The following is a 72,089-nucleotide window of genomic DNA, read 5'->3' as shown; positions in this document are numbered from 1 at the left end:
AACTCTGTCTCAAAAAAAAAAAAAAAAAAAAAAAAAATGGAGAAGCTAGAGATTGATAGTGAGGCTATTCCAAGAATAAGAATAGCACGAGATTCAATTTTCATCCTATATTTTTTATATGTACTTGTAAACAGATCTATAAAACTACACTCTACTCCTAGTAAAACTAATGGCTACCCTTCTGAAGGATTATTGTCTTCAGAAAGGATTCAATAAATGTTAGGTATAATTTTGTTTTAGGCACGTTTTTGAAGGTGTTGCATGTATTATCTTATTTAATGGTCACAAAAACCCTCTGGGGAAAGTACCAACATCATCTCAAAATCAGATGAAGAAACTGAGGCTTAGAGATTTTAGTATGGTTCAACAATTTACAATGCAGATCAGAACTTAAGTTACTATATTACTGGTTAATTCTCTGCTGACTTCCTGATATATTCTTTGATGAGTTTACTGAGTTGCTGCTGCTGCTGCTGCTGCTGCTGCTTTTTCTTCTTCTTCTTCTTCTTCTTCTTCTTCTTCTTCTTCTTCTTCTTCTTCTTCTTCTTCTTCTTCTTCTTCTTCTCCCTCCTCCTCCTCCTCCTCTTCTTTAATTACATCCCAAAACTTTGGAATTAAAAAGCGTTACTTTCTCTCTACTCTAATCCTTGTTTTACAGATGAACAAACCATGGCCTACTAGAATCTCTTTAACTTACCCAAGGTCACCCACCTGAATGCAAAATACCAAGAATCATAGTTCTGTCACTCCTAATTTTCTTCTCTTTAATTACTATTTTAACTTGTCATAAATGGCTTCTGAAGTTTGAATTCTTACCTGGGGACTTAATGGTTTTAACAGAATGGGAGATTAGTTTATATGACTAATAACGTAACATATGTAGCTCATAATTTCCCCTAATATTTCATTTTGCAGTTTGCATTTACTCATCTTTCTGCTTACTGTCTGCATCTATTTTTCCAGTGTTTCTTGAGTTTGTGTATGTACATGTTTTACCTATATCAAAGTGGCATTGTGAGCCTTAGACTGTAAATTTTCAGAATACAGGGGTTATATACAGAGTAATGAAATTTTGTTTAGCTCTAAGTGCAGTCAATATTCAAGGTTAGTCCTTGAATGACCTTGTAGAATCTAGGTCAAAACAAATGACCTAGATACTACACTGGGTTCTGTTCCTGTTATTAACTGGACAACTTTAGGCAGTTCACTTAACCTTTCAATTGCCTTATCTCTAAAAGAAGAATGACTAAATAATATCAACAACAATTATATAATGAGACTAATATTTATCATATATACTTTTTATGGACTTTAAAATCAGAAAATAAGAAAATAAATACTAAAAATTTTTTGGAATGGAAAATGTATTTCAATTCAAATTGTGAAAATGGATGGATCAAAAGAGTGATGGGAGGAATAAGGTGGGATGCAATGGAAGGCATTTAAATGTAGAGTTTTCTTTTCAAAAGACACATGAGCTATGAGTTAATTTTGTATTCATCTCAAAGGCAAAGAAAATCATAGACTCTTAGCAATCAAAGGGCCTTGGAGATTATTATATCAGCCTCCTTCATTGATAATTCAAGGATCTAAGACTTTGACAAATACGATCACCAGTCAAAGTGTCACAAAATTAGAAGTAACACTGATATTCTGATTGCCAATAGTGTTTTTATAAAGTATCATATTGTCTCACAGTGACAAGCAAATAACACAATCACAGTGTGCATAAGAAAAACAGATAAGTGGTTGGTAGTTGCTTCCCATTCACTCATCAATTCAAATGACTGACATTCAAAATCTACTCCAGGCAATACACTAGCAATGTCAGATAAAAGACACACCATCCAGTATTTATTGAAAATTGCTGAAGATTGTAGAGTCCCTGAATAATACAGTGTGTACTAATGTAAAATGCTTGGTCAATCAAAGTTCCAATAACCCAAAACACTACATTCCACTCTGTGATTATTAGCTATCTACCTTCCTGGTGGCCCCTGCAACTTGAGAAATATGAAGATGCACTTTGCCAGAGTTGACAGCATCCTCTCATCTGACACCAAAACAAAGAAAAATGTGTTTCCCAGATGTATTAACAGCAACATCTGGTCCTATTAATGCAAGAAAAAAACAAAATCCTCTGAAAAGCAAATGCATAATATATACTCCAAGGCTGGTGCATACCATGCATTTCAATATGACACAAGTTTAAGCTTATGATTTGGCTTTAGTCTGTGATTTAAAGGTTGCCAGCTGCAACAAGATTATTTGGAGGTGCCAACCTGGGACCACAGATAAGTCATTCTAGTATGAATGTTTGCTCTTGCTGAACGTCAGGATTCTACAAGTCAATACGACATGAGGTAAAATGTCATTATGCTTAAAGCTGTTCAATTATAGATTCAAATGTATCTGCTATTCATCACGTTTAATCATCGTCATTGTCTGATAGGAGTGCCAAAAAAGGAAAGATCAGTTGGTGCTAACAAATCTGTCTCCAAAAACATTGCATTTCTCAACCATTTTCAGAGGGGAAAAAATAGATCAAGTGATATCTTGTGTACCTTTTAATAACATAAGCTTGCTGAGAAATAAATGTTGCATAATGCTACAAATAAAAAAATGCCTTTAAAATTTATTTTTGGTCAGGTGTAGTGGCTCGTACCTGTAATCCCAGCACTTTGGGAGGCCAAGGTTGGAGGATTGCTTGAGCCCAGGAGATTGAAAGCAGTCTGGGCAACATAGCAAGACCCTGTTTGTACAAAAAAACAAAAACAAAAACAAAAACAAAAACAAAAGCTATGCATGGTGGAACAAACCTGTAGTCCCAATTATTGAGGGAACTGAAGTGGCAGAAGCACTTGAGCCTGGGAGGTGAAGGTTGAAGTGAGCCATGATTGCACCACTGCACTCCAGCCTTGTTGAGAGAGTTGAGAAACTGTCTCAAAAAATATATATTTTTAAAGTTTTTATTTCTTTGCAAATGGGATCTTGCTAGGGTAGACTAAAACTCCTGGGCTCAAAGAATCCTCCTGCCTCAGCCTCTGAGACTTAGAGGCGCACCCCACTCACTGCACCTGGCTATTTTAAATTTATTTATTTATTATTATTTTTTGCTAAAGAAATTCACAAATCCTCAACCTGATCTTCCATGAGTTTTAGGGTAAAATACAACATAGGTATTGTAAATTTATTTTTATTTTTATATAAAATAAAAGTAGTGATTTGAGAAACCTTTTAGAATTGCAATGCCCTATTAGTTACCAGTTTTTATTTTGAGGAGCTGGTGAATGGACCAAGAATAATAAGGTAAATCAACTAATTCCCATAAAAAAATTTCTCCCAGATAATTTCTATTAGCTTTATTGTTTGATTTATTTCCCCTTTTAGAATGCATTCCCCTGGATTGGAGAAGATTTAATAACCCAGAAAAATTACTTTAATCATTTGTATAGGTTGCTGTCTTCTTTATAGCTACCTGTGATTATGTTATTATATTGTAGCAGAAATAAGGACTTTGGAGAAGAGAAGAAAGGAAAGTCACTATATGTCTGATATGGAATATCTGAAACTATAGCACATTATTCACCAACACTGTAGGAGCATATGATGAAACAAGCAAAGAGACCCACTGAAACAAACAGTGGTAAATGAAATGGTAAATGTTTCAGTTACCATTTAAACTAGGCTACATGCCATTGATTAAGACCATGTAGTTTGACTAAAACTTAATTGCCAAAACATGTTTAAATCAGCTTAATTACTTTTTGAGCTAAATCTCAAAAAATTGAAATAAAAAGTTCCTGAATTTTTGCCACCGTAGTGTTTAAAGCATCAGTTCATGCTTGCTTTCCTAATGAGAGTAAATGGAAGTCTAATTTAATCAGTTAAAGTCTATTTTTCTATCATATTTCTTTCTGCATAAATACTATTGTGAGCATAAAACTCTTACAAGAATGTATTGACAAAGTAGGCTATTTTATCACTTTTACCTCTGCTGACAGAGGATAAAGAATTATGTTCCCCTACCCCCAAGAAATTTGAAGAACTTCATCTATGACCAAATACTTAGGACTAAGGCCTGACTTGAAGGACAGTATCTCTGAATACTATGAAAACATATTTATGTTCCAACAATACATATGCTGGACCCTTCACACACAGAGGTACACATATACACATATCTACAACATACTAAAAGTTCACACAATAATAAGAGGATGATAATTATGAAAAATAGATTTCTTTTTTTTTTTTTAAATGGAGTCTCTCTCTATCACCCAGGCTGGAGTGCAGTGGTGTGATCTCTGCTCACTGCAACCTCCGCCTCCCGGGTTCGAGCAATTCTCTTCCTCAGCCTGCTGAGTAGCTGGGATTACAGGTGCCCACCACCAGGCCCAGCTAATTTTTGTATTTTTAGTAGAGACGGAGTTTCACTATCTTGGCCAGGCTGGTCTTGAACTCCTGATCTCATGATCTACCCACCTCGGCCTCCCAAATTGCTGGAATTACAGGCATGAGCCACCACTCTGGGATCTCGCTTTTTTAAATGACTAATTTTTCCAATAGCTGTTACAGATTCTGAAAAACCTAATCTATAAACATATCTGTAAAATAGAGTGCTGCATAAGTCTAACAAAACATTGAATTGCAATTAAGATCGTCACTTTGGCATACAAATGACGAGTAAGATAATATCACTAAATGGCGTTGCTTGAAGCAGTAATGACCAAGGGACAAAAGGCAAAAGAACTTAATACCACACAGCATAAGAAAGAATTGTGAGCAGTCTGAGTCTATTTCACTTATTAATATTAAATTTAAAGAAAGATCTAATAATATAGTTGTTCTGTAATACAAAAAATAGTTGCTGATTATCACACAAATATAATCTTTAGGCACTGTGCACATCTTTCCCATGTTATAGATGAGGAAAACAGAATAAAATACATACAATAATTTGGTCATGTTAAAGCCATTAAATACCATGAATGGGATTCAGATAACTGTGTAAAGTGTATATCTCTACCACAACTCACTTGCCTTCACTATGGATCCTGTTTGAGTATAATACATAAAATAACTTTTCTAGATATTTCACAGATCATTGTTTTTCACATTGAGGTAGTGTTTACACTGACAGTAATTTATTATTTTATTCCAAATGTTGTCCCTGTACTATTTAACACAAGGTGTAAAGCCAAAAATCATGGGACTTGTCCACGTAGAACATTTCTTGTTTGATTGGCTTTGTTTTTATCATGAAACAAATAGTTGTCAATCAAATAATTGAATAGATATACAAATGGTGTAAGTAATGTAAAGGAAAAGCATAGGTTAACTGGAGAGTGAATAACAGGAAAACTTTCATTCAGGTTGAGAACCCAAGGAAAGTCACATTTTAACAAAGTGGCATTTAATAAATTGTCCAGTGAAAAGCAGGGAACGAGCCGAGGGAACAGTGAATAAAAGGAGGCTAGAGAGAGGAAAAAGTGGGTATGAAATCTGAGTTTGAAAAATAATAAAACAAAATAAACACATTTAAAAGAAGAAGAAACAGAACCAGACATTAGATCGTTCTGATGGGAAGAGTTTATCAAGTAATGAAGTTGAATGTATTGGGGGAGAGAAATAGGAGTAATTATGACTGAAGGTGAGAAACTTAAATATAGCAACCATCCATAAGGAAGATGGTGGAAGAGAGGACAGGAAGTATGAAATAAGAGACACACAGGTTTTTTGATACTCGAACCACATTGATTGACAAGACAAGACCATCAGATTAATTTTAGTTAGCAGTCACACTTTTTCACAATGGGCGTTTAAAAATTCAAAGGCTATTGTCATACTAAGGACCCTTAAATCAAGCATGTGCTGTCAATAAGCACTTTCAGTAGAAATTGATTTTAAACAAGACAAAGTGCATTGGCTAGAATTATTTTAATGGAGAACATAATCAAAATGTTTAGTGTTTAGTGGCATATGTTGACTTACTCTTTTCTAATGCTCATGAATGTAGTTATATATAGATAGAATGAATCAAATAATATGATTAAATATATCACAAAATGCCAGGCAAGGTGTCTGACACCTGTAATCTCAACACTTTGGGAGGCTGAGATGGGAGGATCACTTGAGTCCAGGAGTTCAAGACCAGCCTGGGCAAAATAAGGAAACCCTGTCTCTAAAAAAAATACAAAAAATTAGCTGGGTGTTGTGGTGTGCTCCTATATTCCCAGATACTTGGATGGCTGAGGTGGAAGGATTGCTTGAGTCCAGGAGGTCAAGGATACAGTGAGCCATGATCACGCTACTGCACTCCAACCTGGGTGACTGAGTGAGACCCTGTTTCAAACATATATATATATATGAGACATATATATATGAGACAAAGTGTTGATTCAGGAACTAATATGATCCTAATACAACACGTGATAACAAGCGCATTTTAGGTAATAGTTATTATTTATATCATTTACATTCTAACTAAATGTAGATTCAGATATATAAAGGCAAATAGAGAAAATACAATATATCATATCTAAAACCTCTACAATATATTCAAAATGCATTGGCCTAAAGAAAAGATGCTACTATTTGGTGTACCTAAAAGTAAATACTGCACTCAGTAAAAAAGATATTGTGTTAACTAGAAATATCAGAAATAACTATGCAGATAACAATGCATGTTTTTGGTAGATAAAGTAAGTGTAAAAATTTAACAACATTAAACAATGAGCATCTTAATCTCTGGAAGATGATGTAATGACAGACACCTTTATTTTGTGTTTGTATGAATTTAGAAAGGTCTATTTTGAGGAAACTATCATCTAACTGAAAAATGCCTATTTTAGCATAGATTAATTACATAGGAATGTCAAGTAAAACTCATGCAAGTTTCATTGTAAAAACCAAATATATCTCAGCTATAAGTCATCAAAAACATTCTGATGTTTCACAACCAATCTCAGCAGAAGATTTTTGAAATAATGTTTTTCTTTAAAATGCTAAAAAATCTAATTAAATGGATATAAATTTTTATGTTTATTTATTATAATCTCTTACAACATGGCGCATACTTTTTTAGATTTGTATTTGTAATGGGAGTCCCAATTTGTCATAACATGGCTTCTTTAGTTTTACGGCCTTTAGCAATTTCACTTATAACACATTCATAGTCTGATTCCCCTGGAGCCCTCATGAATCTTGATTTTACAGCATAAGCACAAATGCAATAGAACATGGTTCTCATTTAAATTATGTGAAATTGATATTGTGCTGCATTCGGATGTCATAAGAAAGAATGTATCTGGTCATGGCAGGGCTGTCAGAGACAATGGAGACTGAAGCCCTTAAGAGAGAATGCTCTGTACTTTACCTTAGCATGAACTTCAGAATCCTTTCCAGAGAGAATTCTGATACTATCATGGTACTTCTAACACTGGATTTTATTACAAGCCATAATGCAACCTTCATAATGTAAATTCTCATACACTATTGAAAGTACAGTTGTTTTTAAATAATCTATTCTTGCTACAGATCAAGAGTTATTTTACGTGAGAGTGTCATTAAACTACTTTCTTCTGGGTCTTAGAAAACCATTTGCTTCCTACTTATTCCCTGATGACATTAATATATCTATCATTTCACAAGATAGAGAATCAAACTGTGTAAATGTGAACAGCTTTCCAGAGATGAACAATTTGTATAGTTAATTCAGGGGTGGGGGGAAAGCCTGTCAAAATCGTCTTTTGAAGTCATTCAAAATGCTGCAAAAGAGCTGGATTCTATATTGCTGTTTCTCTTCTGCTCTCAGAAAGTGACAATTAGTTAGAAATACTGTTCACTTAGAAGAACAGGATTTGACATTTCTAAGGCTAAGGCCAAAACTTTACTCTGAAGTGTCTCCTAGTAATTTCTTCTTTAAGTCCATCCTCAATCCTATTACGTCTAGTTGTTAATATGTTAACCACATTACTTTACTGATGGTTAACCCATCAATATGGTTAACATATTAAAAAACTGGGTTAGCCATCAGTAAAGCAATATGGTTAACATAGTAAAAAATTGGATGTATTTTCAGTTCTGCTTATAAGCAGAGTAACCAATCCAAAACTGCTCACAATGTGGTTAAAAAAAAAAGAAAGCAGGACTCATTAGAATCTAAATAAGCTTTATTATCAGGATTAAAATATAACTGAAATATCAACTATATTGTTATGCAATAACAATATAAGTGCAGATGTCTCCGCAATATATTTACAACTCAAGAGTACTTATTTGTCAAGTACAAAATAGTGCTCTGTGAAATACCAAAAAGTTGTTTTATGGACATTATTCCTAGTAAGCACAACTGAGCTATAAGGATTTAAATTTTAAGGAAGTGTCTGAATCCCAGTTATGGTACTTAATATGTAGGTAAGTAACAATGATCAAGTTATTTAATACACTTCATTCCAAATCTCTCATTTATAAAACAAGGAAAATAGATAATCAATAAAAAGGAACTAACACAGTGCCCAAAATAAAATATATATTTAATATTTGATAGCTACAAATACTGTATTACAACAAAATTATACCATTACAACTTTCTCTGTTCCGAGAAAAGTGAAATAGGCTTATGAGGTTTATCTAATACTGCTCAAGGCAGGTGGACCTGACTATCTTCCAGGTATGAGAATTACTGTGCTAGAAAGGCATATTCTCTAGCACCGTAGCGAAATTCTTCCAGCTAGATGGCATGGAAGAAATATCTCTCGAAACATGTAGTTCTCAAAATGCATGTCAGAATCACCTGAGGATCTTTTTGTTCAAGTTTCACATGCTTCTTAGTGTATATTATTTTTAAAAAGCTATATGTGTTTTATTACCCCTAAATTTCTATCAAGTGTTAGATTAGGGTGAGAATGAAGTACACATATTATCTCCCCAGGTGAATCTGAAGTTCGATCCATCCCCAAATCAATTCCATTTGCTACCCTCGGCTCACAGCATCTGTATCCCTTTACTCTAGTGCTGTATTTGGACAGATTCTGATTATGAATTCGTTTCTCTGTGATCTTGATAACATAAAGGGTTGTGGGAGATAGAAGAACATGAATATTCTGGGCAAATATATATCCCCCTCAATGAATTAATTAATTGAAATCTGCTTTATAAGTAGTTATCTTGTTCATTTATCACTGTGATTCAGTCACCTCAGACCAAATCCATTCTGGCTATCTGTGTAAATCCAGTTTCAACCTTGAAACATTGTGGACCAGATCTTGGCTAGTGACGATTGCATAGTGTTATCCCCTATTATTAGGCTTTGTTCAAGTTGAAATCTCACTTGTTTGTTTTCCCTGATTTTTCTGCTATTTCCACATGTAATAAAGTTAAGAATGGATGTGGTTATATGGAAGTTCCAAGTCATCTTCAAGATATTGTGATTTTCCAGTAAAGACAAAACAACTGAGTTTTAAAATTCATTTGACTTAAGTGTTTAGGGTGGATAATATATTTTTTGCAGGGTGTATATGCCTATTTTGGCCTTAAGATAGATTTTTAGATCTCAGACATAGTGAAGGTCATAAAAGGCTATTTATTCATGTATGCATTTACTTATTTAGTAGTTCATTGCAGTTTTACTATCAGTACCAAAATACAGTTTTAACCCAAATATGAGTATTCTAAATATTTTACTTTTAATCTAATTTTGGACAGTATTTTTTTTTTAATAAAGGCAGTTAACACCTACTAAAAGAGAAGACAGCCCGTTGTCAAATTTCGTCAAGATTCCATAAACCCATTTAACTAGCACACTAAAAGTGTTTTTCTACATTTCACATATAATTAGTGAACATTAAATTTATGTTCAATATTTATGCCAATTTGGTCATAGTAATATAGAAAATAGCTTTTAAATGCTATAATATTGCATAGTAGGTAGACTTCTCCAACACAGAATTTCTACAGATTGTATATTATGAATAAAGTTTTACAGAATCGGTTTGGTATTGAGTAGTAGTATACAAAAGCTGTCTTACCCTTGCTAACTTTGGAGAACAATGTATTTGAAATTGGTATCAAAGCAGAATTAATATCATTTTTATTTTTACTTCACTCTGTTAATCCCTTCATATATTTTATGAACATTTATAACATTGAGGATTGTAGTCATTTCCCTTATAGTTTTGAACATAGTGTCAGACACAGGGAAAATATCCAGCTCTCCCCTCATTCTGCAATTCTGAGCTGAGAGCCTATATTAGGTCTCTCATTTCTCTTTCATACCTCTTTGTCAGTAGACGGCACTCAACGTTAGAAGGGCAATGTTTAAAAGTGGTACTGAGCATGAAATACTGGCATTCAATGTCCAACTCTGCTTTTATTACTGAGTAAACTTGGATATGTGATTGTATCTCTCCATGCTTCCATTTCCTCATCTGAAAAGAAAGCAGATTGTAACACAGGACAACATTTAAAAATACTTACCATGTGCTAACATAGTGTTAAGCAATTCATGTATGAATTGGTTTCCATTTAATTCACCCCAATTAATGCAGGGGATGGGCAATATTGTTTTTCTTAAAGAAAAGGAAACTAGGGATCTGAGATACCCATCAGAAATAGTACCACTAGATAGTAGCAATATTGATTTCAGATAAGTCTTCTTAAATTCTAAATTCACACAGTTCTGCTACTAATAATATCTACCTCAGTGATATTATTAGTGATTATAAAAATTATTTTATAAAATATAAAGTAATATAAAAGTGGTAGAAATTATTGGCATTGATAGTACCCTTAACCTTTCAAGACTTATGTGTGTGAACCAGATATTTATCAGCACTCAAATTTAAAGTAAGATAAGATGAAAATTCTCTACCCTAGATATAGTGCCTTTAGAAGATTTGAATTATTTCTAGCAATAAGTAGAAAATTTGGACAACATTTAGGCTAGGTAGAAAGATGTTATAAATAGTTAAAATTATGTAGTTTAAATCATACAAAATTAAAGTATCTAGGATATATATTTTTATTGTTTCTTATCCAAACATTAACAGAACAGTTGTATGAACTGTGTATATCCACTATATATGTATGTGTTTCAAAAAACCAAGTTACAAATTACAGATACTCTGTATCTATAATGCAAATTGAAGTATTATATATAATATATATAATATATTATACTTAATACAAACTGGACTATTATAGATACAGAGTATCTATAACTATTTGTATTATAGATACAGAATATCTATAAATAAATATTACATTATTTATTTGTATACTCTGTATCCATAGTACAAATTATAGATACTTTGTATAGATACTCTGTATGATAGGTTTTGTGAGATATATGTTTGTGCCTATTTCTTATACATATGTATGTTGATAGGATTTAGTTCTGTCCCCATCCAAATCTCATCTTGAATCGTAGTTCCCTTAATCCCCACATGTTCTAGGAGGGACCCAGTGGGAAGTAATTGAATCATAGGGGCAGTTAGCCCCATGCTGCTGTTCTCATGATAGTGGATGAGTTTTGAGCAGATCTGATGATTTTATAAGGGCCTTTTACCCCTTTGATGGTTCCCATTCTTCTCTTTCCTGCCACCATGTGAAGAAGGATGTGTTTATTTCCCCTTCAACCATGATTGTAAGTTTCCTGAAGCTTCCCCAGCCATGTGGAACTGTGAGGCAATTGAACCTCTTTTCTTTATAATTTACCTTGTCTTCGGTATTTCTTCATAGCAGCATGGGAATGGACTAATATATATGTATGTTACATATTTTATTTAATTAATCTATCAGTCTATACATGTTATAGATATGGGCAAGAGACTAGAAGAATCCACTCTAAATAGATGATTCTTCTTGGATATTGATATGTTAGAACATTTTCATTTTCTCTTTATGAGTATTTCTCAGTCTCCTTTGCATTTCAAATCCAGCATAATTACTCATTAAATAGGAAAACACTCTAAATATTTTTAATAAAAATTATCTAAATAGCACAATTTTTTTTACCTTTATTGTAAGCAGGATAACAGTTGGCATTCACTTAATGAAAATGAGCCTTTTTAATTTAACATAATAATGTAATTTACAGTAGCTTAAATAACAAGAATATACATTTCCTATTTTTGTTCATTTACTGTTTAGCTTTTATATTGGTCTTATGTTAGAAATTTTGGCAAATATAGGATTTTGTTTTAGTTCTAAAGAAAGGTAAAGAGATTGCTTCATTGATTACGAATCACAGCATTAGCTTAATTGAACACAAAATGGTCTTTCAAAAACATTTTCTAAAATGATGGGTTTTGATAACACTTGATGTTATCAGAATATTCAGAAAAGAGAAATACTTGCATTGCCAACCTCCAATAAGAGTTTGTAAATATGGAATTATAAGTATATTAGATGGACAGATACAGCAAACACTTCAAAAATATTTTATATACTGTAGATTAAAATAGAAGTTTGAGCATTATAGGGAACTTTATAACTACTGACTGCAATAGAATTTGGGGAATCAATCCTTTTGGTGTCAAATTATTTTCATACCAAATTTAAAGAGTAGCATTCTGTGAATTATTTTAAATTTATTTTGCTTACTTTTTGTGCTTTAATTTTATTTCTACTTTTGTCTTTATTTACATATGGTGTGATAATTGCTCTCACACCAAACTGTTTAACTGAAATTAATATAAACACTGAGAGGTGGGACATGCCATTATATTTCCTCCATGAATGGAGAGGGCTGAGGAGGCTATTTACATTCTCTTGTCAACTAGTGCTCTCAAGTAAACATTTCAGATATACCATGTTTAGCCTGATTAAATCCTTTTAATTTTGACAGTTTGAAACAAATGCTTTTAATAACATGCATATCTTCCAGGGTATGTGTTGATGATTATGGTTAGCTAGTCAGACAAAGAGAAACAAGAAAGATAACTGAGATTAATTTACTAAGGAGGGATAAGAAAGTTTTTTTAGGAAATCCTAAATGTGAGCTCATAGTACTTCAAGGTGAAAATTTAGTTGAAAATTATTAAAAGCCTGTGCAACATAGAGAAGGCCTGTCTATACTAAAAAATATAAAAAATTAGCTGGGCATAGTGGCATGCACCTGTAGTCCCAGCTACTGAGGAGGCTGAGGTAGGAGGATCACTTGAACCTGGTAGGTGAAGGTTGCAGTGAGCTCAGATCACACCACTGCACTCCAGCCTGGTGACAGAGCAAGACTTTGTCTCAAATATAAATAAATAAATACACAAATAAGTGCATAAATAAATAAATAAAATGATTAAAAGATGGTAGTGCTCCCATATGCCTTTTAAAAATAAATACAAATCTCTTTTCTTCTTCTTTTGGAAGGCTCTTGTGTTTCACGAGCGCTCCAAAAATTTCCAGAGATAAAGCTCCAAGAATAATAAGATCTCAGTGACTAAAACAAAGAAAACGAAAACAGCAAGCAAACAAAATACAGGCTCCCATGAATGACAGAAGAAAAAACCAAAAAAGCAGGTACACAAAGGTTTCAGATGCTGAAATTTCAAACATAATGTTAAAAATGCTTAAAGTAATAAGGAACTGAAATTATTAATAAAGGGCAAGGGACTAAACATTGGCAGTTACTATAGACAGAACATAAATACATATAACATCTTAGAAATTAGCAATATAGTATTTAGATACAAATTTAACTGATGTGTTTAATAGTGGAATAGGCACAGCTGAAGAGAGTTAGTACCTGAAAACACGATGGAAGGGAGTTACCAAAAATACAACACACAAATGTCCAAAGAGGTTGAAAATATGAAAACACTGATTAGAGACCTAACTAGCAGAATTCTAATATCAAATATAGATCCAACTGGGAATTCAGAAGGGAAGAAAAAAGAAAGTAAAAGAGACACATATTCAACAATAAATGGATGAAAATTTTGTGTAAATGAATATGACATTCCACAGATTTAAGAAGGCTATTTGATCACCCCCTCAAAAAGTAAAGAGAAATACCTAGACACAACAAATTTAAATATTTAGAAAACTGAAGACAAAAATAAAATTCCAAAAGCAACTGGAAAGAAAAAAGATGGTTAATTTCAACAAAATTATAATTAAAGTAACTTCTGAATTTCTTAATATAAATTATAGAAGCCAGAATACAGTTGAATGACATCTTTGCTGCACTAAGAGAAAAAGAATGTCAACCTCAGATGTTGTATGAAGACAAAATACCTTTCAACTATTAAGACAATATAAAGTTTTAAACAAACAACATTTTAATTTTACAAAAATTAAGGGAATAAAATTCTAAAGGATAGATATGAAGGCATAAGGGAATTTACCTTAAATGAAAAGTCTGAACTACATCAAGGAATACAGTACTTTGCAATGAAAGTTTTAGATATGAGGATTAATCCAAGCTCCTATGTATCTTCCGTTTTTACAAATACTATTACCCTTTGGTAAGACTTAAAAACAAAGAAAGAGAAGAAGTGATGGCCTAGGAAAGATCATGGATTTGTTTTTAGACCTGTTGTGCATCGGGTATATTTGGAAGATTCATGTGTAAATGCCAGGTACACATTTGTATCCAGGGATCAAAACTTACGGGGGATGTCTGGGCTGAAAATGAAATACATAATCCATGTGCATGTAAGTGGTTACTGGAATCATGGGTATGGTTGAGATTACCCCAGGAGAGGATGTAAAATTAAAAGGAAGTAATCCAGGACTGAGCATGAAAAACTCCAACTCACAGGAATTTTTCCTGTGAGCTGAAAATTTGAATTCAGTTTTGTAAAGTGACTTTTACTTCTAACAGGATAAAATTGCTTTATAAATTCACAATAGTTTTTGGGTCCAATAAACTTTTAATTTTCAAAAAGAGAAGTAATATTTGCTAGCAGCATTTGATGGCATTTTTTAAAAGTTATCTGCAGGGGAAGTATAAAAGATAGTTTATACATTTTGAAGATTGCAGAGTTAAGTCATAAAAATTGAATCATAATAGCCATCATGTTATTTGTTGATTTTTAAAATTCATTCAACCTATATTTACTAAAACCTTTCTAGGTATTTGCTTTGGATCTTCATGAAACTTACACAGCAGTGGGGGAGCCAGAAAATAAACAAATATGACACAATGTTATAAAGAAAAATAAATAGCCGTAAGATGAAAGAATGGAACAGTGTGCCACCTTAGATTCAGGGATTCTAAATCTCCAAAACAGGTAACAGTAAGCGGCGACATGAATGAAAGTGAATAGGAGGTCTCACAGATATCTAAAAGAAAAGCATTTCATAAAATCTTAGCATGTTCAGGAACACGGAGTACAATGATCAAGGTAGAGGGTGTAATTCTACCTTGATAAAAGGAATTAAGCTAAACATGAAGAAATAAGGCAATAGCATTATCCATCTGGAGGGCATTGATAATCAGGTAGAAAAAAAGATGTCAGTTTTTTTTTTAAACCATAGATCAAGTTGACTTGTTGGCTATTAAATTGTCATAGGAGGTCTATTTATGTGGATGGGCAGGGATATGAAGACACAGAAACAAACAAAAAAACTCCTATTTGTAATAAAGAATAATGATTTCTGAAACCACTATAATATAGACGTTTAGATCACATTAATGTATTTCTTTATCAAAATGTTAATCTAAATTTCTTCCTCTCAATGTGATATTCAGCCAAACAATACTCTAGAGCCCATAAAACTCCTGGAATTAGACATAAATATAGAGTATTACATTATTGGAAATCATTAGACAAATCAATGAACCTTAATTGTATTAATAAATTACGCCAAAGAATTAATCCATGGTTCATTTATAATTTCTTCAAGGAAATTTGCCATATGTACATTTCATAATATTTTCCAAAGTTAAGCATTGGCACCCCTGAAATCCCCAAACTACCATATCAGGGAAAGAAGAGTAGTTCTTTGTCATTTAGAGGTCACTTTGCAGCCTTGATCACCCAAGTTTAGTAGGTGTTAACTACAGGATGGTCTACCTGAAAATTCTACAACAAGATATCAGGTTTGTAAATTAGGTGGACTTCAGATAATTTATTTTTTTCTTTATAAATAATTTATTTTTAAAATATTTTATATAATATAATATATATTATATACATAATATATATAATATAATATATAATAATTTATTTTTTTCTTTATAAAAAGTGCCATGTTCTTGCCATTATTTTTAAACTTGAGCTCTTTAGCATCTCTTTCAAGTTTATTCCATTTGTTACGTATCACCCTGCCTTATATACTCATACTTATCTTTCATTACTGTCTGTGCAGAAGTTCCATTACTGACCCACTGAAAGGTTGTTTTCCTATTAATTTGTTTTGAATATGTTTTCCTGACTTTTGTGTATGTCTTTGCTATAGATGAGAATCAGTCCTCCACCCCTACCCCATCATGCTGTCCTTCCAGCTTTAAAATATCTATTTAAAACCATCTGTCAGTGCACCGCTTTTTAACAATTACTGAATTTTATCTCTCTTAGCCCTTAAATACATAGTTTCTTTTACAGCATTTTGCAAATTTTATATCCCATATTTGAATATGTATTGCCCTGTATTTCTCACTGATGTGAAAATTTCAATTACTCTTAACATCCTTCATAAGACATAATACAATGCTGTTCACAAATCAGGAATTAGCAAAACATCAATCTTCTCTGGTTGATCACTGGATGGTAGCTTGTTTTTCTAACTAATCTATTCACATTTGGTAACCAGTAGATTTCTAAAATTTGATTGCATTTAGGTATATGTTTTTGTAGTTTTCAGATAAGGAAAAGATACATTTATACATTTTAATTCTTATCTGTGATACTGAAATATAGGCACACTAAAAATTTGCCATCATTGTCTTCAAATGTGAGGCTAATCTGATTGAAAAACACTGCAGGGTGATAGGCCTGACCATGTGCAAATTGTCTAAGAGGGTAAGTCCCTAGGTAGTTGGGATCTCAAAACATTCCTGGAAACAGGCATCGTAAATAACCACATGCCTTCTTGATCTGTCGATGAATACTTTCACTCTTTCCTTTGAATAGCAAATCATGTTGAAAACACATCTATGTTTAAACATGTTAAGGCATATTCTGAGATGACAATACATTGTCAGCACATTTACAGATGCCATTATTAGAGTAAGTGGATGATTGATGAAAAGGAGTACTGACCTAGAGTTAAAATTTTTTTCATTCAAGTTATGCCAAACCCCGGGCAACTACATTCAGTATTCATAGAGTGACTGTGCTTAGTTGCTTTATCTGTTTACACAAATATAATAGCATTTGATAGACGGTGTAGATTTTTTAGCACAGTAGCATAGCGAATAAGGGAAATCATAATTATCTTTTTAAATTATTATTGGCTGAATTTACACTGTCACTACTTCCAACTACCTAACGGTATTGAAGTGATGTACGATCACCTGAAAAGTACTTTGATATTCAAAAACAACATATTATATCTTCCTAAAAATCTCACATCAAAGACTTAATAAGTATGGTGTATCATAGAAAGGTAATAAGCTGTACCGAGTTCAAATAAAATAAAACTTGTAAAAGAAATGAATAAATTAACTGTGTCCACTTATGATAATAGGTTAGATTAGAAAGAATAACATGGAACTGAATGGGTATATAGTATAATTTACGTTCAAGACTGCATGTGCAGCAGCATAATATATAAATATTCTAAACACAAATATAATGAAATCTACAAATAGGAACTATTGATGTGGTGCAGAGAGACTCTGTGGTAGATTAATAATATTCCCTTGCAACTACTATAAGAGAGAAAACAAGGAACTGTAATTTTACTTGGGCTAGCAGATGCTGACATTGCCTATTTTAATATTTAATTGTCATTGCTCTTGAATGGTATTGAGCTTATGATATTCTACTAAAGATATATTTTTCCCTTGACAGAAAACTTCTTCCAAAATAAATACAGTAGTATCCAACTAAAAAAGAAAAAATATATATATTCTTAAATGTTGAATGGTGTTTCTGTGTTAATAGTCACCTGTCTTGTATTTTGTCTTCTCTTTTTTTATATTTTAATTCATTTGTTCTATGCATTAGAGTGTATACATGTGTGCATATGGATGTGCATTCATGAGCAAGAGGAGAGATGGACCTGAGTGGCAGAGAAGTACCTTTTATTTTCCATATCACTGTCTTATATCTTACTAGTGAAAAACTAGTTGCTTCCCACGTATCCCTTAATATTTGCCATAATATATTTGCAGAATCCTTTTTATCTGCCAAATGATTGAATGTATGGAAATTTAGTCATTGCCCAGTAGGATATTGCAATAACATTCTTAAGGCTGCTTTAAATAAGGCATGGTTTAAATAAGTTTGCATCACAGTCATCTTGATCTGTATTTTAATTTATTACCTGTTGCTTTGTAATTTGATTGCGCTTGTGAAATAACCTCTGGAGTGTTTACAGAGCGTTTGTAAATGATGTACTTCCTTCTCTTTTATCTCTAAATACCTATTGCATCTGGGAGATTACCTACTAGCATGAGTAACACAGTATTTAAGCTTCAGGATGAAATCATTAGGAAAAATAAATTATTGAACAGTATATTTTAAAATTCTATACTAAATAAGAAAGAAAAAATATCCTAAAAAAGGAATTTAAATGATTCTTACTCTCTTTTATCTTTGGAGTTTATATTTACAAACTTCAAATTACCATGTGAAAACTAAAAAAATAAAGGCACATCTAGAACAGTGTTATGTGTGCACACCACATATTTAACAAATGTTTATTAATGATAATAAATCCTAAATATATAAAATATGTCTTTTGTATTGAAAGAAAGGTATTTTCTGTACTATGTACAAAACCATTTTATTTTCTGTACACTATAGATTTTAAAAAATAATTCTTTAGAATCAGTACCCTGAAATTTATCTTCTGAAGGCCTTCCCATACAGAGGCAAATCTTTATCGATTCTGTGATTTAAGCATAGCCCAATGTACTCAATACTATTTCCCATTGGCTTTATTGAATTGTACAATGTATTATGTCTTTCACATTGTTACTACATATTGCTTTTCCTGGAGGTATACATCAGCTTGTAGACTTTCAATTACTCCCCATTATCTATGAAATATCTCCACACGATATTTTGTATTCCTTCAAGAAAGCTACCTAAAGTATAGCTCAATAATTACCCTCTAACTTTCTGAAATTTCCCTTTGCTACTGACTTCCTTTTCTCTGTAGGTTGCCTCCCAATGTTCCAGAATGCAGGAGGTCATAATTTTTTAATCCATTTACACACTTTTACTTTCAACCAAACAGCAAGTTGCATCTAAATCAACAAAATTTCTACTTGTAGAAACAAATGTTCTTGAAAGGAGAATAATATTCAATGTTTTTGAAAGCCCCATGTACTAATTTATCTCAATCCCCATTTTCCTATTTTAATCAATTTTAATAAAAATCAAGAAAGAAGGGTCAGGCATGGTGTCTCATACCTGTAATCCCATCACATTCGGAGGTTGAGGAGGAAATATCACTTGAGTTCAGGACTTCAAGACCAGGCTGGGCAACATAGGGAAACTTCGTCTCTACAAAAAATTAGCCTGGCGTTGTGTAGTGTGACTGTAGTTCCAGCCACTAGGTGACTGAGGTGGGAGGATGGCTTGAGTCCAGAAGGTCAAGGCTGCAGTAAGCCATGATCATGCTACTACACTCTAAACTGGGTGACAGAGCATGACTCTGTCTCAAAAAAAAAAAAAAAACAAAAAAAAAAACAGGAAAAAATAATATTTTATAATATTTCCTGAGTAAACTCAAGAACATTCAGGAAAAAAAACACAAGATATTGATGTTGATATCATTTTAATAGTAAATGAGTTTTAGAATTGGTAAAGAAAATTAATAGATGAAAATATTAATGAAACTTATAGAGGCTAAATTTTTTAAAAATCTTACTTGGGTGTTGTAATTAACTGTTCATGCTGGTAATAGACATCATCCAGAAAAAGATTACAAAAGCAACAAGGTGATATTTAGAATATTAATGTAATTATGTAAAAATATTTAAGAAAAATACCACACATCTTTGAAATACATTTAAATACACAAATAAGTAAATCAAATACATACTATTGTGCATTTTCATAAAATTACTATTGGATGATATTCCAGGGAATCCTAGAGACTACAATTAAAAATGATTGCTTGCTTCTTGTTTGTAGAAGTTTCTCAATTGCACAAATACCTATATCTTTGAATCAGTAAACATAGTAACAGTAATAATACTCCAGATTATTTTATTTTTACCCAATTATCACACCTACAAATATAGTCAAACGTGTTTCTTCAGTAAAAAGTAAAATAGATCTAAGGTCTTTTAGTATCAGTATTGATTCATTTTCGTACTTTACCATTTTTTCATTCAGTAACTATTCACTGAGGCCCCATTATGTGTTAAAAGGAGGGGAAGCACTGATTTCAGCATGCTCCTCACATGTGACTCTAATCTACCACAACCACCACCTTTATTGTTGTTTCCAGGTAGATGCTTCCCCCTTTCCTAAGATAATTCAGCTTCTCCAAAATGCATGACTTCAGACCCCTATCAACTATCCGTGCTCATTGTAGACATTCACTATTCTTGCTACTATGCTCTCTCTTCATGAAGACATTAGAATTTTGTTTTCTGTTTTTTATCCGTCATGATTCCTGCCTTATGGTGATTTTAATAGTCATTCTGATTCTCTAAGCACTCCGGTCTTTCAGTTCCTTGACTTGCACATCTCTGATGACCTTATTCTTTGACTTTTTTCACCTGCCTACCCTATATCCATATCTTAGGCATTACCAATGATAGAACCTCATCCAGGGCTCAATTAAGTGCAATCCTGTCTTTGATCACCACTTCCTCTCTTTGTAACTCATTCCGTTTAATACCACCCTGTTATAAAACTTGGGCCCCAGCAGGGACGATCCCACTCACTCTCCTCGTATTATCATTTACATCCTTAATTAGCTGTGATTTCATGGTGTTTGCATGATGATCACCATTTTGCCTACCATCTCACCACCCTTGGCTTTATTCTCCCTGCACTGTACTGATATTTTAAGATTATTTGTAACATGGCAAGAGCTGACTACTACATTCACCAGGCTCTGTTGTTCAGCAGCCATAATTATTCCTCCGAGAAACAATTCAGATCATATTGCATTATTACCTAAAACATACAGTACATTTTAAGTACATTTGAAATAAAATACAAAATGTTGTAAATGAATCATGGAATCTGTATAATCTGGCCCCTAGTTTCCGTTTGCCTACACTACCTGCGGCTTTTTGTCTTCCTCACCATGCTCCAGCTATACTGACCTCCCCACTGGCCTTTGAAAATATGATGCTGCCTCTTCCTTCAGGGCCTTCGCTAGGTTGTTCTCTCTTCTTAGACCACTCTATTCTAGGTATTCACATACTCCCCTGTGATTTAGATTGTTGCTCAAATGTAACCTTCTTAAGAAGGTCTTTGCTAGACAATCTATTTTAAACTGCACCTGCTTTCCATTCTATTTTCTACCCTGATTTTTTTTTTTTTTTTTCGTATTGCACTTATCACTTCTTGTCATTCTATTGCAATAACTATATGGTTAATGTATTGTTTCCATTACACTAAAATGCAAGCTCTAAGAGGGCCTAGAGTATTTTTGTTTGTTTGTTTGTTTGTTTTGTATTCACTGCTGCATTTCTAAGGCCTGGCATTTAGTGTGTGTTCATATTATCCTCATGCTATTCATTTGTTGAATGAATAGCTTGGGAATAATATGAATAAAGAATGAAAAGGGAAAAATAGGAGTAAAAGAGTTCCAGGTACTGCAAACAACACATACTTGCAATGGGAGGCATATTAGTAATTTGAGTAATGGACAGAACACTAGGTAGACAGGATAAGTAGTAAGTAGATGAATATTAAACAAAGGAAAAAGGCACATAGAAAGGAGTCCTGAGAAAGTCCACACTAGGTAATGGATTATAATAATTATCAAAGCCCATACATGGCATTTCTCTATGAATTTTATCATAAATGCATCAGGAAGGCACTGAATGATTTTAAACACAAAAATGACGTGAACTCTATGGTGTTTTAAAAATAGTTATAAATAAAATGAATAAAGTTATTTGTATAAAAACATAAATCATTTTACAAAGGAAGCTTCAAAAAGAAATGGAAAAATCTCTGTAGTGATACTGACCTGCGCTAAAACCGTCTAAAGAGACGATCTGTATACATATACCTGGGATGTCAGTTGAAGATCACAAACCAGGATGACAGCTCAAGACTATGAACAAGAAAATGTCTTACTTCATTAAAAAATATGGACCATTTAACGTATTCTAAAAATCTGTTCCCATAGTACCATGTGTTTCTAGATTAATGACTATATATATATGTGAGTTTATTTAATGATTAAGATGGCATGTTTAATATCTCTTCAGAATGGAAGGGTTAATAATGTTGAAAAAGGGCAGAAAATATTATTTCCTATCAAAATATTAATATATTAGAAAATTACTTCTACCTTAGTGTTTGTATCTGGTTGTAGTTAAGTACTGTGTACTATCATGCTTGTTTTTCATTCACAGCCTCAAAACTAATTAAAGAATCATTCAACTTCTTTATTTTGTTTGAAATATTTGAAATGTGCTCAACAAATCACATGAAAATGCTGATAGATGACACTGATATCATTTTATAAAACTTGCAGCAGCAGTAGCAGAGTTTAAATTCTGGCTTTCTAAAGAAAGTATCATTTGCTTTTCCCAGTGTTGGTCTGCTTTAGTATTTATATACCATGAGTAGGTGTGCTATTAGACTTAGACATATAGATGTACTTCTATATACCACACCTAAAGACAATCATACACTTAGCTTGTAAGTCAACTGCTGACGGAAACAATTAATTCCCATAATAAATTCCAGTATACTAGCCCTTTACCATATTTGTTGAAGAATTTATCCTTAAAGTACATTTATTGGAATAGAGTGGATGAAATAGGCTTGAAAGGATCAGGATTGAGACAGCCCCTGAAAGTCAAACACTTGACCACAGACTCTGCTGCTTAAACGAATTAACCTTTTTTTTTTTTTTTTTTTTTTTTTTTTTCTTGCACCACTTTATTTTGGATTCTCAGTCTCTAGACTAGAGATAGTCCATTGCCTGAGTATTCCTTAGCAATAAGAGCATGCATGTAGGGGGGAAATCTCTAAGGGCTCCTGGACTTTTTTAATAAGAAAGTAGAAAATGTTGTTCAACAATCCAATCAAAAGTGAGCATAATTTGAAGGCTAGGAGCAGTGGCTCATGCCTGTAATCCCAGCACTTTGGGAGGCTTTCTTTAAGAAACCCAGTCTCTACTAAAAATACAAAAATTAGCCAGGCACGGTGGTGTACACCTGTAATTCCATCTTCTTTGGAGGCTGAGGCATGAGAGTTGCTTGAGCCCAGGAGGCAGAGGTTGAAGTGAGACGAGATCACACCATTGCACTCCAGCCTGGATGACAGAGTGAGACTCTCTATCAGAAAACAAACAAACAAACAAACAAACAAACAAAAAACAAAAAACTGGCCATAATTTGAATGTCCTAATACCGAAAAGAATACAAGTTTGCTCTTAAGAAAGGTAAATTCAGTATTGGATATCCAAAACAATAGATGTTTACAATGTACCTAATTTCTACTTTTTTTTCATTTTTATTTTGAGAAAAAGTAGTTTTCACTTTGGTATATTTAAGTTTATATTTGTATACATAGAAACTATTTGAATATTTGTATCTACTTTTAGTTAAAAATTCTTGGTCTATATACTTATTAAGGCTTGAATACTAGCCCTAATTCTTAGTAATATGGATAAAAATATTTTATAAGGTTATTGTAATAATGAAAAGAAATTGTATTTGGATAGAATAATATTAGAATTGGGATGATCATTTGTATTGGTGAGAGTTTTTTTTGACACTTCTCGAATTTTTTGTCAAGATTTCAGCTTTGCTGTCTAGTTTTTTGATTTCTGACGCACATGTAATGGTCACCAATCAATAACGCAATGTCTATGTTCCTGATAATCACTATACAATATGAGCTCAAACTTTCTGAAAATCACATCATGCATTGAAAACTCTTTAAGAAGAGCAATATTTATGAAGTATTTTAGAAGAACATACCATTCACTCTTTCTTCAGCATTTGGCATTCTCAAGTGTTGACACCTATAATAACCACAAAGGGAAATCTAAATATGTAAACTACCAGGTACCAATCTAAGATAATTCGATTTAACGGGTCTGGGATTGGGTCTGGGAATTTTTTTTTATGAAAGCAAGTCATCTGCATTCCCTCTTTGGGAAATGTTGCTTTGGATATTATCTAGTGATTGGTTATCAATGGTGAGCATACCAGAAGAGTATATTGGAATCTCTTTTGAAAAATCTTCAAGTGCACTGACTCCAGCTTTGAGAGATCAGAATTAAGAGACTCAAGAAGGAAACCCTGACCTGTACATTTTGGAAGAAAATCATAATTGATTCTAATATACACATTCATAAAATGTTAAGAACTCCTCCTCCAAATAATCTATATTTTTCTATATGCAATTTATTACATTAAATTTCTTATGAGAGTTATATCATGAAACAACAGCTACAGCAAGAGACTCCTAATGGGTCTCCCCACTTCCATTTTTGTCTCTTCTTTTCCTCCCACTAAATCCTGAGCAATATTTTTGAAATGGAAATTTGATCATGATCTGTTAATGAATTGATGTGGCCTTCCATGCATGGGTTTACTGACACACACTTCATTTCCCTTGTCCTTTGTGTTTTAGGTTACTCTTCAATTTCTCAATTCCTCCATCTACCTCAGATCCTTAAACATGTATTATCCTCTACTGGACTGTTTTATTTGCCACTGGCCTCCCTAAATACTCTCCAATCACCCTCTACCCAACACACAAACTCTTAGGTTCCACTAAGTTAACACTTCCTTCTGATCTGAGCGCAAACTCACCTACTCAAGGAATCTTTTACTCACTTTCCTAAGAAGGTCAATTCTTATTAAATGTTCTCATGTACCTTCTACCTTTCAGTTGCAGCACTTAACACATTTTAATTTCAATGTATTAATTATTTATGTGATGATTTAACTAGTGTTTTTCTCCTCCACAGGGTAGTAAGCCCTCTAAATCAGGCATCATGTATTCTCAAAGTCCAAAATTGTATGCCTTATGCTTTCTCACTATCTGGCACACAGTACTTAATAAATACTATTAAATGAAAGAAAAAAGTACACAGTATTGTTACCTTTAGTGGCTGCCCAATTATTTTAACATTTTTATATGTTGTCATCACCTTACAAGTTTATAGTTACTCTAGTTTACAGTCATAAAAATTTATAATCCCTAAAACTACAATAAATACATACTATTCCTAAAGTCAGAATGAAATTTAGAGACAAATATCCAGGTTACCTCAGAGCTTGTCAGTGTTGTCCCTAAGTTCCTCAAGTACTAAGATTTCAAGATTTCATTTCTTTCATCAGGCAAATCACAAATAAATAGTTTCTGTTTGTGTTAGCAAATAATTTTTTTATTTAAGGTTAGAATTATTGTAATATGTTTGACCCTTGGACAACTGCATAGGTCCCAGTATCCACATATCCTTTTCAACCAAAGGTTGATAAAAAAATACAGTATATACAGGATTTGAAATCAATGTACAAGGAGGACTGACCTTTGGTAGATGCAGGTTCCAGAGAGCTGACTGTGGGAATTGAGTATTCATGGATTTTGGTATGCCTGGGTGTCCTAGAACCAATCCTTCCTGTCTTTGTATAAGGGACAAATTTATAAGTATTTGGGTTTTTACTACTATATTTAATTTATGTTATTACAAATTGACAATTGTTTTTAATACAGTTATCATTTACCAGTCAGTTATCACTTGCCAACATCTCACATTTCAATGCTCACATTTCTTAGTATTTTTCTAAAGTTTTTGGCATCACTGATTTCCTTCAAATGCTCCTTCTTTTATTTTCATGAAATACCCATCTTGATACCACTTGTAATTAAATCTTCTTTCCAGTTTCCTCTAGTTTTCCGCCTTGCACACATTATGATTTCTCCCTGGGGAAGGTAAGGATTTACCTCCTTACCTTCATTTTAACTCTAGATGTTTAACCTATGCAATTTCATTCATGGCCCTGATATGTAACATCAGTAATGCTCCAGTATATTTTTCTCCTGAATACTAGATTAATATATTTAACTTACTCAGTTAACAAATGTTTTGAGGATATTTCTATTTGCCTGGCACTGTTTCAGGTAGAGAAATAGTGCCTACAACAACATGCTTACATGCTTAGATAGCACTGATACCTGAAACTCAATTTGCCCCAAACTGAATCTATCAGGTTGTCTTTCCTGGACTACTACCAAGCACTCAAAATATTCTCTTGCTCTGATCACTGCTATGACAAGTGTAATGTTGTTTCAAATACACATCTGTGTATCTTTTCTCTTACATGCAATTTATTATCAAAACCCCATTACTTCTTCTGAAGTTTCTAATTCCATCCTCACTGTCACTGCTTTATTTCAGCCCTTATGTATTGACTGGAATATCCCAATAGAGAGACTCAACATACATTTAGACAATAAATAGAATCCCCACTTGTAACCTATAGCAACCTGTCCAGCTAAGCAACCCCCTACAATAAATACCACACCCAACTCTTACCTATAATAACTATCTTAGGAAGTCAGCCTACTCTAAGTCAGAGTTACAGAAATTTAGACTCCTATCTCCGGTAACAAGACAAGGAGCTAAACAATAGCCCCTGTAACAATTGTCTCTAATGGCCAAGACTTGATTAGTAACTGACAACTTCCCTATTTTGTTCTTCCCTATTGCAATTTAAATCCACCAGGGAAAGCTAAAATATGCAGTACTAACCTATCACACAGGATGCTCCATTTCTAGTTAGCCCATCTGTAGCTTCCCCATGGCAAAGCATCCAATCAGGGCATACTTGAGCTTTTCTTTTTTCCACTATAAAGCTTTTTCACTTCTCTATCTGCCTTGGAGTCTCTGTCAAAACACCAGTGATGGTGTTGACTCCCTTACTATATATAGCAATCTCTGAATAAATAAATGTTTCTTGTTCTCATTGGTTGGTCTTCATTTATTTCCACACAACACAATCCTAACTAGTCTCTGCCCAGAGTCTGGATTCTTCCAATAGATGGCCCTGTAGAACCATACTAATATTCTAAAACTCAGAACCTTTATATATTGTCACTGATCTTATTTTTCAATGCTTCCAATTGCCTTGGGGATTCAGCTCAAATTCTTAAACTTAGCACATAAGACTACTCCTTCATTCTCTAACTTCAATTCTTACCATTCCCTCTCATAAACTGTTTGCTGACACATGATATACCTTACACTCTAATTTTTCTAATTGTTTGAGCAATATGATGTTGTTTCCTTTCATTAGTTTGCCTACTTTATCTATCTGCTTACATCATTTTTTGTTCTTTAACACTAGGTTGACTATATTCTCCTTAAAGAGTCTTGTGCTACTTCCAAGCTTTTTTGTTTGTTTGTTTCTCTTCCCTATTCCAATAATATTCTGAGGTTAGTTTTATGTAGTAATCACAAAGATCATATTCTTTTTACATACTTTTATGTATCTCCCATTACATTGTGAATCTCTTGAGTATGAAGTTTTAGTCTTAATGAATTTTGTATCCATAGAAATTATACCAATTTCTAGATGATAGTAAGCTCTAAACAAATAATATTGGCTATTTTATTTCTGGCCTTGACTTATTTGGCACCCATATAAATTATACAATAATTATATAATTATACATTAATTACATAATTAACTGATGCCTAATGGATATAAAGCAGGAATCCCCAACCCCTGGGCCATGAACCAGTACTAATCTGTGGCCTGTTAAGAACCAGGCAGCATAGCAGGAGATAAGTGGCAGGCCAACAAGCAAGCGAAGCTTCATCTGTATTTACAGCCACTTTCCATGGCTCACATTACTGTCTGAGCTCTGCCTCCTGTCAGATCAGCAATAGCATTAGACTCTCATAGGAGTGCAAACCCTCATGTGAACTGTGCACGCAAGGGATCTAGTTTGTGTGCTTCTTATGAGAATCTAAGGCCTGATGATCTGAGGTGGAGCTGAAGTGGTAATGCTATAGTGTGGGGAGCAGCTGCGAATAGAGACCAACATTAGCCGAGAGGTTTGTCTGCACAGAGACCATAATAAACCAATTGCTGCAGACTCATATCAAAACTCTATCAGTGAGTGGCAAGCAATAACTAAGCTGTCTCTGATGGCAGGCTTTATAGTGGTGAGTGAGTTGATGTACTTCAATTTTACAGCTGCATCTGATGGCAGGTTTTAAGTCAGAATCCAACACTTATTTTAGTCTGTGTATGGCCTGCCTATTATTTCATTTACCACTTTCGTCCACACCTCTTTCCTGAACTGTGCACTTGTCTCAGTCACAGTTTTGGTAAGCACACAAGCTAACTCTACCCAAAATGAATAAAAAACAAACAACAGTAGAGAAGTTCTTTGAAAAGGAAGAAAGACAAAATGATGAGAAAGCAGAAGACACTAAGATTGCCAACGAAAAGAAAGCTGCATTTAAAAGAAATAAGAAGAGTACCACTTAAATTATGAGTTCATTGCAACAGGTAATTCACATTCTTTAAGCCCGCTTTTTATAACGTGTGGTGACCGGCTATCCAATGAAGCCATGAAACCATCAAACTGCTTTGCCACATGGAAAGCAAGCACGCTGCATTAAAAGACGAGACTTTAGAGTTTTTCAAAAGAAACAGATAATAAATGCTTTTATCACAGAAAATGTAACACACTTGAATCATCCCAAAACCATCCCTCCACCCCAGTCTGGTGAAAAATTGTCTTCCATGAAACAAGTTCCTGGTACCCAAAAGGTTAGAGACTGCTGATATAAAGTATTAATTTTATTTTTCAATATTAAAAAGCTTATATATTTTTATAGTCCTCATCAGTAATCATGTACCTATATCCTGATGGACAGCATCAAAAAGATCAAGAAGAAACAATGTAGTAAATATGTCCTATAGTGTTTGCTGAATATTGAACACATTTCATGTACTTCCTCGCATTCTCTCAGGGCCATAATTTCTCAAACCTTCAGACACATACCTGCCTTGGCTGCCACTGAGCACAGCTTAGCCTCATGTGATTTTGCTACGAAAGGAGTACTAGATGTTTGCCTAGTCAGGCTGGGTTCTCTTCCTTGGATATCTCTACACAATCAAAATAATACACCACAGGACCTTACTTAGTGCTTCTGCCATCACTTCCCAACTGAATAAGGCACCCATCATAAAGCATGTCATCTGACTTCCTGGGCAACTAAAGAGGGAACAGAACACAGATAATATAAATTAAATGGATTTTTTTTTTCCCCGACGGGAAAATGTTGACTACTGAGAAAGAAATCTAGAGACAATTGGACAATTTGCTGTTTTATTTTTTCTTTCTCCCACTCATTGTCTATCCAAAGTTGTGAAGTTATGCCCAATGTTACAGATTGAGCAACCAGTTGAATGACTCGCTGTGTGTTTTTGCAAATGCTGGCGAGTTCGGTAAAATGAGTTTGCAGAGTTTTGCATCATTTTCTGCTCACTTCCATTTTCCCTCTTTCTTGTTGCCCTGGGACTGTACCTTCTCAATCGAAGAATAGCAATACTCCGTGTCTCAGATTTTTGTCTTCTAAGGATTCAGGTTTAAAAATAGGATGTATATAAACAAGGATTTGTGCATGTACTCTTATTCTTTTGTGCATAGCTGGTGCTGAGATAGTAAAAAATTTCAATAGCTGTCAGCTAAGAAAAGTAAAGCTAGTAACGTGTCTATATTAAGTAACCAATTTAGAGAGATATTTCATTCCAAATATATTTGGGGATAGGTTCAAAGGGTAGGAAACCCAGTGATCTCTGATCCTGTGAGCCATATGTTGGTGTCCTAGACAGGGTCTGAGAACGTGAGCCACGTGCACATCTCACTTTCCTCTTGCCATTTTCTGTATTAGTCCTCGAGAACCTCTGACTTAAAGGCTTTGAGAAAAAGCATGAACACAAGGTATAATCAAATACAGAAAAGCAGACATTTGCTGCAATTGATGCCTGACAAAGCCGTAAACTGTACATGAGCATTGGAGACATATGCTTGACACAGTAGGGGTAAATAGGTCTGCTAGTACAGATCCCATGAAGCAAGAGATCCTGTGGAGTCTTTTGAAAGTTCAATATAGTGAGGGAGTGTCGCTGCGTCCAAATATGTGCACTGGTTGCTTTTTATTTTTTAAATAGAAAACCCATCATCTCTGCAAGAGTGGCTTGTTTATCAATATTGGCACCCTGAAGACCTTAATCTGCTTGAAAATGACATTGAATTTGATGTTATGTTATGCTTCAAAAGAGTATCTCTGTACACAGAGAAGGGTTGCACCCAGCAAACCTAGCTTCACGTAGCAGAAAGAATTTAACTGAAGTGGTGGCATGCAGCTGTGCCTAGCTGGCAGATTGCACACTGTCATTTACATGGAGTGTACCAGGAGGAGCGAAGAAACAGAAGTGTATCTCTTGATGTTAATAAAGACTTCCAAATCAGTGATAAACACATAGCTTTTAAGGGAGTGATCAATAGGATTTCAAGATACCATTTTTCAAAGTTAAAAAATGAAAATAAACTCTTCTATACAAAATTAAAAACAAATATTTTGGTACAATGTTTCTATTATGATACTAGTGTGCTGTTAAAATATATTTGAATAAGATTTTTTTTAACATTTATGTATTTTTATAATTATTGATATTATTTGAAACCTAAAGCCAGCTATGTAGGTGAGAGAAAGTGACTAGCTGTATAAAAGACATCACAATGACCAATAAATATTTATGTGCTGTTTTTAAAAAAGATCATTTAATTAATCTGTCATGAGATACAGAAAATTTATGTCAAGTCCATGGTTATTACTTCTCTGACACAGATTTTCCTGGTGATCATAATTGTGGAATTTTTAATTTTCACCTCTAAGTGAAAACACAAAATATACTGCAATTAACTTTTGCCATCCTGCAAAAGACATACTGTAGATACCATAATTGAACAAAAAAATATTTAGAACTTAAATAAAAGTTTATGGTTTAATAGTACAGGTGTGGTGGCTCATGCCTATAATTCGGCCCAGGAGGCAGGAGAGTTGCTTGAGCCGATGAGGTCAAGACTAGCCTTGGCAACATAGTGAGACTCCATCTCTTGAAAAAAAAAAAAAGGTCAAATGAGCATTGTGGCATGCATCTGTAATTCCAGCTACTCAGGAGGCTAAGGTGGGAGGATAGCTGGAATCCAAGAGGTCAAAGCTGCAGTGATCATGACACTGTATCCCAGCCTGGGCAACAGAGCAAGACCGTGTCTCAAAAAAAAAAAAAGAGGACTATAAACAGTTAAAACCTGTTACATGCTTTCGTGGAGATTGTTATGAGGCTTAAAGGTTTTGAAAAATAAAATGAACACTGAATTAGGTTAAATACAATATTTACAAATAAACTTCTACACATTCTTCAAGTTTTATTTTACACTAGCTATTTCAGAATAAATAATACAATTAATTAACACAGCATATAAGTCCATCAAAACCAATCTCAAGATTATATTCCTACCTTCATCACTCTAAACCATGTACCCAGTTCTTTAGCCAAATTATGATTCCCAATTTGAAGCATTTTATTAATTTTTGCATTTCTAGATGGTATCCCTTGCACCTGCTATTCCCTCTTCTATTCTCCTTCCTTCCTCCACCCACTCCCCTTCTTTTTCATACAAAAAATATCTACTCATTTTTAAAGGTGACTTCTTTTTTACAACTTCCTGAGATCATCTACCTCCCAGTTCTCCTAGTAGGCAGAATAAATTATTTCTGCACACGTATCTTATTTAAATTTTAATTATGCCTCTATATTAGCCCTTGTCACGTTGTATAGTTTTTATTTGCTATTGTGTTATTTTTGATGAGCTCTTTGTGGAAAACAATTGAATCTTGATCATCTTGGAATACCCTGCACCTAGTATCAGGCTTAGCACATGTTTACAAGGCAATAAATAATGTTAGCTTGATGAAGTAAACTTTAAATCTTTTTGTTATTACTTATTTTTGGTTTTTATTGTGGTAAGAACATTTAATATGAGATCTACCCTCTTAACAGATGTTTAAGTGCACAATACAATATTGTACTCTTATCCACAGTTTGTATATCTACCTGTTTATTTATATGTTGTACAGCAGATCTCTAAACTTATTCACTTTTCATAACTGATGTCTTAATTGAACATACAATTCTAGGGTTTCAATATTTTTCTTTCAAAATTCTAGTAATATAGCTTACTGAAAACCAGAAGAAATTATAGTCCAAACATTGCTCTTGCCACTTTCAACCAACATCATTTTCATTTTAAAATTGTTGTTTTTCATCTCAAATGCCTTATTTTAGTTCATTTGGCCATCGTTTTCTCTAATATGCTTCTCTGTCCATTGATTGTTTCTGTGAATTTCTCATTAAATTATGCCAGTCAAATTCTTCAATCATAGTCTTCTGTAAACAACTTATAAATTTTTCATTACTGTGTATCTCCACATACAATAAATGCCCTGCAAAAATATGATTTTTGAGGGTTCGGGACTATGTATCAGTTTCCCTTCTGCATAACGAAATATTCAAGTTAGTACTCTGCATATAATTACCTTTCAAAACAAAATTCTGCAATAAACAATAGACAAATGAACAATGGCCTGATAATCATTTACCTTTAGTATTACTAGTTTTATAAATACTAAAATAAATTCATCATAAATGCATTTTTCTCATTTATATACCATGCACCCTTTAATAAAATATAATTGGTTATGCTGAATAATTACATTTTCTATTGTTGAATTGATGTTGAAACACAATAGTTAATCAAGAAACTTTTTAAATTTAATTACTTGATGTACCAATCAAAATCCTTGTCTAATTTCCATGTTGAAATGATTTATTTATTAGAGTGCTGGAAGCCTGGGATGGTACCTTTTCCTTTTCCTGGTATCTGACTTGCATTCAGAATTGAAAAAAAGTACATACATTTTATATTTGAAAAATGGATTATTTTATAATGATATGAGAAGGTCTTTGTAATCAAGCACATCTTGATTTCACATTTATTACTTAGTAGTTGTATAAAAAGGATATTAATCTCATAGCTCTTTTCTGTAAAATGGACTACAGCATCCTCATAAGGTTGTTATAATTTCATGTGAAAATGTGAGTAAGTAAATGGATTGGTGTGGTGGTTGGCCTTAAACATGTTTTTACCCAGTAACAAAGTGAAAATTTTACAATCAAATTAAGTTTTTATTTGTAAAATAACATTTAATTGAAAAATAAGTATAGTCACAGAAAACTAGAAATTTCCTCTATTTGTTAAAAAAAAAAAAAAGGTTCTACATGTTTAATCATTGTTTGAGGAAATTTGACATAAAACAAGTAGTTTTATCTGTCTACTTGATGCAACCCTTCTGGGCAGCTTACGATGTATTATAGGAATGATATTGGGAATCTAAGTTATTTCAGGACAGCCCAATAAAGAATGCTGAAGAGCTTCAAAATTTGGTTAAATCTAATTATATTTCTCTATTTTACTAAATAAAATATTTGCTTCCCTGATCCTTTGCCTTCCTCCCCCATACTTAGGGGTGTTTCCAATGATTTGGCAATTTGATAGTAATAGTGAGAACAATATGTGATCAAAACTTGATTTCATGCCTGATTTGATTACAAGGTACTGATTAAACTAAGCTAATAAATTCCATTTAATTCAGTGATTAGGAGAGGGGCGTTTTCCCATACACCTTTTGAAAGACCAATCAATATAGGTAAGATTCCCTGTCCTTTATGATGGGAAGCCTGAATCAGGCTTTAAATAATGTATTCATTTCATTTCTATGTAAATTTAGCAACAGGATTTTAGGTTTTCCTGAGAAAACTGGGACTGTATGTCCCCGGGTAAATGAAAGGAAAGCCATCTCCTTTCTCCTGGGTTTAATGGCATTTATTACTTCAGAGTCTTGACAAGTCTCATTATTACATTTCACTTTTTGAGTAGTGGCAGTATGCTAAGCCTGCCACCTTACATAGCATTCGATATCTTGCCCAGTAAGTTTACAACTTAATTCATTAAGCCAAATCATTTTCATTAGAACACTGGCTTCATGTGTTACTACTAGCACTAAAATAAATCATTTTTTTCCTATCCATTATGGTAAGTGATACATCTGATACGCTTATTAAGTTAAAATGTTCTCTCAAATTCTCATGTTAAATTATTTTTGTCACCACTCACTACGCTAATAACTCTCTCAGGAATCATTACCTATAAGGATAAATTCCTAACTTCGTTTTCTCACCCTTAGTTTCCTTCACAGTTTGGTCACAGGCTGCTTTTCCAACTTTATCACCTACTAATTTTGTACACAAATCGTCCATGGCAACGAGGCTGCCCTACTCATACTTCAAAGGTCTGCTAGACAGCGTTGCCTGCACAACGTGTCTCTCTCTAACCAGAAGGCTTCAACTCCTCTTTGTTTCATCAAACTCTACTCTTTTTCCATGATAAGATTCAACTCATTGTTGAATGTCATGAATGTCATGAAGTTACCCTTCTACTCTTCTTATATATACCCTTCCTTTCCACAATATGTTCTATTGATGATAACTCTTTCGTTTTTGTCTTTACTGTACTGTTACTTAACAGTTATCATTATGCAAATTTCTCGGGTGGATGTTCCTTGAAATTCTAATTTGTTTTTAATTCAGTCTGGGGATATAAACCACTTTCTTATAGTTTTTTATATTCATCCAAAATTTAGCATCAAGTGCAGAGAGAACAGCGTTCACGTTTTTAAAATGTCTTAATAGTTGCATATCATATTTGCCTGGAAGCAGAGGAGTGGTAATACATCTTTACCAAAAACAACCTTCACGAATCAGCTCTAAGTTCTTGACTCATATATTTGTGGTCACTCTTCTTATTTATCTGAATCCCCTGAAGTAATAACACGACTTAGACAGTAATTGTTTCCAGCTACCTTTTCTGTAATTGTTGAAAAACATTCCCAGGCAAAGTGATATTTCTTAAATGCCTAACATATACAGGGACTTATATAAATCTTTAATTTTCAATTTAATTTTACTTCTATGTGTGCTATATATTCCGCGAATCTCCTTGAACCACTGTAGAGTTCATTTTTTGGATGTATCAAACATTGCTATTATGCTATCACTTGCACATTATTTTTAAGCATTATGGTCCAAATGTTTTAAATGAAGTAGAAGCTATTGATTAAAGTAAAGGCACAGTTGAATAAATCATGGAGACCACATAACCCTCCTCAACTTTTGACAGCTCAAATTCGTGCTTATCGTCTGACAGATAGTGGTATGGTGCAAGAAAATTCTTGACCATGAATATACAGAACAGCTTCATTCACTAGCTTTCATTGGCTGAAAGCATAAGACAGAATAAAATGTATATTAATAGCATAATATAAGAGATTGGCACATATGAAATATGTATATATGTACATGTATATATTTTATAAATGTGTGTGCTACACATACATATTAAGCATTTCAGAGAAAAAAGCATGAAAATAGTTTTCCCAGGATACTGCAAAATATGAGATGCTTATATTCAAAATTAAAACAACAACATACACAGGTGAATGTGTTTGGATAATTGCCTGGCTTATACAAAACAGATGATTCACTACTTCAATCATTCTCATGAGTATTCAACATAATTCTGATAATACTTTTTTAAAATTTGCAATAGTTTAGTAACCAAGTATTCAAAATTTCAATCCTGGGCATTACACGTCCATAATATTGGGGAGGAGAGGTATGACACTACATAAACATAAAATAATACCGACAACTAAGCCCACATCTCAAATATATCACTTTGATGGCTTATTGATATGTGAACTTTCCAAGGCTACAGCCCCCAGTTATTCAATCAAATACAAGTCTAGGTGTTGCCCTGAAGGGAATCCATAGATGTGATTAAAGGACACAAACAGTTGACTTTGAGTAAAACAGATACTCCAGGTAATCCGGATAGGGCTAATTTAATCAGGTTCTGAAATGCCTTAAGAGCAGAGCTGAAATTTTTCTAATGAAGAAGAAATTTTACCTGTTGACAGTAACTTCAGTCATGCTAGAAGGTTTTAGCCTGCCTTTCTTCTTGACCTTCCCTGCGAATATTAGACTTGATCAGCCAAGCCCTCATAATCATATAAGCCAATTATTTGCAATAAATATCTTAATATATAACTCCTATAGTTGAACATTGGTAACAACTATGTGCACTGACTGCATGTGTACAAATATGTGTGTATATATATGTTTATAACACATACATACACACTAAAATATATTCATATTCAATATATTCTATCTCTCCTAGTAGGGTGATACTTTAAAAAGCAAAAATGAGGACAATTCTTGGTTACACTGGAGTACAAGAGTAAACTAGTACTACTCAAAATAGGCTGGATAAATCTAATTTTTAAAAAAACAATCAAAACACTAATGAGATCAAAGGAGGGCTTCAGATAGTTCTTTATTCTTCTAAGTTGAAAGCAAAAGGGTGTGTGGAGGTGGGAGTGTTTGTGTTTGGGAATATATGTTCATTACTTTTGAGTTTCCCAAAATATTCATGGCTCTAAAAGGTTAAGAATCACTAAGTTTTCTTCTCTCATCTTCTGCAAATATCTGGACTACATTATCTTACCGTGCGCTTGGTTTTTATCATTTTCTCTATTTTACAACGTGCCTATTCTATATACCCTAAAGATTTCACGTCTTTTTTTGGACTCTAATCCCAAAAGGGTCATTCATTCACTGCCAAACATTTAATTAGCACCTATATTATAACACACACTCTTCTATACCTTGGCATATGAAAGTGAATAAGGTTAATTCAGTAATCACAGAACTCACTAGCTAGTAAAAATATAAAGAAAAAAAAAGCAAAAAAAAAAAAAAAAAAAAAAAGCATGTTGCATTTCTCCTAATCCTCTGATGTTCCACACACTTTTATTTTCATTTTAACAATCTGTCTTTTTTTATTATTATACTTTAAGTTCTAGGGTACATGTGCACAACATGCATGTTTGTTACATATGTATACATGTGCCATGTTGGTGTCGTGGCTGCACTTGTCATTTACATTAGGTATAGCTCCTAATGCTATCCCTCCCCCTTACCCCTACCCCACAGGGTGTGAAGTTCCCCACCCTGTGTCCAAGCAACACACTTATTATGGTATGAATAAAACCGCTATCAATAGTGAGAACGTTCATCAATTTTGACCTTCAAAGTGAACTATGTTATTGGTTACATGGTGTTTAGGTCCATTCTGTCAACAACTTTTCTTTCTGGTCTTTATAACTGTACTGTTCATTTGCTACACATTGATCTTTATCTGTCCTGGCTTAAACTACCCATGATATTTGTCATATACAAAGAATTCCACATTCAATTATGACAACATCTTTGCATAAATCCATTTTTTCTATGGGTCTGCTCTCTCAGCATGTTGAGTGGAGAATGAAGTGGGTATTTATCTTACCTCTAAATTTTCCTAGAGAAAACTGTCAGGTATACCACAACTCTCCACACACTGCACTCACCTATTGCCATTTCCAGAATTACAGATACATTTCTCTGTGGTCGCTTCAGTTCTCCAATTACAATCACCTCTCAATTTGTAGGAGGTGGTATCCAAAGTGATCTGTAAGCATGTTTTAATCCCTAAGCTCACCCCAACTTTGACTTTCATCAAATTATATTGGTTATAATTTTCAATTCTTTTTCTGATCTAAGAACAGATACAAGTCTTCTGTCCTCTGTCCTTAACTCTTGAATACACATCTGATTCACGCGCTAGTGATGTAAGAAAGAGGGGCGATGGCCAGGCGCGGTGGCTCAAGCCTGTAATCCTAGCACTTTGGGAGGCCGAGACGGGCGGATCACGAGGTCAGGAGATCGAGACCATCCGGGCTAACACGGTGAAACCCCGTCTCTACTAAAAAAATACAAAAAACTAGCCAGGCGAGGTGGCGGGCGCCTGTAGTCCCAGCTACTCAGGAGGCTGAGGCAGGAGAATGGCGTAAACACGGGAGACGGAGCTTGCAGTGAGCTGAGATCCGGCCACTGCACTCCAGCCTGGGCGACAGAGCGAGACTCCGTCTCAAAAAAAAAAAAAAAAAAAAAGAAAGAGGGGCGGTTCTACTAAATACAGACACAGAGTTCCACTAATCACTGCTTGCACTTTGTGTATTATACTACGTTGCTATACCAAGGTGTCTTCATTTTAAGCCAATCACATACTAATTTTAGACTGCATGGTAATTCAGCATTGCAACTTTACCATTACTGTGGAATGCCTACACCCTAAGTCCATTTGATTCTATTCCTGAAGAGTAGAAACATAAATTTTTGGTTTGACCTCTCAGGTATTTAAACAATTCTAAAAAGAAATCCTTGAAACCAAAGATCAAACTGTTATTAAATGAACATGAAATCTAAAGGATATGTGAAGCCTAAATATATGAAATTTTGTAAGGAACAACCATCAATAGAATGTGACCATATGATTTCTACTGCTAAGATTAAAGCAGCATTCTTTATAATTTTAAGACAATTGGAGTTAAATACAATGAAAGTATGTACAATAATGTGCATGCAAATTTCCAAGAAGACAATTTGATCTTAGAAATATTTTGATGGACTTCAAATTTAAAAATTCAATACTACATCTGTGATGTTATGAAGATCAGTTCATATTTTAGAACCACAACCTTTAAATTTCTTAAGAAAAGATGGGGTTCAAATCAACTTTGTGATTATCATCCACTACTTTGTAAACCTTGAATCTAGCCTCAGCATAATGTAAGCCATTGTATATGAAAATTATAGCAACTTAAAATTAGAGGTCGTGTGTAGGTAAGAGTGCTTTAAATGTTTTAAACAAGCTTATTCTATTAGCCAGCATGAATTATCAAAATTAATGAGAGCTATGAAGTTTATTCAAGGTATGATAATCTTTTACTGTGTCATTCCTAAGATTAGACATTGCATACATTTTTTTTTTTTTTTGCAATCTCTTGTGTTAAACAAAATAGAATAGATTGAATTTTCATAACAAACTCTTTCAGGAAATTTAGTTTTTTTGGTAAAGAAACTTTTTGTTTTTTGTTTTTTGTTTTTTTTGTCATTTTTTTCTTAAACATCAAAGCATTCATTTTTTAAAAATAAGAACATGATAGAAAATTTTTGGAAGAAATCCTACACAGGAATCTGAGCTTTCTTTTGAAGACTACAGTTTATAGAAAGAAAATATGTACTTGAGAACCAAACAAAAACCACAACAAAATCTATTCAAACCAAAAGAAAAATCTAAAAATGCATATATTATACAATCCTTTCATTTTCCAAAGTCCTTAAAAATGATTTTTCAGTATTATATTTCCATAGTTCATAAACTGTCTTTCCTGTATGAAAATATAACATTCTTATTTTTGCTTTTCTCTTTGTTACCTATCTTTCTCACTGGTTTCTCTTTCTTGCTCTGAAATAATTCACTCTGCAAAGTGTAAGACATGGCCATCAATTCTTTAAACTCTATATTTTGACCTTGAATAAAACTATTCTCAAAATTCTCAAGTATTGACTTCTATCTCCTACTTTAGATAAACCTTCAAAATAAATAATTCCTAATAATTCTTTACAGCCTAATATCAAATTCTTCTTCTAAAATGTGCTTTCTCATTTTCACCTATCTTTTGGGCAGAATTAAAATAATGCTTAATATGATGCCTCACAGTTACTCTTTAGAAAATGTAGAATTAAATGGCTCACGTTTTATTGCTGCTGTACATACTGACAATTCTGTTATTTTTCATGCTGTATTCTTTCCCTGCAGAAAGTATCTTCAGCTTCTTCCAGTTTATTTATTTATTTATTTATTTTTTCTTGAGGCCCTCCTTTTATATTGATGGCATGAACTAATTATTTTAAATAACAATGAAGAAAACACCCTCTTCCTATTATGTTTCCTCCCATCAATAGAGATTATAAACATCACATTAATCTTCTTTACAAGATTTGTTAATATATTTTTATTCTGAAAAATTTTTAATTGTCACATAATACATCCTGTTGATTTTCCACCTTGTAATCTAAATATTATACTCTCTGAAGACCATGTTGACTTCTCCATCTGTACTTGCCTTTATTTGTAAGTGTCATAATTCCAACAAAGTTGATATTTCCACTACACCTTAAATATTTTGCAGAGATTTCTCTTTTGGGCAGGTATTTTGTGCTACCTATTGCTCCAAATCTTAATAATCTCTTTCCCATCTCTTCACATATTCAAATCTTACTAATGTTTAAAAACTCAACACACATATTACCTATTTCAGGAAGAGTTTCCTGAACATGCTAGCCAATAGTACTGTCTCATCTTACTGGGGCGTTAAAACATAATAGGCTTTGGAAACAAACCATACTGCTTTTCAAATTTGCATTCTGTTACTAATTTGCAATCTTAGACAAATTTCTTAATTTTTCTCTTTTTAAACTACTTAGCCATTAAAATGGGATAAGTAACTCATGATTTTATAAAGACTGGTTTAAAAATATACATATGTTTGTGTGTACACATGTGTATGTATACACACAGTTCCCTGTTTAAACTTAGGAAATATTAAATAAATTGCACCTACAATTGTTATCACTAAAGCACTTCTTATGTTTTCCTTTCATTTAACCATTAATCACATTGGGTGGGTATACTCCACATTTACGGATGCTGTCCCCATTCTCTCCACTTTTGACCTTTATGTATGAGTTGAGCATTTTACTTATATTCAACACCTCACAACACCAAATAGAGAAGAAACTTAATAGATAATCTTTTGACTTAGGTGGGATAAAATTCCATCAATCTCTGGCTTGGTTCATAAAATTGTATACATGGTAACACATTCTGAGAATGCACATAGGTAAAATTACAGACTTAGGAGAATTCAAAAATAGTATTTCTAAATATTAATAACAAGAACACCCTAAGAATAATTCTCAGTCATAATATTGGCCTGATGTAGTAAAAAGGTTCTGAGTTAGAGTTAGTACAAAGCTCTCATTCATTGAATATTAGTTCAGTGATTTTTGGTCAAGTGACATAAATTCTGTAAGCATTCATTTACTCCTCTACAAAATAAAAATAACACCATTATCACACATAACTGAAAATCAATGAAAATAATCCATATGAAAGTACTTTATTAAGCTACTCTCCACACAAAAATGTCATAAGCACTTGTACATAAATCTGGAAAAAATAAGTTTTGTTTTCATTTGCAGCACTTTTAACAAGATGTTGATGACTGTGGTCTAAAATTAATGAGAATGTAGCATTTCTCATTAATTGGAAAAAGGAATAGACTGTTAAAACTGAGAACGAAAGAGGGGACAGCATAAGGTCCTGGAAGTCACTACATATTGGGAGAACTCAAAAGAAAATAGAAAATGAAGAGGAAAAGATGGATGTGAAAATGAAGAGGAAAAGATGGTCTTGATGAGATGAACAAACCAAAATTAAAGAATGTTAGGGGATAACCCATTGAGCTCATTTATTAAATAGTAGGCATTTAGGTTCCAGACAATCAATAAAGCCTTCTTTTTTAAGTATACACAGAAGGATAACTACATGGCCAGAACCTCAGTGAAAGGATCTTTCAGATAGATAGCTATATATATATATATATAGTGACAATTTTCCCAAGGCTAGGAACCATGGAAGATTAATATATCAACAAGAGAAGTGATGTAGCATTTTGTGTTTTAGCCATATAAGCTGAATATGTATTTGTTTATGGGTAATACTTATTAAATATTACCTAAATGTAATAGGATTCACCAAAGTAAAATTTATGAAATCAGAGACAAATCTTAAAAAGTTCTAGTCATGTGGTCTCTGGACCCAAAATGGACTATGGAGATTCTGCTTGGTTGCTTAGCCAATGTCTCATCAAACTTAAAGCAATGGCTATTATGGCAACATATTTATTTTAAGAAAGCAAAGGTCAGATGAGTAGATTGCAAAAATTTTCTCCCATTCTGTAGGTTGCCTGTTCATTCTGATGGTAGGTTCTTTTGCTGTGCAGAAGCTCTTTAGTTTAATTAGATCCCATTTGTCAATTTTGGCTTTTCTTGCCGTTGCTTTTGGTGTTTTAGACATGGAGTCCTTGCCCATGCCTATGTCTTGAATAGTATTACCTAGGTTTTCTTCTAGGGTTTTTATGGTATTAGGTCTAACATTTAAGTCTCTAATCCATCTTGAATTAATTTTCGTACAAAGAGTAAGGAAGGGATCCAGTTTCAGCTTTCTGCTTAGGGCTAGCCAATTTTCCCAGCACCATTTATTAAATAGTGAATCATTTCCCCATTTCTTGTTTCTCTCAGGTTTGTCAAAGATCCGATGGTTGTAGACGTGTGGTATTATTTCTGAGGACTCTGTTCTGTTCCAATGGTCTATATCTCTGTTTCGGTACCAGTACCATGTTGTTTTGGTTACTGTAGTGTTGCAGTATAGTGTGAAGTCAGGTAGCGTGATGCCTCTAGCTTTGTTCTTTCGACTTAGGATTGTCTTGGCAATGCGGGCTCTTTTTTGGTTCCATATGAACTTTAAAGCAGTTTTTTCCAATTCTGTGAAGAAACTCATTGGTAGCTTGATGGGGATGGCATTGAATCTATAAATAACCTTCGGCAGTATGGCCATTTTCATGATACTGATTCTTCCTATCCATGAGCATGGTATGTTCTTCCATTTGTTTGTGTCCTCTTTGATTTCACTGAGCAGTGGCTTGTAGTTCTCCTTGAAGAGGTCCTTTACATCCCTTGTAAGTTGGATTCCTAGGTATTTTATTCTCTTTGAAGCAATTGTGAATGGAAGTTCATGCATGATTTTGCTCTCTGTTTGTCTGTTACTGGTGTATAAGAATGCTTGTGATTTTTGCACATTAATTTTGTATCCTGAAACTTTGCTGAAGTTTCTTACCAGCTTAAGGAGATTTTGGGCTGAGACAATGGGGTTTATATGCAATCATGTCATCTGCAAAGAGGGACAATTTGACTTCTTCTTTTCCTAACTGAATACCCTTAATTTCTTTCTCTTGCCTGATTTCCCTAGCCAGAACTTTCAACACTATGTTGAATAGGAGTGGTGATAGAGGGCATCCCTGTCTTGTGCCAGTTTTCAAAGGGAATTTTTTCAGTTTTTGCCCACTGAGTATGATATTGGCTGTGGGTTTGTCATAAATAGGTCTTATTATTTTGAGATATGTTCCATCAATACCGAATTTATTGAGCATTTTTAGCATGAAGGGCTGTTGAATTTTGTCAAAGGCCTTTTCTGCATCTATAATCATGTGGTTTTTTTCTTTGATTCTGTTTATAAGCTGGATTATGTTTATTGATTTGCGAATGTTGAACCAGCCTTGCATCCCAGGGATGATGCCCACAAAGGGCTAATATCCAGAACCTACAAAGAACTCAAACAAATTTATGAGAAAAAAACAAACAACCTTATCAAAAAGTGGGCAAAGGATATGAACAGACATTTCTCAAAAGAAGACATTCATACAGCCAACAGACACATGAAAAAATGCTCATCATCACTGGCCATCAGAGAAATGCAAATCAAAACCACAATGAGATACCATCTCACACCAGTTAGAATGGCGATCATTAAAAAGTCAGGAAACAACAGGTGCTGGAGAGGATGTGGAGAAATAGGAACACTTTTACACTGTTGGTGGGATTGTAAACTAGTTCAACCATTATGGAAAACAGTATGGTGATTCCTCAAGGATCTAGAACTAGAAGTACCATATGACTCAGCCATCCCATTACTGGGTATATACCGAAAGGATTATAAATCATGCTGCTATAAAGACACATGCACACGTATGTTTATTGCGGCACTATTCACAATAGCAAAGACTTGGAATCAACCCAAATGTCCATCAGTGACAGACTAGATTAAGAAAATGTGGCACATATACACCATGGAATACTATGCAGCCATATAAAGGATGAGTTTGTGTACTTTGTAGGGACTTGGATGCAGCTGGAAACCACCATTCTTAGCAAACTTTCACAAGAACAGAAAACCAAACAGTGCATGTTCTCACTCATAGGTGGGAACTGAGCAATGAGATCACTTGGACTCGGGAAGGGGAACATCACACACCGGGGCCTATCATGGAGAGGGGGGAAGGGGGAGGGACTGCACTGGGAGTTATAACTGATGTAAATGACGAGTTGATGGGTGCTGACGAGTTGATGGGTGCAGCACAGCAACATGGCACAAGTATACATATGTAACAAACCTGCACGTTATGCACATGTACCCTAGAACTTAACGTATAATAATAATTAAAAGAAAAGAAAACAAATGAAAAATTATGAAAAGGTTCTGTCTGTTTTTAAACAGAACATTTATGATCATTCACATTGTTGATGTTCTCTACTTTTAACTGTACAGAAAACTATTTTATGGTTCACTAAAAATAATTTCTAACAGTTCCACCAGTGCTTTTTGTCTTTTTCCCTTAACAGGGATCCTATAATAAAATGAACTGGATGGCCTGACTTTCATTATGATAACTCTGAGTGAAATATCTCAAACAAGCTAACTGGAAGACCCCAAAATAACAGGCTATTGTGATAATATGAAATAAAATACACAGCCTGATGGATCAAAGTTTTGTTTGGGTTTAGAGAATTTCCATGGTTTCATAAGAAGTCTAGAAGAACTATTTCAATAATGAAACAAGGAAACACTAACCAGACTTCCAAATAACTTAGAAGATAGCAAAGAAGAATAAAGCTAATTCAACATGTGACAAAGAAAATGTAGCCCTATATACAACGCTCTGGTAAATCCTGATGTCAACAGTTCTAAGTGAATTTTTTTTTAAATTTATTTTTTATTATTATTACACTTTAAGTTCTAGGGTACATGTGCATAACGTGCAGGTTTGTTACATATGTATACTTGTGCCATGTTGCTGTGCTGCACCCATCAACTCGTCAGCACCCATCAACTCATCATTTACATCAGGTATAACTCCCAATGCCATCCCTCCCCCTTCCCCCCTCCCCATGCTAGGCCCCGGTGTGTGATGTTCCCCTTCCTGAGTCCAAGTGATCTCATTGTTCAGTTCCCACCTATGAGTGAGAACATGCGCTGTTTGGTTTTCTGTTCTTGTGAAAGTTTGCTAAGAATGGTGGTTTCCAACTGCATCCAAGTCCCTACAAAGGACACAAACTCATCCTTTTTTATGGCTGCATAGTATTCCATGGTGTATATGTGCCACATTTTTCTTAATCTAGTCTGTCACTGATGGACATTTGGGTTGATTCCAAGTCTTTGCTATTGTGAATAGTGCCGCAATAAACATACATGTGCATGTGTCTTTACAGCAGCATGATTTATAATCCTTTGGGTATATACCCAGTAATGGGATGGCTGAGTCATATGGTACTTCTAGTTCTAGATCCTTGAGGAATCACCATACTGTTTTCCATAATGGTTGAACTAGTTTACAATCCCACCAACAGTGTAAAAGTGTTCCTATTTCTCCACATCCTCTCCAGCACCTGTTGTTTCCTGACTTTTTAATGATCGCCATTCTAACTGGTGTGAGATGGTATCTCATTGTGGTTTTGATTTGCATTTCTCTGATGGCCAGTGATGATGAGCATTTTTTCATGTGTCTGTTGGCTGTATGAATGTCTTCTTTTGAGAAATGTCTGTTCATATCCTTTGCCCACTTTTTGATAAGGTTGTTTGTTTTTTTCTCATAAATTTGTTTGAGTTCTTTGTAGGTTCTGGATATTAGCCCTTTGTCAGATGAGTAGATTGCAAAAATTTTCTCCCATTCTGTAGGTAGCCTGTTCACTCTGATGGTAGTATCCCTGGGATGCAAGGCTGGTTCAACATTTGCAGATCAATAAACATAATCCAGCATATAAACAGAACCAAAGAAAAAAACCACATGATTATCTCAATAGATGCAGAGAAGGCTTTTGACAAAATTCAACAGCCCTTCATGCTAAAAACGCTCAATAAATTCGGTATTGATGGAACGTACCTCAAAATAATAAGACCTATTTATGACAAACCCACAGCCAATATCATACTGAATGGGCAAAAACTGGAAAAATTCCCTTTGAAAACTGGCACAAGACAACGATGCCCTTTCTCACCACTCCTATTCAACAGAGTGTTGGAAGTTCTGGCTAGGACAATCAGGCAAGAGAAAGAAATCAAGGGGATTCAGTTAGGAAAAGAAGAAGTCAAATTGTCCCTCTTTGCAGATGACATGATTGTATATTTAGAAAACCCCATTGTCTCAGCCCAAAATCTCCTTAAGCTGGTAAGAAACTTCAGCAAAGTTTCAGGATACAAAATTAATGTGCAAAAATCACAAGCATTCTTATACACCAGTAACAGACAAACAGAGAGCAAAATCATGCATGAACTTCCATTCACAATTGCTTCAAAGAGAATAAAATACCTAGGAATCCAACTTACAAGGGATGTAAAGGACCTCTTCAAGGAGAACTACAAGCCACTGCTCAGTGAAATCAAAGAGGACACAAACAAATGGAAGAACATACCATGCTCATGGATAGGAAGAATCAATATCGTGAAAATGGCCATACTGCCCAAGGTTATTTATAGATTCAATGCCATCCCCATCAAGCTACCAATGAGTTTCTTCACAGAATTGGAAAAAACTGCTTTAAAGTTCATATGGAACCAAAAAAGACCCTGCATCTCCAAGACAATCCTAAGTCAAAAGAACAAAGCTGGAGGCATCACGCTACCTGACTTCAAACTATACTATGAGGCTACTGTAACCAAAACGGCATGGTACTGGTACCAAAACAGAGATATAGACCAATGGAACAGAACAGAGTCCTCAGAAATAATACCATACATCTACAACCATCTGATCTTTGACAAACCTGAGAGAAACAAGAAATGGGGAAAGGATTCCCTATTTAATAAATGGTGCTGGGAAAATTGGCTAGCCATAAGTAGAAAGCTGAAACTGGATCCTTTCCTTACTCCTTATACGAAAATTAATTCAAGATGGATTAGAGACTTAAATGTTAGACCTAATACCATAAAAACCCTAGAGGAAAACCTAGGTAGTACCATTCAGGACATAGGCATGGGCAAAGACTTCATGTCTAAAACACCAAAAGCAACGGCAAGAAAAGCCAAAATTGACAAATGGGATCTCATTAAACTAAAGAGCTTCTGCACAGCTAAGTGAAATTTTAAACTGAAGTTGATTGAAAGCCATTTTTGAACATGTATTGATACTTATTTAAGCATTCAAACAACCATAACAAATAACTATAAAGAGGTCTCTCAAAAAATAAAAGACAACAAAATGGGAGACAGAGGGAGATGGACTGCAATCTATTCCACAAAATTTCAGAGCATAAAATTGCAGGTAATAAAATATTGGTCATATTTTATCAATAATATCAAAACAGTAGATGCAAACATTTAATGTAAATGGTAGTATTGGAAAATGATATTTATTGCCAGAACACATAACTAGCTCTACCCAAGATATGTGTCAAATATTTTAAAACAGTGTATATCTTTTTTGTATATAGGGGAATCTGGAAATAATAATAATATGCATCTGTGATGCTGCCCAACACTGCTGGGAACTTTCTGTTTTCCTGGACAGTGTCTCCAAATTACATCATCATTAGTACAAATATAGGTGGCTTTTTTTGCAGAACATAATCTAGCTATCTTTTATAATGTAGCAATAATAGGCTGAGTAGAAATTAAGATAATGATTTTCCCTCTTTATCAATAAGACACAGAAATATAATAACCAAAGTATTGAGAACTGTGTGAATAGATTCGAGTGTTTCAATTTCAAATGTTCCTGGTTAGAATTCTTAAATTCATACCTCAAAATCAAAGCATGCTTTAAAAATAACTCAATCAGTAAACTATAGGCAAAATTGTAACCAGCTTTACCAATTGGTTAAATTAAAAACACAAACTAATTACAGGTATTGATAGGTAAAATTTAAAGATATAAAGTAAATTTTCATTGCCTAATAATGAGAGAAACCCAATAGTTTGCTAGTTTGCAATGCCAGCACTATACCTCAATCCATTTATTTTGCCCCTTTGGTCTTGATTGATTATTCTTTCAGTTATTGCTATAAAGCCCATTTCAGGAGCAGACAGATTCCCCTGGCAAGTATCACCATTTCTTTGTTACTTTCACAAGTAGATCATACTTCTCTTGATCCAACAACTCTGGTTTGTCTTCTGGTTTCAGTTCTTTTTTCTCCTCTCCCCTTTTGTGCCGTGACGTTTTCTCTTACTTGATTTTCTTTAAACTCACCTGTTAGCACTTCACCTCTAATCCTTCTCTCTTTCATATATTGCATCTCTCCTGCCCAGTTTCCCTTTCCCCAGTCCCCTTTCAAGTTTCAAGAATGCCACGTTGTCTGCTCAAGTTCTTTCAGATGCTGCCCTTCTTCTCAGCTTGGTCAGAAGGTTCATTTATCTTCCCTTCGGGAAACCTCCATCACAGAACTTTAAGAAGAAAAAGAGACTGGCTATTCCCACCTGGAGGGAGGTTCTTGCTAAGAATGCAAACAAATCTTCCATACTGGTTTCTGTTTCTTCGGTTTAAAGCAACCTCCAATAGAATAAAAGCCACATATCAAATGTGTCAGTCCCAAGGAACAGCAGATATTGAGTTCAGTATTATTTGAAGCATAGCAATTATTCTTTTATATTTCCCCTCTTTAATCTATTTTTACCTTAAATTCTCCTTGACATTGTCTCTGACAACAAGCTTCAAATGCATTGGCACAGGATCATACACCCTGTTTTATCTGTAGGAAGAGTCAGGAAAGGAGAAGATGGTGGTAAGAAGAAAGGAAGTACCAGTATAGTTGACGTCTGGACAACATTGGTAATACTCTCACTGGTACTCATGTGGTTGGTGGTTGCTGAAATCTATGTGTCAGAAACACTTTCCTGGCTGCACAGTAGACTCCAGGATAAAATGAAGAAGAACCATATTTTAGAATCTTTATTAGATAGATTTAATGTAAGAAACTGAGAACTAATAGGGGGATTAAAGAGAGGGGGTGAGGGTAGGAGAAAGGGGAAACATGAATCAATGAAAAAGATGAAAATGAAATGTCAAGCATTCTGGCTGTTTTCCTAAGACTTTACTGTTTGCTGATTACTAATACTATATCCTGTGAGCTAATTTAACATTGGCAATGGGATCACTTGAGGAGAGGTACAGGAATACCTTAGAAATATTGCAGGTTCACTTTCAGACCAATGCAATAAAACGAATATTGCAATAAAGCAAGTCACACAAATTTTTGGCTTTTTAATGTCTCCATGCATGTAACAGTTATGTTTACACCATAGAATTATGTCTTAAAAACAATGTAACTACCATAATTTAAAAATATCTTATCACTAAAAAATACTAATGATCATCTAACCTTTCATCAAGTCATAATTTTTTGCTTGCAGAGGGTTCACTGGAGTAGTACTTTTACTATTTGTCAAGAATGTTTCCTTTGCATTCACCACTTGGGTAACTCTTCAGCACAAGAGTCCTAGCTTCTGGCCTATTTGTGCTTTTCAGAAGCCTTCCTCACTAAACTTAATGATTTCTAGCTTTTGGTTTAGAGTGAGAGATGTGCAACTCTTCCCTTTACTTCAACCCCTACAGGTCATTGCAGGATTATTAATTGGCCTAATTTCAATATTGTTATGTCTCAGGTAATAGAGAGGCCCAAGGAGATAGAAATAAGGGGACCTGTTGGTCAGTGGAGCAGGCAGAACACACACATCATTTGTTGATTAAGTTAGTCATCCAACATGAGAGCAGTTCCTGGAGCCCCAAAACCATTATAACAGTAGTATGAAAGATCAGTGATCACAAGTCACCATCACAGATATAACAATCATTTACAATTTGAAATCTTGTGAGAATTACCAAAATATGACACAGAGACAGGAAGTGAACATATGATGTTGAAAAAAGGCTTGATGCAGGGTTGCCACAAATCATTAATTTGTAAGAAGTGCAGTATTTACTAAGCACAATAAAGCAAAATGCAATAAAACAATGTATGCCTGTAATTCTACTTGCCTATTTGTAAATAAGATTCTTTTTTATGTCTCATACATAAAAGTAAAGATACAAATAGGTCAGGACTTGAAAGAACACTTATTGGCTGTTGTAGTGGAAAGAAAAAAATGAGGGAATCGGCCTAGATCTGGCTCACCAACTGACTAGTGCATGAGCTTAGAATAGAAAGTGAGTTCCAGACATCTTCAGGCCTTCAAAAACAAAATAAAAATTCTCTATGATCGCAATTTCTGTATTCACGAAAGAATCTCATTGAACATGATTAACGATAATACTGTTATTCAAATTTATTAACATTTTGTTCCAGGTACTAAGGTAAGAATTTTGCAAATATCATCTCATTTAATCTTTACAAACTACCAATGTTATGAATACTACAAATTATTCTCAGTTTAGATAAATAGACTTAGAGGAGCTAAATAACTTAGCCAATATCATATGCATAATATTTAAAATCTTAGACCAGAATCCAGAACCTTAAACACCAGACTATATATTTTTTATTATGCTTCCTGCTCATATTTTCCTTCAAAAAGCAATACCTTGGCTATCAAATTTTCCATCACATTATGTCCATGCAATCTGGATTGTTTTAACCATATTTTGAAGATAGATTTGGTTTTCATAAAAGCCATTAAACAGTGATCACTGCTGGAATCATATGTATGTTATTTATACATATTACTAACTATATACATATTTATATATTATCTGTTAGAATTATGTTTATAAAGATGTGAGGCTGAAGTGACTACAGCGATTTTACTACCATAAAAGTGGACTCCGAGTGAGAGAGGAAAAAGAGCTAAGAAGATGGAAAAAAAATATTATGATTGTTTTACGCTAATATTCAATTCTCAAAACTCATCAAATTATACTAAAGATCTATGCATTTAATGTGTATTAATTTTACTTCAAGTTCAAAGGAAGGTGATATTCCATTCTGCTCCTGTTTATATCAGTAATATCTAGATCTGCTATCCGATACTATGACTATTAGGCACTTGTGACTATAGAATTTTAAATTAAATAAAATTTAAAATTTAGTTCCTTAGTTTCACTAGCCTTAATTGCACTAGCCATATTTTAATCACTCAGTAAGTTTGCATATAGCTAATGACTGCTGTATTCATCAGTGGAGACATAGAACATTTACATTATTGCAGAATGCTCTATCAGCTAGGACAAATGTAAAAAACATGTCCTACATTCAATGATTTAGCAATAACCATTATTTGTTGCTAATTTATTTAGTTCATTTGGTTGATTGAGCAATAACCATTATTGCTAGTTTATCTAGGTGATTTTGTTGATCTATCTGACTACCCTCTTCTTCCTTTCCTTTTTTTATTGACAACATTTCTCATCATGTTTACAAGTTTATCTTCCATTCTAATTCATTTTAATCTTAATGTACCCCAATATGACACAGAGGATCACCCTATATACCCACCCCAACCATAGCCTTGACTTTAAACCTACATATCTCTTCTACTCTCAAAACACAATTAGCATAGACTCATAGTGACTGATTACTCTCTTATCCAAATTACAACTTGAGTTTTTATTCCAACTTCTTCAGCTGAACATTTCTTTCTACCATGGTCTCTTCGAAACAGGCCATATCCTAAAGCAATGTTATAATCCTTTAGAAAAATGATTCCTATCTTGTTTCCTATTTTCATCTCTTCTTTATTTTATTTATATCAAAATAATTTTATATATCCTTTTCTTTAATGTCCTTCATGACTGCCATGATCAACATTATACTTTCCATTCACTCAACAATAGCCACACCTGCTTTGGAACCATGCAGTGCCATTGAATCATATTACGTCTTGAACTGCAATTAAATGTTATTGTGTGATTTAAAAAATGTATCTAAATGAGCCGGTATTTGAATTATAATGCATACCAAAAATGTTAGCTGTCATCATTATTATGTACATATATGGCCTTAGAACCTGAATGATAAAGCCCTTAATAACAGAAAAAATATATCCAATAATTTTAGTCCATATACAACATCAGTGCCTAACAACATTTTTATGCATATTACTTATCTCTACAACTTATATAGATTAAAAATGATACCTTGTTCTACACATATTGGTAATCAACATACTTCAAAGATTTTAATTACAACATGTGCAAACAATTTGAATGCAAATAAGAACAATAGAGTATAATCCTCTACTAGATGAAAGAGCAATGTGAAAGAAATCAGCTCCAAATTTCTTAACATCAATGCATGTTGTTTATTTGATGTTTAACACCCATGTAAACAATATTTAAAATAAAACATAAGAGCTCATTGTCAAATCAAACATACTTTCTTGAAACAAAGAGCCAGAACACAATGACACAATGAGCCTCTCATCCTACAAATCAACTGCTCTGAGCAGCCTTCTCTCTCCCCTTTGGCAGATGGTACTTGTAATGATTGCTCTCAAATGAGGACGTGGGTTGAAGCAGGCTTCTATTTACAATTATGGCTCTCACATAAGAAGGCTGACTAGGGTTCTAAAGCTAATTAGTTCTGTCCACATCTCAATATTTTATGTTCCTCTAGCCCACAACCATTTTGCAATTGTGAAGAGAGGAGAACCTAGGGAAAGGGCAGAAAAAACTAAAGATATAGATAAGGACTTTCTATTATGTTATTTTCTTTAAAATTGTAGGTAAAAGAATAGTCTTCAAGGCATTGCTATGGTTACAAAAAGTCATGGGGCATAAGACAATTCAAGATACAAGGGGACAAATATTTATATACAAGAAATGAATATGTAAAATATCAGTTTCAAACCTTTGCTTGTTAATCTTGTTCTGAAAACACACTAGAAAAGAGGTTTGAGAATATGTATTGCCATTGAGTTCCCTTAAGCACAGACAGCTGGAGCTCAGTTGGGGAGAATTTGACTGCTGGTATATCTGAGTGAAGAATTTTTTTTTTTCAGTTTTTTAAAAAAAGAACACAAACATAACAAGATATATGGTTGTTGTAAAAGGCTGAGAGTGTGAGGACAGGGAAAACAAGTGGAAACTGACTTAAGTTTTACAAACGGGAGCAGCATTCCTGAGAAAAGTTAAGCTAGTAAGCCAATCACCATCAATCTCTATACAGAATATAATTCCATCAAAAGCTAAAGTATATTAAAAAGTAAGTTGCTACATGTCATTGATTTTTAATAGTTGCCATACAAATAAAATCTCCATAATAAATATGCAGTACACATATACTCTGACAGGCTCACAAAAAGAAAAAAAAGTCTCAAACAGGGCATTTATATCCATGAAGTTAAGGAACTTGGCCTTCTAAAACTCAGTATTCCTCTTTCTCTCTCTCCCTGTATTAACTGGACTACATTAGTAAACCTTCCCTGTTAGCTCTGAGAGTGTCTTTATACTTAATTTTTAATATTTTAATTTTTAATTTTTCTGGTGACATAGTCAATGTATGTATTTATGGGGTACCTGATGTTTTGATACAGGCAGGTGACGTAAAATAAGCACATCATAGAGAATGGGATATCCATCCCTCAAACATTTATCCCTTGAGTTGCAAACAATTCAATTACACTCAAGTTATTGTAAAATGTACAATTAAGTTATTAATGGCTATAGCCACCCCGTTGTGCTATCAAATACTGGTTCTTTTTCATTCTTTCTATTTTTTTTTTAACCAGTTAGTGATCTCCACCTCCTGCCGGCCCCCTATTACTCTTCCCAGCCTCTGGTAATCATCCTTCTGCTCTCTGTGTCCATGAGTTCAATTGTTTTTAATTTTTAGCTCCCAAATACAAGTGAGAACATGCGATGTTTTTCTTTCTGTGCCTGGTTTGTTTCACTTAACAAAATGGTCTGCAGTTCCACCCATGCTGTACAAATGACTAGATCTCATTATTTTTTATGACTAAATAGTACTCCATTATGTATGTGGACCACAGTTTCTTTATTCATTCATCTGTTGATGGTTACTTAGTTTGCTTCCAAATCTTAGCTATTATAAACAGTGCTGCAAAAATCATGAGTGTGGATGTCTCTTCAATATACTGATTTCCCTTCTTTGTGATATATAACCAGCAGTGAGACTGCTACATCATATGGTAGCTCAACTTTTAGTTTTTTAAGGAATCTCCAAACTGTTCTCCACAGTGGTTTCACTAATTTACATTGCCATCAACAGTGTACAATGGTTCCCTTCACTCCACATCCTTGCCAGCATTTGTTATTGCTTCTCTTTTGAATATAAACCATCTTAACTGGGCAAGATGATATCTCATTGTAGTTTTGATTTGCATCTCTCTAATAATCAGTGGTACTGAGCATCTTTTCATATGCTTGTTTGCCATTTACATGTCTTCTTTTGAGAAATGTGTTCAAATCTTGTTCATTTTTATCAGATTATTATTTTCCTATAGAGTTGCTTGCATTTCTTATATATTCTGGTTATTAATCCCTTGTCAGATGGGTAGTTTCCAAATATTTTCTTTTTTTTTTTTTTTTTTTTTGAGACGGAGTCTCGCTCTGTCGCCCAGGCTGGAGTGCAGTGGCCGGATCTCAGCTCACTGCAAGCTCCGCCTCCCAGGTTCACGCCATTCTCCTGCCTCAGCCTCCCGAGTAGCTGGGACTACAGAAACCCGCCACCTCGCCCGGCTAGTTTTTCGTATTTTTCAGTAGAGACGGGGTTTCACCGTGTTAGCCAGGATGGTCTCGATCTCCTGACCTCGCGATCCACCCGTCTCGGCCTCCCAAAGTGCTGGGATTACAGGCTTGAGCCACCGCGCCCGGCCGTTTCCAAATATTTTCTCCTGAAAACTCTGATACTGCAAAATCCAAAGGATCCAAATTTGTCTCTTCCCTTTCTTTATTGTATCCTTTGCTGCACAGAAGCTTTTAAACTTGGTGTAATCCCATGTGTCTATTATTGCTTTGGTTGCCTGTGCTTGTGGGATATTACTCAATAAAGTTTTGCCCAAACCAATGTCCTGGAGATTTCCCCCAATGTTTTCTCATGGTAGTTTCATAGTTTGAGATATTAGATTTAAGTCTTTAATCCATTTTGATTTAATTTTTGTATACGGCAAGAGATAGGGGTCTAGTTGATTATTTTGCTTATAGATATCCAGTTTTCCCAGCACCATTTATGGAAGAGACTCTTTTCCCAATTATATGTTCTCGGCAGCTTTGTTGAAAGTGAGTTCACTGTAAGTGTGTGGACTTTTTCCTGGGTTCTCTATCGTGTTCCATTGGTCTATGTGTCTGGTTTTATGCCAGTATATGCTGTTTTGATTACTATGGTTCATTAGTATAATTTGAAGCAGGTGGTATGATTCCTTCAGTTTTATTTCCTTTTCTAAAATTAGCTTTCGCTGGGTCTTTTGTGGTTCCATATAAATTTTAAGATTTTTTTCCTACTTCCATGAAGAATGTCATTGGTATTTTAATAGAGATTGCATTGAATCTATAGATGACTTTGAAGAATATGGACATTTTTACAGTATCAATTCTTCCAATACATGAACATGAAATATTTTTCCCTTTTTTGGCATCTTTTTCAACTTATTTTCTTTTAGTCTTTTATAGTATTCATTGTAGAGATCTTTCACTTCTTCAGTAAAATTAAATTTACTTAATTTATGTGTGACTATTGAAAATGGGATTACTTTTTAAATTTCTTTTTCACATTGTTCACTGATGGCATATAGACATGCTACTGATTTTTCATATGTTGATTTCGTATACTGCAACATTACTGAATTGGTTTATTAGTTCTAATCATTTTCTGGTTGAGTCTTCAGGTTTTTCCAAATATAAGATTATATTATCTGCAAACAAGGCTTTATGACTTCTTTGTTTTCAATTTGCATGCCCTTTGTATCTTCCTCTTGTCTGATTTCTCTAGCTACGACTTCCAGTACTATGTTGAATAACAGTGGCAGCAGTTATTCGTCAGTGGACGAATAACAGTGTACATCCTTGTCATGTTTCAGATCTTACAGAAAAAGCATTCAGATCTTCCTTATTCAGTATGGTAGTAGCTGTGGATCTGTCATATGTGGCTTTCATTATGTTGAGGTATGTTAATTCTATCCCTAGTGTTTTTGAGGATTTTTTTTTCCATCACGATGTTGAGTTTTATCAATGCTTTTTCAGCATTAATTGAAATAATCATTTGGTTTTTATCCTTCATTCTGTTGATATGATGTATCATATTGATTGATTTGCATATGTAAAGCATCACTGCATCTCAGAGATAAATCCCAGTTGGTAATAAAGAATGATCCTTCTAATGTATTGTTGAATTCGATTTGCTATAATTTCCTGAGGATTTCTGGGTTATTGTTCATCAGAGATATTGGCCTGTAGTTTTCTTTTCTAGATGTGCCTTTTTCTGGTTTTCTATCAGGGTAATTCTGGCCTTACAGAATGAGTTTGGAAGTATTCCTCCCTCCTCTATTTTTCATAACAGTTTGAGTAGGATTAGTATTTATTCTTAGATGTTTGCTATACTTCAGCAGTAAAGCCATCAAGTCCTGGGTTTTCTTTACTGGGAGACCATTTATTATGGCTTAAATCTCATTACTTTCTATGTGTCTTTTCAGGTTTCAGATTTCTTTGTGTTTCAATCTTGGTAGGTTGTATGTCTCTAGCAATTTGTCCATTTCTTCTAAATTTTCCAATTTATTGGCATATAGTTGCTCATTATACCACTAATGATCCTTTGGATTTTGCAGTATCAGTTGTAATATCTTCTTTTCCATTTCTAATTTTATTTATTTGGATATTCTCCCTTTTTTGTAATGAGTCTTGCTAAAGGATTGTCAATTTTAATTAACTTTTTAAAAAACCAATTTTTTGTTTCATTGATCTGTTATATTTTTCTTTATTTCAATTTCATTTATCTCTGCTCTGATCTTTTTTGTTCCTTTTCTTCTACTAATTTTGGGTTTGGTTTGCTTTTTTTCCTAGTTCATTAAAATGCACTGTTAGATCATTTATTTAAAGTTTTTCATATTTTTTGATGCAGGTACTTTTAGCTATAAACTACCCTCTTAGTACTCCTTTTGTATCCTATCGATTTTGGTATGTTGTATTTCTATTATCTTTAGTTTTAAGATATTTTTCAATTTCCTTCTTAATTTCTTCTTTGGCCCACTGGTCCTTTAGGAGCATATTGCTTAATTTCCATGTTTTCATAGTTTCCAAAATTATTCTTGTTATTCATTTCTAGTGTTATTTCATTGTGGTCATAGAAGATGTTTGATATTATTTCAACTTTATTGAATGTTTTAAGACTTTTTTTCTGACCCAGCATATAGTCTATCCTTAAGAATAATTCATTTACTGAGGAAAAGAATGTCTAATCTGCAGCCATTGGATGAAATATTTTGTAAATATCTGTTAGATCCACTTGGTCTACAGTACATACAGATTAAATGAGATGTTTCTTTGTTAATTTTCTGTCTGGAAGATCTGTCCAATGCTGAAGGTAAGCTGTTTAAGTCACCAGCTATTATTGTATTGGGGTCTATCTTTCTCTTTAGCTCTAATAATATTTCCTTTATTTATCTGAATACTCCTGCGTTGAGTGAATATATATTTATAATTGCTGTATCCTCTTTTTAATTGATTCCTTTATCATTATATAGTGACCTTCTTTGTCTCCTCTTATAATTTTTGTCTTGATATGTATTTTGTCTAAGTATAGCAACTTCTGCTCTCTTTTTTTTGGATTCCACTGGCATGGAGTATCTTTTCTATCTATTTTCACTCTGTGTGTGTTTTTATAGGTGAAGTGTGTTTTCATAGGCAATGGATCCATATTTCTTGTTTCTTCAACCATTCAGTCAGTCTATGTCATTTGATTGTAGAGTTCAGTCCATTTACATTCAATATTATTATTGATGAGTAAGGACTTACTACTCTTGCCATTTTGTTATCAGTTTTCTGGTTGTTTTGTAATATTCCCTCTCTCTCTCTCTCTCTCTCTCTTTTTTCTTTCTTTCTTTCTTTCTTTCTTTCTTTCTTTCTTTCTTTCTTTCTTTCTTTCTTTCTTCTTTCTTTCTTTCTTTCTTTCTTTCTTTCTTTCTTTCTTTCTTTCTTTCTTTCTTTCTTTCTTTCTTTCTTTCCTTCTCTTCCTTCCTTCCTTCCTTCCTTCCTTCCTTCCTTCCTTCCTTCCTTCCTTCCTTCCTTCCTTCCTTCCTTCTTCTTTCTTTCTTTCTTTCTTTCTTTCTTTCTTTCTTTCTTTCTTTCTTTCTTTCTTTCTTTCTTCTTCTTTCTTTCTTTCTTTCTTTCTTTCTTGCCTTTCTGTCTTTCTTTAGTGAAGGTGATTTTCTCTGATGATACGATTTAATTTGACTCTTTTTATTTTTTGTGTATTTGTTGCATGCTTTTGATTTGAAGTGACCAATGGACTTGCAAATACTATCTTATAAACAATTATCTGAAGCAGATAACAACTTAATGCTGTTTATATAAACAAGCATGTAAAAACAAAACTAATGAAAACTCTATGCTTTAACTTCATTGCCTTACTTTTTCATTTTTTCTTGTTTTTATTTATTTCTTATTGTACTGTCTATATCTTGAAAAGTTGTTGTAGTTATTTTTTATTGGTTCATCTTTTACTCTTTCAATTTAAGAGTACTTTACACACCACAGTTAGTGTTATAATAGTCTGTGTGTTTCTATGTACCTACTATTGCCAGTAAGTTTTCTATGATCAGATTATATCTTATTGCACATTATTATCCTTTGCTTTCTGATTAAGCTAAACCCTTTAGTAATGTTTTAGAGAAGTCTGGTGGTGATAAAATCCTTCAGCTTTTGACTGTCTCAGAAAGTCTTTATTCTCCTTCATGTTAGAAGAATATTCTTGCCAGATATACTACTGTAGGCTGAAAGTTACTTTTTCCTCCAGTGCTTTAAATATGTCACACCACTTTTCTTGGCCTGTAAGATTTCCACTGAAATGTCTGCTGACAGATGTATTGGAGCTTCATTGTATGTTGTTTGTTTCTTTTCTCTTGCTGCTTTTAGGATCCTTTCTTTGTCCTTAACCTATGTGAGTTTGAATATTGAATGCCTTAAGGTAGTCTTCTTTGGGTGAAATCTGCTTGGTGTTCTATAACCTTCTAGTACTTGGATATTGATATCTTTCTCTAGGTTTGGAAGTTCTCTGCTATTATCTCTTTGAGTAAACTTTCTACCCCTATTTCTTTCTCTACCCTCTCTCTTAGGTCAATAACTTTTAGATTTGACTCTTTGGGGTACTTTTCTAGATCCTGTAGGCATGCTTCATTATTTATTATTCTTTCTCCTTTTGTCTTTTCGGTGTATTTTCAAGGCTTTTATTTAAGTTCACTAATTCTTCTGCTTGATAATTCTGCTATTAAAGGATTTGATACATTCTTCAGTATGCCAAGTGTGGTTTTCAGTTTGAGAATTTCTGCTTGATTCTTTTCAATTATTTCAATTCCTGTATTAAATTTATCTCACAGATTTCTGAATTCCTTCTCTGTGTTATCTTGAATTTATTTGAATTTCCTCAGCACAGCTATTTTGAATTCTGTCTAAAAAGTCACATATCTCTTTCTCCAGGATTGTGTCTGGGTGACTTGATTAGTTCATTTGGTGAGGTTATGTTTTCCTGGATGATGTTTTGATGTTACTAGATTTTCAATGTCTGGGCATTGAAGATTAACATATTTATTGTAGTCTTCACTGTCTGGGCTTAGTCGTCCTTCTTGGGAAAACTTTCCAGATATTTGAAAGGACTTGAGTATTGTGATCTAAGCTGCATCTACTTTAAAGGACACTCCAAGCCGGTAACACTGTGGTTCTTGCAGACTTGGGGAGGTACCGCCTTTATGGTCTTGGACAAGATCCGGGAGAATTCTCTGGATTACCAAGCAGAGACATTTGTTGTCTTCCCTTACTTTCTCCCAAACAAAGTCTCTCTCTCTTTCTCTCTCTCTTTCCTTCCTTCCTTCCTTCCTTCCTTCCTTCCTTCCTTCCTTCCTTCCTTCCTTCCTTCCTTCCTTCCTCTTTCTTTCTTTCTTTCTTTCTTTCTTTCTTTCTTTCTTTCTTTCTTTCTTTCTTTCTTTCTTTCTTTCTTTCTCTCTCTCTCTCTCTCTTTCTTTCTCTCTCTTCTCTCTCTTCTCTCTCTCTCTCTCTCTCTCTCTCTCTCTCTCTCTCTCTCTCCCCCCTCTCTCTCTCTCTCTCCATTGAGGGTGAATTGATACAATCACCCCTGTGGCCACCACCATTATTACTGTGCTGGTTCAGACCTGAAGCCAGCATCATATTGGGTCTCACTTGGGGCCTGCTGTAACTACTCCCTGGCTACTGCCTGTGTTCACATCAAGGCCCTGGGGTTACTACAATAAGCCAGTGGCAATGTCAGTCAAACCTGTGTCCCTCCTTTCAGGTCAATGAGGTTGCCTAAGCCCTAGGTGGATGCAAAGGTGCCATAGAGTCGGGGACTAGAGCACAAAACCTGAGACGTCTACCTAGTTTTCTACTTTATTGTGGATGAACCAGAACTCAAACCACAAGATGTAGTCCTTCCCACTCTTCCCTCCCTTTCCAAAGGCAGAGAAGCCTCACTCCATAGCTCTCGCCACCAGGCCATGAGGAGTACTACCAAACTATGATTTAGCCAATGTTCTCTTAAGGTGCAAGGCTGCCTGGCCTGAGACTCACTTTTCAGGGCAGTGGGCTTTCTCCTGTTCTAGGGCAGTGTCAGAAATGCCATCCAAGGGTCAAGTCCTGGAATCAGGGAACCCACGTCACTGCTTGTTGCTCTACCCCTCTGTGCCCGTGCTGGTACGTAAAGCACAGGACAAAGTCTCCTTTACTTTTCCCTCTGCTTTTCTCACGCAGGAGTTTTACCCCACAGTCAACACATCTGGGAATGTGCTATGTCTCGCCAGAAGCCAGCAAGTCTCAGATGCTCACCCAAGGCCCTCAACATAGTACCTGAGGATCGCTGTTGGTTAGTCAGGGTCCTAAGTCTCTTCAGTTAACAAGTGACGAATGCTGCCACAACCGCATCCTTTCCTTCAAGGCAGCAAGTTGCCTTCTGGTTCAGGGTGTGTATAGAAATGTCATCTAGGAGCTAGGACCCGGAACAAGAGCCTTACGGCACTGATGGTGCCCTATCATTCTGCAGCTGAGCTGGTATCCAAGATACAAGACAAAGTCCTTCCCATTCTTCCCTTTCCTAAAGCAGAAGGAAGAGGGTGTCTTTTGGAGTGTAAGCTGTGCAGCCTAGGGTTTGGGGAGGGGTGGTGCCTTGGCTGCTCCAGCTGGTGTCTCAGTATGTCACATGCCTTCCAATCCAGTGTCTCTGGACTTAGTTCAGCACTAGGACTCATCTAAGGGATGTAGTATTTATGGCCTAGATCACCCTCAAGAAATGAATGACAGTAAATAGGAGAAAGTGTATCCGCTCGTAACATTCATCAATATTTTACTTTTTATAGCGCATACACTTATCTCCTGAATATGTTATAATTTTCTTAAGAAAGTTACCCAGCAGTCTTCAACTTAGTCTGCAGATACTCTGGTATTGTGATTATTTCTTAGTTGTAAAGACATGTTTCAGTTAAGGATAGGGAGGAGATTTAGAAAGTAAGGAGCTACAAAGGAAGTACAAACATTTTAATGCAATTTATATTTAGAAGAAATAGATTGCAAAGCATTTATAATTTCAGTCAAGAGCATACCATAATAGTCCATTGGTCAATCTGGCAGATTTAAGCTTTGAGAATTGATAGTAAGTATTGTTGACAAAATTATTTCTAAAGTATATGAAACACTGAACTAATTGTCAACATTAATTGGAAAACACTGGCATAAATAATAGGTAAAATCTAGACTAGTGAGATAGGAATCAAACTAGGATTCTGCTGAGACTCAATCTGCATTCCAAACTAAGAAATTTCAGAAACCATATTCTGGTTAAATTGGATAATTATCATATACCACCATATTTTAAATAGTTTTTTTTTTTTTTAATAGTAAGAATTTTAATACTGGTGACAATATGAACATAAGGATACAAAAATCAATGTGGAGATTCTCCTAAATATGTGAAAAGTTCACAAATTGGGTCCTTCTTGTGTAATTTGGAGTCAGAGTCAAAGAATTTCACTATGAAATGTGTTCCATGATGGCAAATATGAGAAACAGGTGAAAGGAAAGCAAGCCACAGGAGAGCATGGGCTAATAGGACCACTTGTGTGCAAACCTCTCTAGTCAAGGACTACCAGCCAGAGGTGAAGAGAGTTTGGCTTGTGTCTTGCCTACCACTGGGCACACAAAAGCTTTCAGTAGTGCAACCAGATGGCTGGTTTGGCCTGGCTCCCTGCAAAGAAGACATGGATCTGATCCCCACCAGCCCATCAGTCCTGGAACTCAGAATCCTACATGCAGTAAACATGAAGCTCCACCTCCATAGCTGACTTCACCTCCTTACTGTCCTTCTGCCATCTGGTGTTTCAGGTGCTCTCCAGATCTGGACTTCTTGGCTCCCCTACCTTTATCAAGTGAAGTCAGGATGTATCATTCTCAGAGTTCTCCTGCCAGTACAAGGTGAAACTCACCAATACAGGCGTACCCTGGATGGACTTCTTTGGAATATTTAGAAAACAATGAGCTTGCTCGGGGGTGGTGTGTGCTCTAGGAGTAGAGTTACGGTTTCCCATGGAAACGTGAGAGGACTTAGAAAGTCCCAGAGGCCTAAGCAGTCCAATCTGCCCTGGAAACATCAGGAATGATATACTTGGTCTTCCTGAGGCTCCAAATATTTTCTAAATAAACTCAGAGGTTACAGAACCATTTTTCACTCAGGAACTGAAGTGGAGTTATTTGCCTTCTGCCAGCATCTCACTTTTTTTTTTTTTTTTTTTTTATATATTTAAGTTCTAGGGTACATGTGCATAACGTGCAGGTTTGTTACATATGTATACTTGTGCCATGTTGCTGTGCTGCACCCATCAACTCGTCAGCACCCATCAACTCGTCATTTACATCAGGTATAACTCCCAGTGCAGTCCCTCCCCCTGGCCCCTCCCCATGATAGGCCCTGGTGTGTGATGTTCCCCTTCCCGAGTCCAAGTGATCTCATTGTTCAGTTCCCACCTATGAGTGAGAACATGCAGTGTTTGGTTTTCTGTTCTTGTGATAGTTTGCTAAGAATGATGGTTTCCAGCTGCATCCATGTCCCTACAAAGGACACAAACTCATCCTTTTTTATGGCTGCATAGTATTCCATGGTGTATATGTGCCACATTTTCTTAATCCAGTCTGTCACTGATGGACATTTGGGTTGATTCCAAGTCTTTGCTATTGTGAATAGTGCTGCAATAAACATACGAGTGCATGTGTCTTTATAGTAGCATGATTTATAATCCTTTGGGTATATACCCAGTAATGGGATGGCTGGGTCATATGGTACATCTAGTTCTAGATCCTTGAGGAATCGCCATACTGTTTTCCATAATGGTTGAACTAGTTTACAATCCCACCAACAGTGTAAAAGTGTTCCTATTTCTCCACATCCTCTCCAGCATCTGTTGTTTCCTGACTTTTTAATGATCGCCATTCTAACTGGTGTGAGATGGTATCTCATTGTGGTTTTGATTTGCATTTCTCTGATGGCCAGTGATGATGAGCATTTTTTCATGTGTCTGTTGGCTGTATGAATGTCTTCTTTTGAGAAATGTCTGTTCATATCCTTTGCCCACTTTTTGATGGGGTTGTTTGTTTTTTTCTTGTAAATTTGTTGGAGTTCTTTGTAGGTTCTGGATATTAGCCCTTTGTCAGATGAGTAGATTGCAAAAATTTTCTCCCATTCTGTAGGTTGCCTGTTCACTCTGATGGTAGTTTCTTTTGCTGTGCAGAAGCTCTTTAGTTTAATGAGATCCCATTTGTCAATTTTGGCTTTTGCTGCCATTGCTTTTGGTGTTTTAGACATGAAGTCTTTGCCCATGCCTATGTCCTGAATGGTACTACCTAGGTTTTCCTCTAGGATTTTTATGGTATTAGGTCTAACATTTAAGTCTCTAATCCATCTTGAATTAATTTTCGTATAAGGAGGAAGGAAAGGATCCAGTTTCAGCTTTCTACTTATGGCTAGCCAATTTTCCCAGCACCATTTATTAAATAGGGAATCCTTTCCCCATTTCTTGTTTCTCTCAGGTTTGTCAAAGATCAGATGGCTGTAGATGTGTGGTATTATTTCTGAGGACTCTGTTCTGTTCCATTGGTCTATATCTCTGTTTTGGTACCAGCACCATGCTGTTTTGGTTACTGTAGCCTTGTAGTATAGTTTGAAGTCAGGTAGCGTGATACCTCCAGCTTTGTTCTTTTGACTTAGGATTGTCTTGGAGATGCGGGCTCTTTTTTGGTTCCATATGAACTTTAAAGCAGTTTTTTCCAATTCTGTGAAGAAACTCATTGGTAGCTTGATGGGGATGGCATTGAATCTATAAATTACCTTGGGCAGTATGGCCATTTTCACGATATTGATTCTTCCTATCCATGAGCATGGTATGTTCTTCCATTTGTTTGTGTCCTCTTTTATTTCACTGAGCAGTGGTTTGTAGTTCTCCTTGAAGAGGTCCTTTACATCCCTTGTAAGTTGGATTCCTAGGTATTTTATTCTCTTTGAAGCGATTGTGAATGGAAGTTCATGCATGATTTGGCTCTCTGTTTGTCTGTTACTGGTGTATAAGAATGCTTGTGATTTTTGCACATTAATTTTGTATCCTGAGACTTTGCTGAAGTTTCTTATCAGCTTAAGGAGATTTTGGGCTGAGTCAATGGGGTTTTCTAAATATACAATCATGTCATCTGCAAACAGGGACAATTTGACTTCTTCTTTTCCTAACTGAATCCCCTTGATTTCTTTCTCTTGCCTGATTGCCCTAGCCAGAACTTCCAACACTATGTTGAATAGGAGTGGTGAGAGAGGGCATCCCTGTCTTGTGCCAGTTTTCAAAGGGAATTTTTCCAGTTTTTGCCCATTCAGTATGATATTGGCTGTGGGATTGTCATAAATAGCTCTTATTATTTTGAGGTACGTTCCATCAATACCGAATTTATTGAGCGTTTTTAGCATGAAGGGCTGTTGAATTTTGTCAAAAGCCTTTTCTGCATCTATTGAGATAATGATGTGGTTCTTGTCTTTGGTTCTGTTTATATGCTGGATTATGTTTATTGATTTGTGAATGTTGAACCAGCCTTGCATCCCAGGGATGAAGCCCACTTGATCATGGTGGATAAGCTTTTTGATGTGTTGCTGAAACTGGTTTGCCAGTATTTTATTGAGGATTTTTGCATCGATGTTCATCAGGGATATTGGTCTAAAATTCTCTTTTTTTGTTGTGTCTCTGCCAGGCTTTGGTATCAGGATGATGTTGACCTCATAAAATGAGTTAGGGAGGATTCCCTCTTTTTCTATTGTTTGGAATAGTTTCAGAAGGAATGGTACCAGCTCCTCCTTGTACCTCTGGTAGAATTCAGCTGTGAATCCATCTGGTCCTGGACTTTTTTTGGTTGGTAGGCTATTAATTATTGCCTCCATTTCAGAGCCTGCTATTGGTCTATTCAGGGATTCAACTTCTTCCTTGTTTAGGCTTGGAAGACTGTAAGTGTCCAGGAAATTATCCATTTCTTCTAGATTTTCCAGTTTATTTGCATACAAGTATTTATAGTATTCTCTGATGGTGGTTTGTATTTAGGTGGCGTCGGTGGTGATATCCCCTTTATCATTTTTTATTGCGTCAATTTGATTCTTCTCTCTTTTCTTCTTTATTAGTCTTGCTAGCGGTCTGTCAATTTTGTTGATCTTTACAAAAAACCAACTCCTGGATTCATTGATTTTTTGGAGGGTTTTTTGTGTTTCTATCTCCTTCAGTTCTGCTCTGATCTTAGTTATTTCTTGCCTTCTGCTAGCTTTCGAATGTGTTTGCTCTTGCTTCTCTAGTTCTTTTAATTGTGATGTTAGAGTGTCAATTTTAGATCTTTCCTGCTTTCTCTTGTGGGCATTTAGTGCAATAAATTTCCCTCTACACACAGCTTTAAATGTGTCTCAGAGATTCTGGTATGTTGTATCTTCGTTCTCATTGGTTTCAAAGAACATCTTTATTTCTGCCTTCATTTCGTTATGTACCCAGTAGTCATTCAGGAGCAGGTTGTTCAGTTTCCATGTACTTGAGCGGTTTTGATTGAGTTTCTTAGTCCTGAGTTCTAGTTTGATTGCACTGTGGTCTGAGAGACAGTTTGTTATAATTTCTGTTCTTGTACATTTGCTGAGGAGTGCTTTACTTCCAATTATGGGGTCAATTTTGGAGTAAGTGTGATGTGGTGCTGAGAAGAATGTATATTCTGTTGATTTGGGGTGGAGAGTTCTATAGATGTCTATTAGGTCTGCTTGCTGCAGAGATGAGTTCAATTCCTGGATATCCTTGTTAACTTTCTGTCTCGTTGATCTGTCTAATGTTGACAGTGGAGTGTTGAAGTCTCCCATTATTATTGCATGGGAGTCTAAGTCTCTTTGTAAGTCTCTAAGGACTTGCTTTATGAATCTGGGTGCTCCTGTATTAGGTGCGTATATATTTAGGATAGTTAGCTCTTCCTGTTGAATTGATCCCTTTACCATTATGTAATGGCCTTCTTTGTCTCTTTTGATCTTTGATGGTTTAAAGTCTGTTTTATCAGAGACTAGTATTGCAACCCCTGCTTTTTTTTGTTCTCCATTTGCTTGGTAAATCTTCCTCCATCCCTTTATTTTGAGCCTATGTATGTCTCTGCATGTGAGATGGGTCTCCTGAATACAGCAGAATGATGGGTCTTGACTCTTTATCCAGTTTGCCAGTCTGTGTCTTTTAATTGGAGCATTTAGTCCATTTACATTTAAGGTTAAGATTGTTATGTGTGAACTTGATCCTGCCATTATGATATTAACTGGTTATTTTGCTCGTTAGGTGATGCAGTTTCTTCCTAGCCTTGACGGTCTTTACATTTTGGCATGTTTTTGCAATGGCTGGTACCGGTTGTTCCTTTCCATGTTTAGTGCTTCCTTCAGGGTCTCTTGTAAGGCAGGCCTGGTGGTGACAAAATCTCTAAGCATTTGCTTATCTGTAAAGGATTTTATTTCTCCTTCACTTATGAAACTTAGTTTGGCTGGATATGAAATTCTGGGTTTAAAATTCTTTTCTTTAAGTACGTTGAATATTGGCCCCCACTCTCTTCTGACTTGTAGAGTTTCTGCCGAGAGATCTGCTGTTAGTCTGATGGGCTTCCCTTTGTGGGTAACCCGACCTTTCTCTCTTGCTGCCCTTAAGATTTTTTCCTTCATTTCAACTTTGGTGAATCTGGCAATTATGTGTCTTGGAGTTGCTCTTCTCGAGGAGTATCTTTGTGGTGTTCTCTGTATTTCCTGGATTTGAATGTTGGCCTGCCCTACTAGGTTGGGGAAGTTCTCCTGGATGATATCCTGAAGAGTGTTTTCCAACTTGGTTCCATTTTCCCCCTCACTTTCAGGCACCCCAATCAGACGTAGATTTGGTGTTTTTACATAATCCCATACTTCTTGCAGGCTTTGTTCATTTCTTTTTCTTCTTTTTTCTTTTGGTTTCTCTTCTCGCTTCATTTCGTTTATTTGATCCTCAATCGCTGATACTCTTTCTTCCAGTTGATCGAGTCGGTTACTGGAGCTTGTGCATTTGTCATGTATTTCTCGTGTCATGGTTTTATTCTCTTTCATTTCGTTTATGACCTTCTCTGCATTAATTACTCTAGCCATCAATTCTTCCACTTTTTTTTCAAGATTTTTAGTTTCTTGGCGCTGGGTATGTAATTCCTCTTTTAGCTCTGAGAAGTTTGATGGACTGAAGCCTTCTTCTCTCATCTCGTCAAAGTCATTCTCCGTCCAGCTTTGATCCATTGCTGGCGATGAGCTGCGCTCCTTTGCCGGGGGAGATGTGATCTTATTTTTTGAATTTCCAGCTTTTCTGCCCTGCTTTTTCCCCATCATGGTGCTTTTATCTGCCTCTGGTCTTTGATGATGGTGACGTACTGATGGGGTTTTGGTGTAGGTGTCCTTCCTGTTTGATAGTTTTCCTTCTAACAGTCAGGACCCTCAGCTGTAGGTCTGTTGGAGATTGCTTGAGGTCCACTCCAGACCCTGTTTGCCTGAGTATCAGCAGCAGAGGCTGCAGAAGATAGAATATTCCTGAACAGCGAATTTACCTGTCTGATTCTTGCTTTGGAAGCTTCCTTTCAGGGGAGTACTCCACCCTGTGAGGTGTGGGGTGTCAGACTGCCCCTAGTGGGAGATGACTCCCAGTTAGGCTACTCAGGGGTCAGGGACCCACTTGAGCAGGCAGTCTGTCCCTTCTCAGATCTCAACCTCCGTGTTGGGAGATCCACTGGTCTCTTCAAAGTTTTCAGACAGAGTCGTTTCCGTCTTCAGAGGTTTCTGCTGCGTTTGTTATTGTTTACTGTGCCCTGTCCCCAGAGGTAGAGTCTACAGAGACAGGCAGGTTTCCTTGAGCTGCTGTGAGCTCCACCCAGTTGGAGCTTCGAGCCGCTTTGTTTACCTACTTAAGCCTCAGCAATGGCGTGCGCCCCTCCCCCAGCCTCGCTGCTGCCTTGCAGGTAGATCACAGACTGCTGTGCTAGCAATGAGGGAGGCTCCGTGGGCGTGGGACCCTCCCAGCCAGGTGTGGGATACAATCTCCTGGTGTGCCCGTTTCCTTAAAGCGCAATATTGGGGTGGGAGTTACCCGATCTTCCAGGTGTGGTGTGTCTCAGTTCCCCTGGCTAGGAAAAGGGATTCCCTTCCCCCTTGTGCTTCCCAGGTGAGGCGATGCCTCGCCCTGCTTCAGCTCTCGCTTGTCCGGCTGCAGCAGCCTACCAGCACCGATTGTCCGGCACTCCCTAGTGAGATGAACCCAGTACCTCAGTTGAAAATGCAGAAATCACCAGTCTTCTGTGTCGCTGGAGCTGGGAGTTGGAGACTGGAGCTGTTCCTATTCGGCCATCTTGCTCTACCCCCCTTAAATTGGTTTTTCACATAGAAATTGTTGTTATTGTTTTAAACATTAAAGACAGCATGTATTAACATATGGATTCAGCCATTCTCCGTCAACTGGGTCTTAGAATTTGACATGTTTTAAATTATATTCTGTAATTGTAAATGCTACATGCAATAGTCCAAAATAATACAATTATAAATTAAACAAATGCACCAAAGTGTAATTATATAATTTAATCCAGTTTCAAAATATCTGCAATCTCATAGTACTTTATTAAAAGCACTTATCAAACATGCCAGGGCAATGTTTTCTCCTTTGTAAACTGTTAATTTTATTCATTTTTCACATGTGCATAAATGCAATGGGAAAACTGATACTGATTGAATGGCAAATATTATGATTTCAGAATATACCATCAGCTTGATATAAAAATCATACTATATCATTATTATAAGATTTATTGAAGAGTAGAAATAAATTATGGATATCTTATATATTTTAACTCACAAGCATGGGCTACAAAAATTTATTGAATTAAATAATCTTCTTAAATAAAAGATTGGAAGATATTCTTCTGAAGTAGTTTCTGAAAGCTTTTCTTTCTGTAAAGGAACAATACTAAACTGTGGGTGCCATGATTTGAATATTTGTGTCTAAAACTCATATTGAAAGGAAATCTCAGTGTAATAGTATTAAGAGGTAGAGCCTTTCAAAAGTATCATCAAGTGTCCTCAGGTCTCAGCTCTCAGGAATAGATTAGTGCCTTATGAAAGAACTGGAAGGAACTAGCCCGACCTTTTCCTTTCCATCCTTCCTGTCATATGTGGACATCTAAATGGTGCTATCTATGAGGAACAGGCTTTCACCAGACATAGAACCTACCAGTATCTTGATCTTGGACTTCTGCGTCTCCAGAACTGTAAGAAATTTCTCTTGTTGACAAATTTTCCAAAAGAGTATTTTGTTATGGCAGCACAAATGGACTAAGACAAGAGGTTTCCTAAGATATCTTCCTATCTAAAAACCTTTGATTATACGACTGTGTCTATATGTGTCTATACATCACACAGAAACACATGCTAGGAGAAGTGTATGCCAATTTTGTGTAAACGATGCCTACTAGTTAGCCAGGTGAAGCAGTTTGGATCTACTCATGATTTATCATCAGAGTAGTATATACATGTTAGGGTTTAGAGCTCAAGAGTTTAATTTTGGTCCTGGGTTGAAAAAAATCTTTAAAGTACTAAACTGGTTTCAGGGTGATTATAGCATGCTTAATTCTATGAACAGACTGAAAGGAAAAATAAAACCTTGAGCTTCTGGGAAGATAATCTATATAACTTTCACAGAGCAAAAGCTGAGGATGTTATGATAAATAAAAACACTTTACCAAGTGGTACAGCTAAACACTTTCAATATAAGAAGGAAGGGCAAATCAGAGAAATGCAAATCAAAACCACAATGAGATACCATCTCACACCAGTTAGAATGGCAATCATTAAAAAGTCAGGAAACAACAGGTGCTGGAGAGGATGTGGAGAAATAGGAACACTTTTACACTGTTGGTGGGACTGTAAACTAGTTCAATCATTGTGGAAGACAGTCTGGGGATTCCTCAAGAATCTAGAACTAGAAATACCATTTGCTTCAGCCATTCCACTACTGGGTATATACCCAAAGGATTATAAATCATGCTGCTATAAAGACACATGGACACGTATGTTTATTGTGGCACTATTCACAATAGCAAAGACTTGGAACCAACCCAAATGTCCATCAGTGACAGACTGGATTAAGAAAAATGTGGCACATATACACCATGGAATACTATGCAGCCATAAAAAAGGATGAGTTCATGTCCTTTGTAGGGAAATGGATTCAGCTGGAAACCATCATTCTCAGCACACTACTGCAAGAACAGAAAACCAAACACCGCATGTTCTCATAGGTGGGAATTGAACAATGAGAACACTTGGACACAGGAAGGGGAACATCACACACCGGGGCCTGTTTTGGGCTGGGGGCAGGGGTGGGGAGGGATAGCATTAGGAGATATACCTAATGTAAATATGAGTTAATGGGTTCAGCACATCAACGTGGCACATGTATACATATGCAACAAACCTGCACGTTGTGCACATGTACCCTAGAACATATATAGAAAGATATATAGAAACATATAGAAAGTATAATTTTAAAAAAAGGAAGGGCAAAAAGGTTGAGCAGATTATCTGATTTCTCTGAGCAGACTTTAGGTTTTCTCAATTTATTAGTAGGAATAGAGTTGTGAAACTGCCAAGACAACATCTATAACAGGTTCTTGTTTAGATTTCCCTACTCATACCTCTTAGAAAAATCCTGCAATGTCTTAGATACCGTCTTTGGAGGCTTCTGAAGAGTGGGCATTTTGTATCCTCTTGCCTAAGGCTGTTGGAAGAATAGAGTTAAAACATGTTAGTGGAATCTGGTGGCCTCTTGCTTCAGGAATGTACTTGACTAGTAGCAGTGGTGACATTTGGGGTA

The sequence above is a fragment of the Chlorocebus sabaeus genome, chromosome 7 (genome assembly GCF_047675955.1).
Source record: "Chlorocebus sabaeus isolate Y175 chromosome 7, mChlSab1.0.hap1, whole genome shotgun sequence".
In the NCBI taxonomy this organism is placed as follows: Eukaryota; Metazoa; Chordata; class Mammalia; order Primates; family Cercopithecidae; genus Chlorocebus; species Chlorocebus sabaeus.
Note: the sequence above shows the minus strand (reverse complement) of the source record.